Source organism: Amphiura filiformis, chromosome 14, assembly GCF_039555335.1.
Source record: "Amphiura filiformis chromosome 14, Afil_fr2py, whole genome shotgun sequence".
In the NCBI taxonomy this organism is placed as follows: domain Eukaryota; kingdom Metazoa; phylum Echinodermata; class Ophiuroidea; order Amphilepidida; family Amphiuridae; genus Amphiura; species Amphiura filiformis.
In genome coordinates this window covers 3331206-3403294 of record NC_092641.1, presented here as the reverse complement: position 1 = coordinate 3403294, position 72089 = coordinate 3331206, and the positions used below count along the sequence as shown (strand labels likewise).

The 72089-nt window shown below is 36.3% G+C and overlaps 1 protein-coding gene and 1 non-coding gene across 2 annotated transcripts; one reads left to right on the top strand and one right to left on the bottom strand.

The window, feature by feature from the left end:
• Positions 1–25836: 25836 nt before the first annotated feature.
• Trnat-agu (transfer RNA threonine (anticodon AGU)) lies at positions 25837–25909 on the bottom strand. The gene has a single exon. It is a non-coding gene; the product is annotated as a tRNA-Thr (tRNA).
• Positions 25910–43147: 17238 nt separating this feature from the next.
• Positions 43148–43723, top strand: LOC140170545 (uncharacterized). Its single transcript, XM_072193893.1, has one exon. It carries the CDS (start codon positions 43148–43150, stop codon positions 43721–43723), a length of 576 nt encoding a protein of 191 aa, XP_072049994.1.
• Positions 43724–72089: the final 28366 nt, after the last annotated feature.

The following is a 72089-nucleotide window of genomic DNA, read 5'->3' as shown; positions in this document are numbered from 1 at the left end:
GGAGAGGTTCTAAAGTTTCTACGATTGTGACGATGATAATGTCTCATTTTCGTTTGAATACCAATAGTTTTATCAAACTTCTTCTAAGTAATCACGTTTTCACATCAAGTAGGGTTAAAATTATCACAACATTACAGGATATCGACAGGAAGTGTCTGATATTTTATAAGCGATATATTTCGTTGTTGAAGACTTACCTTTCAAGAGATTTTACTCCCATTGTCAATCTTTTAAATCTTTATCATCATGCCGTGCATGCGGTATAATATTAGCTAATAATTGGTAACATTATCAGCATCATTTTTAATAGTCAATCTTTTCAATGTTTATCATCATGCATGTGGTATAATATTAGCTAATAATTGGTACATTATCAGCATCATTTAGCCAATCTTATAAAATCTATATCATCATGCATGTGGTATAATATTAGCTAATAATTGGTAACATTATCAGCATCATTTAGTCAATCTTATGAAATCTATATCATCATGCATGTATATTAGCTATGATTGTGTGAATATAAGTATCATTTAATCATTATAACCATCATTATCGTCATCACCAATATCATTATTGTGGTCACGATCATGATCATTTTTATCATCGTCATCTCCATCATATCATTCTCATCATGAAGTCACCACCACCACCATCATCACCACCATTGTCATCCTCATATTTTGTTCTTATATTAATAATAATATCATATTGAAAAAATATGGAACTACATTTATAGACCACTTGACATGTGACGTCATTGCCCGGCAGTTTGTGTGCAAATTATGGCAATTTCCATTGTTCTTTGCCCTGCAGTGTGCATACGCATCATATAGTTTACTCAGGACACATGCATTTTAAATTGCCCACAACATTTCATATAGTACAAGAAAGCTATTGAACAGTGTAGCGGTTCATTCAAGCATATCAATAGACCAGTCCCTCGCCTTTGTTGATAAACAATGATGTCAAGTGGTCTATATGCTATTCATTTGATGTGCCTACCTGTTCCACTTCAATTAGAGGGGTGTTGAGATACCAGCTTATGTAGCTTTATGTGTCTATGATCTGACAACTGAACACCCCTCTTACTCAAGTGGAACTGGTGGGCATATTGGATCATGAACATCCTTTAATTCACCCACCGCATGGTTCCGCTATGTGCGAGGAGAGCCACGACCTAGCAGTGTGCATGAATGGGAATTGAACCAGTCATATAACATTGCGTAAAGTTATGTAATTCTTCCTTTCATATCATACCAGTTTGAGGCTCTCCTTGCATCACGGTGGAACCATACAATAGGTGAATGCTGTACTATATAAACTTCTGTATCAATAACACAATGACAAAATAACCCTGTATAAATGGCACCCAGCAAAAGTACAAAAAAAATAAAATTGTTTATAAATTGTCTAAAAGTGAAGGGTAAGTGATTAAAATTGTTATTATTTTTGAAACGAAAAAAAAAATGGCAACAAATGAGGAAAAGAGCAGTATTGACAACGTTGTGACCCATTCCAATACATGTAGCTATTACAGATTCATGTAAATATCTTATTTTATCTACATAGCTTTCGGCTGAACCACTATGTTAGCACATCTATGACAATGACAAAGGTACCAAAATCTGATTTTGGATGATTTTTACGATACAATCGTCCAGATGAGCAAATCACAGAATGGGCTTTTAAAACCTGTTACCTTTAAATCTGTAGTGGCTCCGGAACCGAGGCAAATCCAACATGTTTCCTTTAATCACTGCGTTCTCGTTTTTAAAGACATTTCTTGTTTGGATGGATGCTTTCATATTCATATACAACTATATATCCTTAAAATAAAGTTGCATCCATATTAAGTCACCACTAGGCAGTGGTGGCGCTACAGGGGGGGGGGCATGGGGGGAAAATGCCCCCCAGTCAGAACTCTTGCCACCCCTGTTTCCCCCCAGTAAAAACCCAAAATTACGAAAATTTGACCTTTTTATGTAATTTTGCCTCCCTGAAATTCACTTTGCCCCTCAATGCCCCAAAAAAAATTCCTGGCGCGCCACTGCCACTAGGCATGTTAGTACTCAAGAGTTCAATGACCTTGAATCCCTCAAACCCTTTAACTCAATACATCTCAAAATTCTCCTCCAGAACTCCTCATACTAAAGTTCACTTCATACATTGACAGCCCAGGTTGAGCACTGACAAGGCAAAATATCTGAACTCACATACAGCTACATCCACATCTCAGCCCTAACAGCCCATAGCTTTGATTACAGTCTTGAGTAATGACAATTTTGAGCCGAATTTATTTTCACATTGTATGTATTTCCATCAAGTTCCATGCACACAAACTTAAAATGCATTTTAAATATTACTTATAGTGTGTAAATGTTCTTGGTCCAATAAAATGTATAATTCACAAATAAAGACAAGCAAACAAAGTTTTAAAATTTATGAGAGTGAAAAAATAAACTATGAAAATAAGAAGCTATAAAATGTTTTATTTGCATCTTTGTTTTCCCCCTACAGAAATACAATATCCAAGTTATTGACTGAGAGACGACTCAACACGGGTTCTTCACCTCCTACAATAAACGTGATGATGAAAAGTTTGTTGCATGATGTGAAGACGACTATTTCAGCGATCCAGGGAAAATGGCTGACATTGATGACTCCAACAATTCATCAGCAACAACTAGAAATTGTCCAATCACCACAAGCCAAATTAGCCTCATATCCGATGACATAGTTGAGTGACCTTCATTTAGTCCATTCAATAATCATAGCTCAAAATTTGACCTCAACTGAACTGAGTCTCATCAGATGACAGGTTGCGTCAGCGCTACGCGCTTCAGTTGAACGCCTCGCGCTACGCACTCACTAAGTCCCTGAGGGCCACAAACTGTGGCTAGGCTATCATCAAAGATGTGTAAATCTACCTGCAAATGTTGAATCAATTTTTCATCTATTCATCAAAGTCAATGATAAAAAATAATAATAATATACATGTATGTGAATGACCTTGTATTCTAAAATCTACATGGCCCAGAAATAAGTTTAATAAAAACACCTTGCGAAGAAAACACTCACAAACGGTAAGACAATATTGGATGAAATGATACTATCCAGCTAAAATTTCAGTTCCTTTTTAAAATTCTTGTTGGAAATTCACAACTTATATTTCCATTTTTTTCCTGTTGGAAAGCTAGTGTTACACCCGTTCAATGTTAGGGGCGCACCATTAGATTTCCAGGGGGGGCATGGGAGTTTTTTGAAGAAAAAAACTTCGCCCACTAGTGAGAACGAAAAAAAAAAAACTTTGCCCACTAGTGAGACGAAAAAAAAAAAAAAAATTTTGCCTCACCATGATGAGTAAAAAAAAAAAAAATTTCCCCCACCCCACCTTCAAAAAAAAAGAACATAAAAATTGAAAAAAAAAAAATTGGTGCTCTCGAATGAAAAAAAAAAAAATTCTGCCTGACCCAAACTCCCATGCCCCCGAGAATCTAATGGTGCGTCCCTTATACTGTTGATTGTGTGTTATTCCCCCCTCCTCCTTGTCCCTGAGAATATTGAACACATAATGTGTGGGAGAGAGACAACGGATTATATTTCAAAATCCAATTTGATTAGTCTGATTAAAAAATATGACCTAAACAAGCAAAATGAGAATAATATCATCATATTTTGTATGAACCGATTTACTATTCAGGGCCTTATGTTCTTTATTGATGAATGCTCATCAGTGTGTTCGCCAAAGGCTTCAACATAAAAAGCCCCAAGTTTTGGGATATTTTCTCAAAATATCAAGAGCTATCGTAAGAACCACTGAACCAATATTAGGCTTGTTTGTACTCATTTTAAAGCATTTTTCATGCCGATTCCAAATTTGGTCATGGAAATATAAAAATGTACAATTCTGAAATTTTTTGAATAAAAAAAATGAAACTTGTCGTCTGCTGTTGACACCAACATTGGAGAGAGTTAAATACCCAATGTAACTCTCTGATGTAATTGAAAGTCATGCTGAAGTAAAGATTTCAAAATTAATTGTCCTCATTTTACTTCATCATCAGGGCAGATATCTTTATCACTCTTACTAAACATCCTCAGCAGAAGGCAAACACATAAAAACTGATAAAAATGCAGTACCGGTATCTGCTATGTTGATCTGTAGAGTAAAATTTTACACAATGTATAATGTATAGTTGCTTGGTTCAAAAAATGTTAAACAATAATTTTAACAGTGTACAAAAACAAACTTCGACATCACTTAATGCCCCCTCCCCTTAACAACATTTCTCTTCATAAAATAATTTCCATGGAGTGCATACAGTCTGATTACCATCCCTCCCCTTAACAACATTTCTCTTCTTAAAATAATTTCCATGGAGTGCATACAGTCTGATCATCATCCCTCCCCTTAACAACATTTCTCTTCATAAAATAAATTCCATGGAGTGTATGCAGTCCGATCACCATCCCCCCTTAACAACATTTCTCTTCATAAAATAATTTCCATGGAGTGCATACAGTCTGATCACCATCCTCCCTTAACAACATTTTCTTCATAAAATAATTTCCATGGAGTGCATATAGTCTGATCACCATCCCTCCCCTTAACAATATTTCTCTTCATAAAATAATTTCCATGGAGTGCATACAGTCTGATCACCATCCCTCCCCTTAACAACATTTCTCTTCATAAAATAATTTCCATGGAGTGCATACAGTCTGATCACCATCCCTCCCCTTAACAATATTTCTCTTCATAAAATAATTTCCATGGAGTGCATACAGTCTGATCACCATCCCTCCCCTTAACAACATTTCTCTTCATAAAATAATTTCCATGGAGTGCATATAGTCTGATCACCATCCCTCCCCTTAACAACATTTCTCTTCATAAAATAAATTCCATGGAGTGTATGCAGTCCGATCACCATCCCTCCCCTTAACAACATTTCTCTTCATAAAATAATTTCCATGGAGTGCATATAGTCTGATCACCATCCCTCCCCTTAACAACATTTCTCTTCATAAAATAATTTCCATGGAGTGCATACAGTCTGATCACCATCCCTCCCCTTAACAACATTTCTCTTCATAAAATAATTTCCATGGAGTGCATACAGTCTGATCACCATCCCTCCCTTAACATTTCTCTTCATAAAATAATTTCCATGGAGTGCATACAGTCTGATCACCATCCCTCCCCTTAACAACATTTCTCTTCATAAAATAATTTCCATGGAGTGCATACAGTCTGATCACCATCCATCCCCTTAACAACATTTCTCTTCATAAAATAATTTCCATGGAGTGCATACAGTCTGATCACCATCCCACCCCTTAACAACATTATTCTTCATAAAATAATTTCCATGGAGTGCATACAGTCTGATCACCATCCATCCCCTTAACAACATTTCTTTTCATAAAATAATTTCCATGGAGTGCATACAGTCTGATCACCATCCCACCCCTTAACAACATTTCTCTACATAAAATAATTTCCATGGAGTGCATACAGTCTGATCACCATCCCACCCCTTAACAACATTATTCTTCATAAAATAATTTCCATGGAGTGCAGTCAGATCACAATTAGGCTAAGGATGCGAGGAGGAAGCATAATTAAGGACCTCCTTTTTATCCCATTTCATCATCGTCAACCAACGTGCATAATGTTCCCTGGGGCTCTCTTCAACATCATCTGCAGCCGCAAGCCGGAACATGAAAATTTTAATGAAATTTTTGCGAGATGGGCCTTTTTTCTTCATCTTTTTATAGATCTGTTTTATTTCTTGAATGCTGTTTTTTCTTAGAGTTAGTCCTACTACAGGGGAATATCTTATCGTATAGCAAATGTCGTTTTTTTAAATTTAATGGGCATACCCCATAAAAATTTCTTTTGAAGACCTCTTGTGTCCTCCTGAGAAAATCATTGTCTTTAGGATGCATGTAACCATGGTAATGGTCATTCTGGTCAATAATTCTACCACTGTCCCAGGCCACTCTCCCCCTCCCTTAGAAAATTAAGAAAGATAGCCTGTCCGTCCTGCAGGACTCATGCACTAGTTGATGTAGAGACTTCATGACATCATGAATTAACGATGCAAGGTACTTCAAGATTGGATAATATTGAGTATATAGACCAGAGTGGATGAGTGCATTTTTAAATTGAAGATTTTCCCCGGGGATATTTGGTGATGATTGTAAGCCAAATTCAGGCATTCTATGGAAAATGTAGACTAGTAAAACAAAAATGACTTGGAGTATGTGGGGTAAACACACAAATAGAGAGGATGTGATGGGTTTTCTCTCAGTCATGTGTTGAGTGATGCTATGTGAAGCCAACCAAAGTCTTGATATTGAGTCAAATTATAGGTGCTATCACTATCAGCGAAAGTAAAACAAAATTTAAATTTATGTGAATTGCATAAATTGAACCGATGTTCTTGCTGCCTTGTGACAAGCTGATCTCAAAAGCTACCAACACTATTTTTGGACTCATATGATAATGTTAGCAAGTTATGATAAATATTACACAATCTGATCAATATGGCAAAAATTGAGATATAGGCCAAAATATGGAGTAAAAAACAACAACAAACATACAATTAAAAACATAAGAAAGGGAAATGGACATATCAAAAGTTATAACTTTGCAACCAAATATGCCTTTGAGTCATAATTTAATACTGAATCAAAAAGATTAGTTTACGTCTGACATCAGGGAAAAGGCACAGTGTGATTGGTTACTGACCTGCGCAGTACAGCATTTTTGGTCTGGTTGACAGGACGTCATGCGCAAACTAGTCTTTTTATTTCGGTCTTCAATTTTAGGGATGTCAGTAAGCCTAAGTTCAGTAAGCTTAGATACAGAGCAAACAAGAAATGGCAATAACTCAATTTTCAAAATGTCTGACTTTGTTGTGATTGGATCTGACGATGCAATGTTCTCTCAACCATAGGGTTATTCCTCTCAAGTTATTTCAGCACAAATATGAAAACAAAGATGTTCCACACTTGGATGCACTTTGGGGCTTTTAGTCTGTTTTGGTAATTTATGCTTTATTACCTTGGGTATAGAATTAAGATGTGAAAATATGGCATCATTATTTGCAGCAAAAAATATGCAATCATGAAAAGTACTGATTTTGAGTGTGAAATATTTGTAAAGATCTAATATCAGGAAATTTTGATATTTTTGTTCAAATATTGGGATATTTGATGATTTTGTGGAGGGGGGTCTGACTTGGAAAACCGGGGTGGGTGCTGCCACTCCTAATATTTATTTCATATGCTTGTACTTTTTAAAGATGTCGAAGGAACTGCGACAACTACATACCTGCTAAAACTAACCCCTTTTTACTCTATAGGTCATATTTTATGAATATAATAATTATATAGAAATATCTTAACTACATCCACCAAAGTGTGCTGGCTGGACAGACTACTGACACACAGTCTGATGGGGAGTTGGTGTATGCATTTGAAAGCGTTATCCTGTGATATTGTACTGAAATTGAGCAATTTAAGTGAGTATTACAGTATTACCTGGCTACCTAGAGCAAGTCGTTTTAATACCTCATTGGCTACCATTATTTCTGGTCTCAAATATTGCAATCTTCAGGGCACAGTTCGTTGACCTCAATATGCTTCTACACTCATAATATGACCTTTGAATATAATAGAGTACAAAACTCATACCCCACAACATAAGGGGGCATTTTGAACCAAAACTGTTGCAAGGATGTTATGAACTTTGGCACTGAATATGAGACCGTAGGATTGCATCAACCAACTTGAGTTACAGGGTGATACCTTGGATGAGAGTGAGAGTACATTGGAAGGAATAATCAAGTTGTGTACTGTTAAAAGTAGGGCGGGTGTATTGACCAGACATGGCTAATGGTCAGATGGTCAGTTAATGGTCAAGCTATAGTGTGATGAGCTCTGCTTTCATGCAGAGGCCTAAATGCTTTCGTATGGTTGACTCCAGACTAAAGTAGTAGTAAGAAACCAACCAACCAACATTTGGTCATCCTTAAAGAAACACCTATCTGTTTGAGTAGTATTATTTTGATGAAAAGTAGATTGTATTTATGATGACTTCATCAAACATTTTAATACAATATTTTTGAGGGGCCATTATGGGGAGAGCAAGGTTTAAGGGGTTGTGCTGCTCAAATGGGTAGTTTTAGCACGAAAAATCATCAGACACATGCATGTGTCTGTGTTTCGAATTGGAGAAAAAGATCCTTAAACATGAGTCGACATTGAAATTCCATGGTATGAACAAAGAACACAATAAATTCAAATCTAAAATCCTTTTATTTTTCTCGATGCTATGTGAGAAATGTAGGTGCTACAAAGGTAAAATCTGTTGAAATATTGACCGATATCATATCACCCACAAGGCTTTATATACACATAGGTCCCTATTTTTGGTAAATTCTTGGAAAATGGTTCGAGTTCAATAGCTGAAGCTACACACCCTTATCCAAATATTATAAGTCAATGACCCCCAAAGGTAGGGGTTCATTCAATGTAGGGTTCCTTCACAGGATCAAACATGTTATCATTTATGGTTCTTTGTGGAAAACTTGCTCCTACTAAAGTCATTTGGCAGTAATAGAACTATTTTGTGGAAGAGTTCCAAGTTATTATTTCTTGACACATTCAAATTGATTTTGTCTCACCCATCTCCAGCAATTTTTATCAAATCATTTGGTTGGTATAAAATTTGTAATACCTAACTAAAATTGACAGCTCCCTGCATGCCATACATATCCAATTTGTTCACCCATCCGCAGGTAACACACAGTCCTACATCTAGATAGTCACACCGATCTAAATTTTCTAGCGATGGTAAAATTGTAATCAAAAACTGTGAGAGATGTTCTAGTACTGTAAGATAAGACTCTCTACCTGTAGATATGATACCAGCAAGTCAACTGGGGTTGAAATAAAACTTCAGCGCAAATTGTGACTCAACATCAACAAGTAACACAATGTGTCATTTTAGCCATTATTGTAATGCATGAAGCAAGTGCAGAAAAGATGTGATAAAAAGCAAATGAAGTTTTTCCATAAGCCATTGTTTTTTATGGCATATAAATAGTAAAAGATCCAGGTTATAATCACAACAGTGGGCTACCAAATGACAGGTTTGGTAAACCATAAGTATTAGCCCACTGGGCTACTTTATGACAGGTTTGGCAAACCATACATTAACCTCCACAAACTGTTGATGCAAATGATATCTTAGTTAAAGTGAAAGAGGAAGTTGGGATGATTACAATTTCACATTCTTACATAAAATCAAGGAGCATATCTATTACATCAACATGATCAAGCAGAGTGTACCTGATACTTCCCCTTGCCTGTAGATTCTTTGCTCAAGATATAGAGGGTAAGAGGGAGAAAGAGAATAGGGAAGAAAGAAGGAGGACAGGGAGAAATAAATAGAAGAAAATGGAAGGAAGAATAGAAGAAATCTAAAAGAACAAATACATTAGCATGAGATCAGACACAAGATGAGGAATGAGGAAAGACATCAACAGAAAGACTAGAGAGGGATAAAGGAAAAATAGGATGAAATTAAAAAGAGATAAAAATGGACATAAAGGAGATGGGAAGACCTGGATGTGAGTGGGAAGCAAAGGAAGATAATTGGGGAATAATGCAAAGGACATTGAAGAAATTTAGGAGCAAACAGGGAGACAATGGGAGAATAAGAGAGGAGAAAAGAATGAGAGAAAGGGAGATGGGAGGATGAGAGTGTGGAGTAAAGGAAGATAATTGAGGAATAATGCAAAGAAATTTAGGAGCAAATGAGGGAGACAATGGGGGAATAGGAGAGGAGAAAGAATGAGAGAGAAAGAGGATGGTGCAAAAAGAAGATGAACTGATAAAGGGTTCACCTGAATACTTGATACCAAGAACCTAGATGACGATGCAGAAAGGAGATGAACAAAGACCTCATCATCTCTCTATGTGTGTGTAAATTATATTTTCATATCTCAAGGCGGTACATCTAAAATAACTATTATTTAATCACCAGCTAGAATAAAGTTGTATAGGTGAACAAAGCCAGCCAACCCAACAGCATAATATTTGGCTTGAGGGGACTATTATCTAAAATAACTCCATACTGGGGGACCTGAGTGTCGGATAACCATGGTGATTCAGACATTGAAGAATGAAACACCCCATTGTAACCAAAACGATTTTGATTTATTTCAACAAATCAATATGATAGATATTATTCTAGTTTGTTGGTTTCATTGATTCATAACAACCAAAATTATATCATTATCAATAGCGAAGTTCAATACTTCTGTTCAACAACCAAGCCCCAGAATTGACCTCAGTTGTGGGGTATGAGTTTTGGTACCCAACACTATCAAGCTCATAATATGAGTGTACAAGTGAATTGGGGTTATGGAACTTTGTCATGACACACTGGAATATTGAGAGTGACTATGGGCCAAAATGGCATCATCCCCAATGGCAAAGTTCAGTAACCTCCATTCAACAGTGAAACCTCAGAATTGACCTCAAGTTGTTGAGTATGATGTTTTGGTACCCAACATTATCACAGCAGGTCTTTATGATGAGTGTATTCAAAGGTATTGGTGTTATGGAACTTTGACCGAACACACTGGTATTGATATTTTAGCCCAATAATCAGGTAATTTTAAGGGGTTGGGTTAAAAGGTAACTTAATCATCAGATCTTTTAGTGTATAAATTGAAAGTTGGGTGTAAGCAATTGATGAAATTTTGTCAAATTATGATAGAAATTTGCACATAAAATAAGACAATAACCCTAGCCATGCTAGCTAGGGCCTATATAGGAGTCCATCTGATCTTCTTGTGTGTAAATTGAAAGTAGGGTGTAAGCAATTGATGAAATTCTGTCAAATTATGATAGAAATTATAGATAAAATAAGACAAAAACCTTAACCCCAGCCATGCTATCTATATAGGAGTCCATCCACATAGGTCATATTTCAAACAAAAATGTTAGAATTCAGAATTGTAATGTATGTACTCAATATGGCAAAATTTTTGTTTAAAATAAAATCATTCCAATGAGCACAAGCCTATTGGCTCAATGCTGCAGCTTCAGCGATAAAATGATGACAATTGTGTCAACTTTGCATGGTAAGTGCAGCAAAGCTTCAATCATAACTTGCTGCTCAATTTTATTAATAATAATAGAATGTTTGTATAGGCATTCTTTGAGTTACACTAGTAGTACCTCGCCATGTTGCTGGAATCAAATTGGATACGTAAAATAAATAGAAATCATGAAGAGGAGTTGCCTGTCTTAGATTCCATTATTTGAATGTGACTTGCCATGTTTGCATTTAATAAGTTTCAAGTAATAAAGTTCTGTCTTTTAGAGTTGAAACATAAAGTGAATCTATTTGAGAGTGCAAGCTTAGTTGTGCAATGTTCATATTCAATATTGAGGAACTATGTTATTAGGTCAAAAAATGTAATTTTAATATATTTTTTGAAAATCTCAGGTTGCCTAGAGAGTAAAAAAACTCTAAATCAAACAAAATTGATTTCTAAATTATGACATAATTTTAAAAAATTTGTAAGAAAAAGAAAGTGTCAAATTTGGCAAACAATTCACACATGAAACAGTTAATTACAGATTATACAAGAATAACAGAAACTAGTAAAACTATAATTGATTTAATATTTGTATCTAAGCCAGAGCATGTCATATCATCTGGTGTACATAGTTTAGGGCTCAGCGACCACTCATTAATTTATGTTGTAAGAAAATGTAAACTACCTAAACTTCCTCCAAGAATTGTAAAATCAAGATGCTTTAAGAATTTCAATGAATTGGAATTTATCAACACTGTCAATAATATTGATTGGGACAACATTTGCTCTATTGACAATGTAAACAATGCTCTAAACAAATTTGAAACCTTATTTACAGAAGCTTGTGATAAGCATGCACCTTTTAAAGTGAAAAAAAATTAAAGGGCATCTGCCAGAGTGGATCAATGGAGACTTTTTAAGACTGTGCAAAGATAGGGACTATTATTTTGCAAAGGCACATAAAACAAATAATCAAGAGGATTGGAAACAGGCAAAGTCACTCAGAAATAAAGTCAACAATATGAGGTTTTATCTAAAAAAAAGTTATTGTAATGATGCTATTATTAATAATATGCATGATAGTAAGAACTTATGGAAAACAATCAAGAAAATTATACCAAACAAGTCTTCAAGTGTGCCAACTTCAATTTCCAATAAGGGCACATGTGTATCAAATGATAAAGCGATTGCCAATGAATTCAATGAGTACTTTACATCTATTGGTAATCAACTTGGCAACAAATTTAATGAGTATGATAATATCAAATGTCCATGTAATAATGTGTGTTCTGGACAAAATTGTAAAGTAAATAAGTTTAAGTTTAATGAAATTACACCTGAATTTGTTTGTAATCATATTAGTAATATGCAAAATAACAAATCACCAGGATTGGATCAGTTTAATGTCAGGTTGTTGAAATTGGCTGGACCCTTCATTTCAAATAGTCTAGCTCATATCTGCAACCTGTCATTGAATGGATCTACTTTTCCTGATGAATGGAAAAAAGCCAAGGTGACACCAATATTTAAGTCAGGTGATAAAACAGATGTAGGGAACTTTAGGCCAATTTCAGTATTGTCAATTCTATCAAAAATTATGGAAAGGGCTGTGCATGATCAATTGTATATGTATTTAACTAATGCAGGCCTACTGTCTAATGCTCAATCAGGTTTTCGTGCTAATCATTCCACTTCCACCACACTACTTGATGTTCAAGATTTCATTTTAAATAATATGGATGATGGTTATGCTACAGGTGTTATATTTCTTGATTTAAAGAAAGCGTTTGATACCGTGAGCCATGAAATTCTTATTAACAAACTTCAGAAGTATGGCATAGAGAACAGTGAACTTTTATGGTTTAAATCGTATTTGAGCAACAGATCCCAGACTGTTAGTGTAAACTCAACACTTTCTGATTTTCAATCTGTCAACATAGGAATTCCTCAAGGCTCTATACTAGGTCCATTATTATTCATAATTTTTGTCAATTGCCTGCCTGATGTTGTTGGTTGTAATTGTAAAACTGTTATGTATGCTGATGACACATCATTAATGTGCAAAGCTAAGACTGTTTCTGATCTTCAAATGCAATTAGAGTCATGTCTAAATAAAGTAGCTGATTGGTTCAAAGCTAACAAACTCACTTTAAATGTTGACAAAACTAAATTTATGATATTTGGCACAAAACGTAAGCTTGAAAGGTTCAGTGAAATTCAACTTATCTATAATAATAACATTATTGAAAGAGTTGATGAATTTAAATATCTTGGTGTAAAATTTGACTGTAACTTGTCCTGGTCAGCTCATGTTGATTATAATGTGTAAGAATGTTTCCAAAAGAACTGGTATTATACGGCGTGTAAAACATTTTCTCCCATTCCACACCACTGTAATGTTATCAAATGCCCTTGTTCTTCCTCACCTTGACTATGGAAGCACAGTTTGGTCAAATTTTTCAGTTGAATTTCATAACAAATTACAGGTACTTCATAATAATTTGGCCAGAACAATACTTTCTGCAGATATTAGAACGCCAATAAATGAATTGATGGAAACACTTCAGTGGATTAAACTAGATAATAGATGGCATAATCAATTATTGCTGCTCATTTTTAAATGCTTAAGGAACTTAAGTCCATCATACTTATCTTCTCAATTTAACTTTGTACATGATATCCATACCCACCTAACTAGAAATCATAGTACAAATACATTGATTGTGCCAAAATTTAAATCAAATTCAGGGCTACGTACATTTCATGTTAGAGCAGCCTATGCATGGAATAATTTATCTCCGGTAGTTAGAGCAGAGTTGGAGAATATTTCAATAGGCCAATTCAAATCAGAAGTTACCAAGTTCCTGTTTGAAAAGTTTTATCCTTGTGTACATTGTAATTTTCAATCAATTTCATTATTATCACATAACTTTTTTGTTGTATTTCTAGTTACTTGATCCCATTTGTTGTTGTTTTTTAATGTGTACATCTTGTGTAAATTTTAAATAATTATGATGTTTGTATATAATGTACTTTGTATGAGGGCCTGCTTGGAAAGCAGTGCTTGTCACTGAAGCTGTTTTACCCTCAATAAAGAAAGATTTCTATCTATCTATCTAAACTGCTGCTTGGCGCAAAAAAACAAGGCAAACAACAGGCTTGGAAAAATGGGTAATTCAGGAATCTCATTCCCGGGAAATATGTTAATTGGGGGGGGGGGGGATTATGCTTTGTTTGGATAGAGAAATACATAAGAAATGGTGGGAAATCCTGATATGTGGGAGGGAAATTTGTCTACATTCCTGGGAAATGAACATTTACATACCACAAATATCTACTGCAAAAGATTTATTTTGCCATTCTTTAAAATGTTTTCGTTTCTAAGCTTCCATACAAAAGGAATACATTTGTTTGTTAATATTTTTGGTGTACCTGCTTGTAATTTGAAAGCATTAGATAAATGTGGTGCAAACATGGTTGCATTACAGTGCTCAAATCAAGCCATCTTCATTTACCACACACATTCTGTTCATACATCCAGTCATTTCTTTGTTCTATTTCTTTCCCCATAGACATGTAATACATTAGCATTGATAACTACAGTATGTGGGTATTTCACACTTGACTGCAAATGACAACAAAAGCTGGCATGATGATTGCACTCTCACTTAATGCATCAAGTGTATGGGGGCAAATGACCCCTTCCCTTACTCTATATCAAAATGGGTGGCTGAGAATACTACTTCTCTGATCTCCAGGCTGTACATTTTGCAGACCAAGAACCAATCAAATGCCAATATGAGAGTTCCCTATCCAATCCAATCCTCACCCTCTTTCTTCTATACATTATTCTTCATTTTGGCCAACATAATTATTGCCAATTTGGTTATTGGCTGGTTTGGTCATCCCCATCACAAGACAAGAAACACACAAGTTGGATTCTCAGATTAGGCCGGCTATAAATATCTACACCTTCTTTTATTTAGGCTCTGTTAAGAAGCCGACCGCCCGTCATGCTCCCCGCAGCTTCTTTGTGTAATGTTTGATAGTACATTGAATCTTCCTTTCCAGATGTGCAACTTCACAAGACATTAACATTAAGAGCCAATTTCTTGATTGAAATCTCTGATCTGTCTGTCTGCTAATAAGAGAATCATGAATGACTGTTTGAACATCTTTGATTAATACCAGCCCCCTACTTTTCAAAAAATTCCCCAAGAGGTAAATGTCCACTAAGTTTCTTGGGGTGGGGGTAATAATATAAACAATAATAAGAAAGTAACCCCAAAATATACACTTTCCAAAAAACATTAGCAGTGTAAAAGTCTGATATCGTTGCAGGAAAAACCTCCTATGTGTTTGTGGCCCCAGAACATGTTTAAAACAAAACTGTCAACCAGTTACATAAGGGATTTTGCTTTAACCATATTCAGGGGCCCATGACACATAGGAGGTTTTCCCTGCCCAACGACAATATTCTTTTAAATACAATCTGAATCTTTGCCCCTTTTAGTACATTTGTGGCAATCCTACACTCCTCATAATACAATATACCATATTCAAGTAAATATAATTTGTGTGTAAAATCAAAATTCTTAATTTTTCTTGGAAATTGTACAAATTGTGCCTGCACCTGTCATTTAGAGTGACATTCATGTATGCAGACAGATATTAATATGATATCATATAAACTGGATCCATCGCCATGTCGGTAATCTCAAATTACAGAAAGATGGAAAAATGGTTTCAAGTCATCAATTTATGAAACATAATGACAATTTAATAATAACGACATTAATGACTAACCAATGAGCGCCATTCTCCATGATTAATCACAATATATCAGGACTAAACTTTCTCAATATTGAAATCATTGAATAAACCCAAATGACAGTTTAATGATAATTTGGTGCATCTTTGATACAATTCCCACCTTTAAATTGCCAATTTAATGTGCAAATTTGTGAATTTTTGATATAATTTCCCCCACAAATTAGCTTAGTTATGTGACTCATACCCCCTACTATAACATATCGTCATCATATCATCCTCGATATTGCAGTGTTACTAAATCCATGATTTAGTAGCCCAATTGGGTGACTTTTGATTTTCCAAGCAACTTTTTGTCATTTCCTGTCCCAATGATTAAGACACAAATTGGGTGACTTTTCAACATTTGTTGCCACAATTGCTGGTTGTTTCTTGTCATATAGACAGAGATGTTTAACAGAACAATTGGGTGAATTTTTGGTGATTTTTTCCTGATTGGGCTCAATTGTTGGCAACACTGGATACCACAAGATGAAGCGAGCGCACAAAAGCCTGTAAGCTTTCAACCGTGAGGTTAACTCACTCTGACATGGCACACTTATGGCTAGGGGCGGGATGGGTCATCAGCGAGGAAAGGCCTGTAAGGGTTCTACACCACCCTGCATCACCTTGGGAAATTGAGGAAGGGGGCAACGCCCAGAGAGAGTAGTATTGGTGGTGTAGGATGACAACATGGCTACCCTAACAACCAGCTTTTTTCCCCCTTGATTGTAGTGCTAACCCCATGCATGCTGGAAAACGTACCAAGGTTTACGGTGAACCATATGCATAATTGTTGCATTTGTGGTTTATTCAAGAAATGTTGATTTTGGACTAAATTAGGATTATTTTTCCAATAATATCGTTATTTTGGAAGAAAATAAAGACATTTATATCCAAATATGGATACGCTCAGCACTGACAATGAATTGCATGAATGTCTTGCAATTTTAATACAAATCTTTAACAAAGCTACAGGTTTCCAAGGTGAATGTCTTCTGTTTTAAAGTAAACATTTGCCCATATTCTATGTTTAAACTCATTTGAATGAATTTAGCATCTATGTCTTAAATGTTTTGTTGTTGTTTGTTTGTTTCTTTACTTAAACTTTAAAGTGATGCATCTGAATTTGGTCTCATGGGGTTAAACTAATATGTTGCCTAATTGACACATATGGTTTGCTACAATTAATATTAGAAGATAGCGGGGATTTGTATGTTCGGCTATCCCCTTTCAGCATCTAAAGGATTAAATTCCACTGTGTTGGATCTAGACATCACCTTCTAGGCCAGGAATCTTGGGGCATATTTAATCTACCGATGAGTAACTTAACTTATAAGTTACTGCTACTAAATTATTACTGGGAGGGATAAAGTCATCTTCATTTTAAAAGACTTCCCCCTTTTCTTCTCCTTTGCAATTAATTAGCCTGGATAGTGTTACTAGAATACAGTCATACAGCAGGTTTAAGATATTTTGTATCTTATTTTCACTTATGTTTCACTTTCAGTTTATTTTTGCGAGGGAATCACACCATTTTTCTTTATAAAAGCATGTCCCCTTTGCAGTAGTTTGCAGACTTGACTCAAATGACTCAACTTGACATTTAGGTGATTTGTGACTCGATTTGTGACTCAAACCTTGAACAACTCAACTAGACAGTCAACCAGATTGGTTCCTAGATTACTCAACTCGAGTCGAGACCTTATTGATGACTCAATGCAACTTGTGACTCAACTCACAACTCACAACTCATGACTCTGCCTCTAAATGACTAAACTCATGACTCAACTTTCATGACTTGACTTCAAGTCTGAGTTATTTTGCTTAGAAGTAATGGAATAATTTATCTAGATTTGAAATAGAAGCCATTTTAAATGAAGGACTATTTAATAACAACAACAAATAAATAACATTTATTTAATAACGACAACAACGGCAGCAAAAACAACAACTACAACAACAACAACAACAACAACAACAACAAACATTTAATGGCCTGCATTTGCTTTTGTATAAGCTTTTGAGGTTCTTTTTCCCAAAAGTTTGGACAGAAAAAAAACCCTGCAAACACAATTAAACATCTGATTGGCAAACAAGCGATGTTCAATGCAGAGAGAATTCAATGAACATTCATTCATGATCCGTCCCAGTCAAACACAAAACTTTCATTCATGATCCATCCCAGTCAAACACAAAATGCTAAATAAAGTAAGAGACATCTCCACGACTTGGAAATCAAGCACCAAACAAATCATTAAAATTCACCGGCAAACCTAACCGCTTTTACGGTTCGCAGACATCTTAATTGTCATTCAATGCAGAATTCAGCAGCATAAAGGTGTCATTTAAAAAGCCTTTCCTCTTCTTATTTTATTTTGGTTTAAAACCGGTATTTTTTACATGACTGAAATTTCGCACTCTAATAATTGATAAAATTTTACAGATTTATAAAATGTTCTCCATATCTTACATAATCCATAGATACACTCTATTGAAGAGTATATTGAAAAGTACACTTCACATTATGAACATTGTGAAAATTATATCCCATTAAATTTGCTACTCATTCAGCTACTCTGATTGGGATGGTGGTCAACAACAATGTCCTGCATGTACGTTGAATTCAACCGCCTCGTTAATGCACATCTGGGATGCAACAGAACACTACAGAATCTTGTCGGCCGACATCAATTTTCATTTTCATGTTTAACATACTAACTAATTTAACAAACTACAATATGCTGCAAACCCTATCAAAATTGGACTTCAATTTCGAGAGATACTATCAATTTAATTTTACTGAAAACAATAAAAAACAAAACAAGTAGAAGCCTTTTTATGGCCATATCTCACAATTCATTTCACAGACATCTGACCCATTTTCTTTGCTCACATCCTGGTTTAGTTTTCATCCTTATGTCGATAAGCTTTTATGGTTCACAAATCAGAAGGCACAGGAGAGGGAAGTAGGAAAGTGATTGCTGTTTCTTTCTTTATTCTGAACTTACTTCTTCACATTTATTGAAAGCCTTGCTTTTCTTTACATCATCTCCAAAGGCAGTGTTCCATGACCCTAATATGAGTGTACATTCATGGGATAACTTATTTGTATTTGGGTATCAAAACTCATCCTCTACTATGAGGTCAAATTGTAAGATTTCTGTTGACATATATAGGTCATTGAATTGTGACAAACAAGATGAGGCTATTTTGACTTATTCTGTTTGTTTGATGTAAACATCTTGGGCAGGTGGGTATTTCAATTCTGAAAAAATACAAAATTTTACGAGATTCATTTTTTGCACTTTGTCAATTTGGAACTACTTCAATTGTCTTTAAATTCATAATTCCAAGATTTCTTCTACTGACCAATACATAAAAGAAATATATTTGCATCTTGTTAATTTTCCCTGTAGTTTCTTGGAATGCAAAAGCGTGAAAATAAAATAGCATGATAATTTCTACTTTTACAGTTCAGTTGTAAAGTGCATTTCAAACTTCTTCTTATTCGCAGACATGACAACCATTATAGAGAAAAGTAAAAAGGTCTAATTGAATTTCATCCAGGAAGTGCTGTTATAAACATTCCTCCTATTTGGAGCAAGGCATGACAGTAATTTATACAGAGGTTTTAATGCCAAAGTTAAAGTTACATGCATGTAAATAATCTAAAAAGGTACCTATATCCTGAATTCTTGATGATCACAACAACAACAATAGTGGCAACAACATCATCAACAACAATGGCTATACATTATGCTATTATTGTTTCTCCAATAATGCTTTGCATGCTAGCCATAACCTTCCCCATAAAAGTCCAAGTTTTAAGATATTTTCTCAAAATATCAACTTTAGAACCACTGAACCAATACAAGGTTTGTTTGTACTCATTTTAATGCATTTTTCATGCTAATTTCTAATATGTTTATGAAAATGTGCAATTTTGAAATTTTTCGAGTTGAAAAAAAAAATTAAACTTGTCTGCAGTCGACACTCATGTGGAGACAGTTAATTCATCCTCCTTGCCTGCTACTGGCCTGTTGTCATCTTCATTGCTATTGTAATTGTCCTCATCCTCTTCCTTCACCTCCTCATCTTCCTCATTACTTCATCATTATTATCATCACCACAACAACAAACATGGTTGTCAAAATAAGCAAGCTTTGTCACCCTGGAGTTATTGATACATGTCATTATTTTGCTATCTACTGAAGATAACAATGACTGTACACACAGAAACACACATGGAAACCTGTGATTTTTTCACTATTAAAAAAGAAAAAAGAAAAGAAGTCCGTAAAGTTTTCAAAGCCAACCATTAACCAACAAAGAACTTTGCTAGTATTTCAGACCTCCGCATTTTACTAGTAGATGAAGCATGTCGTTCTCCTGAAACCTGGTAAATTTCAACTAGCTAATAAACTATGTGTCAATTTGAACACTTTAACTCAATAAACCAATTCTATGTACATCAAGTTCCATATTAAACTTGGCAAGTCTACAGAATAATGCTAACAAAGATTGAAGAACTTTGTGAAATGTGAGCTCTATGTCATAACCAAGTCAAAGACCTAGATTCTTGAAATAGTCACAATTAAAGTGAGATTTGATTTCATATGAATTCAATTGATGTAATTGTAAATGTAAGGTACTTCATGTCATTATTGGAATTCATGTCATTATTGAACCCGCTTTAGATATGGGATTACATGATGACTTGTCCAGGACATTAAACTAACGTGGGGCTCATTTACTATTCTCTGTGACCTACCTGACTGTCGGTAGAGTAGTTAATAAAATTCCAGATCCGAGACCCACCCCACCCTGTGCAAAATTAAACTTTCATCAGAAAGTTTTACCAAATATTTTATCTGATAAGATTCAAGTTTCTGTCTGGAATCTATACACTTCCTCACCAATATGAGAGGCACAACTTGGGAACAAATTGCTATGATAGCACCCAAACAAGTTGTTCAAAGTAAAGGATTTGATCTCATCAAAACAATCTTACCACTAGGTAGGGTACAGTGGCGGTACCATGGGGGATGCCCCAGTCAGAACTCTTGCCCCTCTTGCCCCCCTCCCCCAGTAAAAACCCAAAATTACAAAAATTTAAACTTTTTGCAGCAATTTTGTGCAAAATTGATTAATTTTGCCTCCCCCCACAGATATTCACTTTGCCCCCCCCTGTAAAATTCCTGGTACTGCCACTGGACTTTGGTCATACTGGAACAATAATCTTAGAATAAGATAAAGCTTATTCCTTTGCTATAATTCTATCTCTTGAGAGCAGCTACCGGTATGAGAGTTTGAGATCCTGTCCATAATACCTCTTAACATGAAGTCACAGCCATCTCACAAAAGCCCAGAGTACATTATCAATTCTCACATATTGTTCTAGCTATTTCCCCATCATTTTGAAAGCTATTTCTGGTTACTCCCCCCACCCTTCCCTCTAGTCCATGCATCTATATATTAAAGCACAGTCCTACCAGTATCCATAACAAATTCTGGAACACATCTCATAATATCATATATTGGCCCTACAAACCATCAGGAACTGACCAACTGGGACGTTACAATCGCCTCTAGATACAAAATTGTTTGAAACGTAAAACGCTAGGTCGTGGTCTTGGTCAGACATCCGATACGCCAGGTACAAGCTACCAAATTGCTCCCCTGTCTGTACGCCTATGTTGTGTCGGGAGGTGCAATTTCAAAATAAATATTTAGGTAAGCTTGTAAGGCGGTGGGTAATATGAGCATATCTTATATGCTTATTTATTATCATGTTGTCCGTATTAGTAATGTCTGAGCTGAAATGAAATAATGGGAGGTTTAAGTGACTTGTTCAATTTACTTGCAAATTATAAACCAGAATGCATGGTATATGTCTCAGACTTGTCCATGATTTGTGTAATACATATATAAACAAGTTTCATAATTCTGCATATAAATATATTTGAGGCCTACAATTTCACTGGAGTTAGGAGAAAATGATGAGGTTTCACCTGATACCAAAATCTACATTTTGATGGGAGTAAAATGGGGGGAAGATGCTGTCAATAGGGACACCCACCTTTTAACTATAACTAACTTTTAACTATATTTCAAACAGTCTAGGGAATTTCACGAAGGTAAAGGGCCTCTCCAGGGCCTGTGAAGTGCATAGAGTATAACTCCACAGAGAGAATGCAAGAATAAGACTATAAGACTTGTGCACTATTATTTCTGACAAAGCGTGCCTAAACTTGTCAAAAGGTTTATCAACTTACGCTTACAAAAATACAACCTCAGTTCGGGGGCACTGCTAATTCAAAGACGTCTCTGATATCAAAGACGGGTCAGTGATTTCACATACGGGGGTCTGTGATATCACATACGTCGTCTTTTTGACAGTTCGGGCGCTAGATGCAGCATTTCGCACGAAGGTGAATGTATCAGAACATGCTTTCCTATGTTTAGGAAATATCTATCTGTGCAAACATCATATCTATCTGTGCAAATTCTGACAAATGGTCTCAGAAAATACTTAGATTGCAAAATCGAGCCATTTACGGCCCAATTCCAACGTTTTGAAGTAAAAACAATCCCATTTCATGGGGGGAGGGTGAATATTTTGGCAAGGCAAAAATGAGGGGACAAGGAATTTTTTGCCAGTCAACGAGGGGGAAGGGAGCGATTTTTGGCACGCCTTGTATGCACGCTGGCGGCACCTTTTCAAAAATATGTTCAAAAATTACTTGGGGAAAAGTGGTAGGCCCCTACGGAAACGTTTAGGCCTAACCTCGTGGCCTGACTCCTCTTGTACACATGCATGGGATGAATTTGGATAAATATGGACACTTGTATTTTATTAATAAGGGTGGGGTTATGTTATGATCAGATGGCTCAAAATAGATCAACAAATTACGGTAAACCAGGCGCGTACCCAGGGGGTGGGGCTTTGGGGCCTGCAGCCCCCGGGTCTTAAAAAAGAGGGAGACAGAGAGAGAAGGGAGAGGGAAGAGGGGGGGGGGAGAGGAAGGGGAGTGACAGAGCAGTGGCATAGCCAGGCCCGTACGTATTATTTCTTTTAGGGGTGCTGATTTTAAAAGGTGGGCCTTTTTCCAGGGGGTGGTGCGATTTTGTAAAAAGTGGACCTTCTACCCAAAACTTTGGACTTTTTGACTAAAAAAGCATAAAATTTTGTTTTCCTTTTGCCACACTGCACGCCCCCCCCCCCTGCGTACGGGCCTGGGCAAAGCCAGTGGGGCAGTAAGGTATACAGACAGTGCCCCCTAAAAAATCGAAGGGACGAAAAAGGGAGGGAAAAGGAAAAGGCCTACTTTTTCGGTCTAATTTCCCAAAAATTGAAAGAAAGAAATATCCCGAAAACTGAAAACAAATATAAAATAATACCAATACCGGGACGATAATGTTACAAAAATCGGCACAAAATATTAGCAAAACTGGGATGAAAATTTTGTTTTGCCACAGCCACCAGCCTCATTTCAATGTCCGGGCACTTTTAGGCAAAAGAAAGGCAGAAAAGTGGAAAGAAAACAAGGAAGAAAAGAAGAAGAGTACGTTCTGAGTTATTGCGCATCATATGTTCATGCTTGAAATTTGTGACACGGAAATCGCATCCACTGGAAATCCGTAAATACATATTATGCATTAGCATGACATGATTATAATGGCCAGGCCTATAGGCTATGCTTAATCATGATGGTCAGAAAAATAAGTTAATAATAGGGGCCTAATGCAAAATGTTGCACCAAATGGCTTTTAGTTTGAGGATAATACCCCCCCACAACTCGGGCCCGTTGAAATCTATTATGCCGAAAATAATACCAATAAATAAGTGTAAACTTTTACACAAAATGACTTTATTGTGCCTTTCATTAATTTTTTGAAAAGTTCCCCAACTTCTGAGAGAGCACATCCCCCTCAGGTACCCTTCTCCGTCAAAAAGAAAAGACTAACTTGCAAGTATCCATATAGGCCTAATTGAGCAGGTTCATACCCATAACATTTGCGGCCCAGAAGTCAGGTCCGCAGGAAATTTGTTATGAATTACAGGCCTATCTTTCATAGATATATGCCTATAGGCCTATTATAGCAGATCCCCTCAAGCACCCCTTGAAAAAAAAAAAAAAAAGGCTAGACTTAGGCTGAATTGTAGGAGTTATTGAGCACAAGTAGGCCTATTCATTTAAAACTAAAATTTGCAGCTCAGTTGGAAATCTGTAAAAAGTATATGCTCCGAAAATAACCAATAAACATGTTGCACCAAATGGCTCCATTGGGGCCTTCACATTGAAAAAAATGTCTAATTCGGAGGGTGAGGGGCACATCGCCTCAGACAACCCTAAGCGGCGCTGGCAGCGCTGCCACGCCGATGTTCAACATTTTGAAATTTTGTTCAGTTCAGCCCCGGTGTCTCGGAATCTAGAAACGCCCTGTAAATAATAACGATGATAATTTTGGGAAATAAAAATGTTTTAATGAAATAGTGAATAAAATGTTTCTAGTTTCGTCTTGGTATTGGTTGAAATTGTTTCCATGAGGCGGGGCCTGAACAATTAATTTACTACTCCCCATATAATGTTGCAGTTCAAGTATAAATACTCTATGAAATATTAATGTAAAAGTTTTGGTGCATTCATCACCACATGTTGAGTTTTGATGTGTACGGAGAAATGAAAGTCTGCAAAATGTCGTCGAGGAAGCACAGTTATTCTGCAGCATTTAAGCTCAAAGTTATGAAAAAGAGCAACAAATTTCTTTTAGCATTCCCCGATTTCTCACGTTTAATATAAAGAGTGTACCCCGAGCCTGCGCTTTAATTCATGAATTGGATAGTAAAATTAGCAGGCACTCAACTTGGGCTATGTAGCTATATACAACCCTGATAGGCCTACTCGCAAAATTATTCCCGCTGCGCCGGTTCACGTTCACCAACATTTACTAACATCGTTTGCGGCTGGGTTTTGAGACTAGGGAGTATGTGATTTATGAGACGTCTCTGAATTATGATACTGTCAGGTGTCTCGGCACTGAAGAGTCTTTGATATCAGAGACGTCTTTGAATTAGCAGTGCCCCCGAACTGACCTGTACCTTTTGAAATAAACTGGTTTGAAATCCACTGAATAGACGACTTACACGTTTCTCCACCTTTTCCCAATTTATATCCCATATTGTTCTTTCTATAAATTCCCTGTATTCAAGGGTGTGAAAATATTGCAAAATAACAAAAAGTCTGTCAAATCCTTCTCTAATCCTCCCTTTAGCACCAATTGAATGTTGTTATTGCTCAACTAGAAACCCTTAAAGGAAAACTTGGCCACAAGGTTAGCACATAGTGCTATAGCCCTCAAAGACCCTAAAGTCCAAGTTTAATTGTGAGCCCAATAATAGGCCATTTTGCCTTATTTCCTGTTTTATGAAGACTGGTTTTTATGGTTAGTATTGTGTTGAAATTTGTTTATTTGGTTCTAATTATAAGCTATAGAGTGGGGTGTGTGTATGTGTCGGGTGTGGTCATGTTGGTCATTAATACCTGTTTACTGATCGACCATTATGTATCCCAGTCTGAAACTAATGTTTTTACATCAAAACATACACGTTAACTAAAAACAAGTTTTCCCAAAACTTGGGTCAGCATCACCAGTCTTAATTATTGAGCCATTTTTGCTTAATATGTGTTGAGTAACACATTATACTGTTGCACTGCATTGTTGAGTTGTTGTTGACATTTAACCCAACTGGGGGTAAACTGTCCACAATATATTTACAGTATATATTTCAATTCAATAGATAGGCATACCTTAAAAAGATAAGAAAAATACACATAGACAAAAGAAATTTGAACAAATCGTAGCATAGCATGAAAATCACAAAAATGAACTTTGCTGACAGGAGGACTCGAACCAACGACCTCGGCATTACTAATCGCCGTGCTCTACCACTGAGCTATGACAGCATCTATAGTGGCGAGGATCGAGTTTTAGACTTATGCAGTGTTCGTCTGTGACATGCCGCAAACTTGATGGCAAAGAAAAGTACATATAAATATATAAATGTATTAAAATATATTAAATATTTCTTATCTGGTGTATCCAGTGAAAAAATTAGCAGCACATGAAAATAAAAGAAGAAAAATAGTATGGTTAATTAAATTTAATGAAGTAGGTACAACTAGAGTTCTTAATTTAAACTAAGTGGCATTTATAACCTATATGACATTGTGTTAAGAAGTACATGTGTTTAATTTCTAAACACCCTCATGGCAGTTTGAAACACTACAGTTGGATCAAAATATTCAGCCGTTAATGCATAATCTTTGTTATAGGCACCACGTCTGAATGGGCTGCTCTTACTGCATCTACAGTGTAAGTACTCCGATAGGAACAAATTGAATTTAAAAGAACATAATTACTTGTAAAAAGTATCACAAAGTACTAGTAATATGTAGACTTTGGTGTGCATAATCCTTTCTTTAGGTCCCAGCATTTTCTTTTCTATTTCTATTCTTGGCCACAGGCCGAGATGGTGGCAACAACAGCATCTCTTGGATTACACATGTTGTATGTTTTGTGGCATTTTGAGCTAAATTCAAGTTTAAGAAGCTCATTATGCTCATAATCCCGCACCCTATGGTTATCAATCACCCTACATAACAAATCTTGTGAGCAACTTTTAATCAGAACTCTAATGACAATAAAACGACTTGGTTTCTTCATTCCTACCAATCCTAACCCTAAGTAGAAACCCCATCCTAAAAAAAAATCAAGTGGCCATATTGAATCTAAATCTTTGCTGGACATCAGTCAAATGGAACTTGGTACATAACTCGTAAAACGTGAAGTGATCAAGTGTTGGAATGCTACTTAATTTAAGTCAAATTTACTCTAGTTCTTTCTCCACAAGCAAATGAATAGCTTCACATAATTCAAATGCCTAATTGGAATAATTGTATTCACCAACGTACAATGATCGATCCCAGAACAAAGATTTAGAGTAAAAAGGTATAAGTAACATTTTGGGTACAATTCCCATTAAAGCCAAGATGGAAATGAATAATTTCAAACTTTTTCAAATTTTGACTGATAACCACAAGACATGAGTAAAAAGGTCACTAATGAAATTTGTTGGATTACTGCCTAGTACTGGGTCAGAGGTTCTTCCAAAGGGAAAATGGTATTCGATTAAGACACATGACTCACAAGTCTAAACCTGTGGACCTGCCAACGCATGCAACACATTAAGCTTAACTATTTTGCTGAGGCGGTGTACCTGTAGGTCAGCCAGGCATAGTTATATTGGATTAGCACCAACCAATTGTACAGCGGAGAAAACACCAGAGGGCTGATATCATTGACAAGGGATTGAAGGAAACCGTCCAAGATACAAAGAGTTTTTCATTTCATTTCATTTTATTTAGGATTCAAACCAAGGATAAAAAACACAGAAAAGAATACATTTAAAAGCACACTTATTTCCACTGTGGTCCTTGATGAGCCTAAGACTTAAAGGTACAAAAGTAAAAAAAAAAAAAAAAAATTCAAGTCGCTTCCAGATATTCGCCCTGCCGTTGTTGTCAAGATTTGTTGACAGAGAAAAATGACTCGAGGTAAATCAACCAAAAAAATGGTAAATTAAAAGAAAACTAGCAGAAATGTTTGATGGAAATTTTCAGTTCACAGTTTATTCTCCCAGGTGATGTGTGACAGTAATAATTAGGAAACCACCCAATGGGAGTTAACAGTTCCAGGTGTATGGTCGCTCCTAGCAACTTGCACAAAAATATATCAAACTTAAAAAATGGTTCGCAGCTATTTTATCTGTCATACCATACTAATGTATTATTGAAATCTGGCAACCGGCAAAATCAGACGGTGGAAGTAGTCATCAAGATGATATGCTACTAGGGTTGCCCGAGGTGAAACACCGTCAAGTAGGCCACCGCTAGTCATGTGATCAATTCAATGTGATGGAATCAAAACCGTCCTAATCAGATAGGCCCACTTCTATTTACTCTAGGAATCTACAAGCTTCAACAAGATTCTGCGGGCTTCACCATCTCCCGCTGTCGTCAAGCTTGCTTTGATGTGTGATGATAACAAATATAGAAACACCTCCACTCTCATTTTAAGCCAGCCAAACATCCTCAAATCTAGTATTTTCCTACATCTTAATATTTTCTCTTGATGCTTTGTTTACATTCATCTTTGCCATGTGATTTCCGAGAAAAAATAATATCCTGGTAATATCCAGGTTTGTGGTTGTATATGAAAATGAATAAACCCCCGTAGCACTCTGTTTTTAAGATTCAAATCTCTGATGGCAGTAAAAACCTTTTTTTCAAGTGACTGTTTGTTTTACAGCAGAAGACAGTACTTTCATTATATTTACCTCTCATCTTACTTCCTTTTACCTCCCATTTATCCATGTCACATTATCATCTATCAGAATTCCTTTCCATTATTTTTCCTTTTGTTTTGCCTGAAATTGTGTATAATTCACTTCTCCCCCCCCCCTCATACATGTAGAAGTTTTTTTTTTATTCCCAGGGGAGTAATCAGGGTAGGTAGAAGAGTACCAGCAAACTTTTAGTGATGGGGAGGAGGCAAGGTGGTATCCTCCTCCCCCAGTCATCTTCCTCCTCCTCTCTCTTTCCCTTCCTTCATCAAAACAACAGATCACCCTGTTGGCACATTATAACAAGATGCTATCATGGGGTGAAAGTTTAGGCATCTGATAACATTTGCAGCATCTTCCTATTATCACTTCTTCATCTCTGCCTCCTCCTCCTCCTCCTCCTCCTCTCTTTACCTTCCACAGACCACCCTATTAGCACATTATAACAAGATGCTTATCATTGGGTGAAAGTTTAGCCATCTGATAATATTGCAGCATCTTCATATTATCACTTCTTCATCTCTGCTTCCTCCTCCTCCTCTCCATACCTTCCACAGATCACACTGTTGGCATATTATAACAAGATGCTATCATTGGGTGAAAGTTTAGCCATCTGATAACATTTACAGCATCTTCCTATTATCACTTCTTCATCTCTGCCTCCTCCTCCTCCTCCTCCTCCTCCTCTCTTTACCTTCCACAGACCACCCTATTAGCACATTATAACAAGATGCTTATCATTGGGTGAAAGTTTAGCCATCTGATAATATTGCAGCATCTTCTCCATATTATCACTTCTTCATCTCTGCCTCCTCCTCCTCCTCTCCATACCTTCCACAGATCACACTATTGGCACATTATTACAAGATGCTATCATTGGGTAAAAGTTTAGCCATCTGATAACATTTATAGCATCTTCCTATTATCACTTCTTCATCTCTGCCTCCTCCTCCTCCTCCTCCTCCTCTCTTTACCTTCCACAGACCACCCTATTAGCACATTATAACAAGATGCTTATCATTGGGTGAAAGTTTAGCCATCTGATAATATTGCAGCATCTTCATATTATCACTTCTTCATCTCTGCTTCCTCCTCCTCCTCTCCATACCTTCCACAGATCACACTGTTGGCATATTATAACAAGATGCTATCATTAGGTGAAAGTTTAGCCATCTGATAACATTTACAGCATCTTCCTATTATCACTTCTTCATCTCTGCCTCCTCCTCCTCCTCTCTCTACCTTCCACAGATCACACTGTTGGCATATTATTACAAGACGCTATCATTGGGTGAAAGTTTAGCCATCTGATAACATTTACAGCATTTTCTTATCACTTCTTCATCTCTGCCTCCTCCTCCTCCTCTCTCTACCTTCCACAGATCACACTGTTGGCATATTATAACAAGATGCTATCATTAGGTGAAAGTTTAGCCATCTGATAACATTTACAGCATCTTCTATTATCACTTCTTCATCTCTGCCTCCTCCTCCTCCTCTCTCTACCTTCCACAGATCACACTGTTGGCATATTATAACAAGATGCTATCATTAGGTGAAAGTTTAGCCATCTGATAACATTTACAGCATCTTCTATTATCACTTCTTCATCTCTGCCTCCTCCTCCTCCTCTCTCTACCTTCCACAGATCACACTGTTGGCATATTATAACAAGATGCTATCATTAGGTGAAAGTTTAGCCATCTGATAACATTTACAGCATCTTCTATTATCACTTCTTCATCTCTGCCTCCTCCTCCTCCTCTCTCTACCTTCCACAGATCACACTGTTGGCATATTATAACAAGATGCTATCATTAGGTGAAAGTTTAGCCATCTGATAACATTTACAGCATCTTCCTATTATCACTTCTTCATCTCTGCCTCCTCCTTCTCTCTATACCTTCTACAGACAACACTGTTGGCACATTATAACAAGATGCTATCATTGGGTGAAAGTTTAGCCATCTGATAACATTTACAGCATCTTCCTATTATCACTTCTTCATCTCTGCCTCCTCCTCCTCCTCTCTACACCTTCCACAGATCACACTGTTGGCATATTATAACAAGATTCTATCATTGGATGAAAGTTTAGGCATCTGATAACATTTACAGCATCTTCCTATTATCACTTCTTCATCTCTGCCTCCTCCTCCTCCTCTCTATACCTTCCACAGACCACACTGTTGGCACCTTACAAGATGCTATCATTTGAATGAAAGTTTAAGCATCTGATAACATTTATAGCATCTTCCTATTATCACTTCTTCATCTCCTCCTCCTCCTCCTCCTCCTCCTCTCTATACCTTCCACAGGCGACACTGTTGGCACATTATAACAAGATGCTATCATTGGGTGAAAGTTTAGCCATCTGATAACATTTACAGCATCTTCCTACTTCTTCATCTCTGCCTCCTTAACAGTCCTCCTCCTTTCTCTACCTTCCACAGATCACACTGTTGGCATATTATTACAAGATGCTATCATTGGGTGAAAGTTTAGCCATCTGATAACATTTACAGCATCTTCCTATCATTACTTATTCATCTCTGCCCCCTCCTCCTCCTCTCTATACCTTCCACATATCACACTGTTGGTATATTATACAAGATGCTATCATTGGGTGAAAGTTTAGCCATCTGATAACATTTACAGCATCTTCCTATTATCACTTCTTCATCTCTGCCTCCTCCTCCTCCTCTCTATACCTTCCACAGACCACACTGTTGGCACCTTACAAGATGCTATCATTTGAATGAAAGTTTAGCCATCTGATAACATTTATAGCATCTTCCTATTATCACTTCTTCATCTCCTCCTCCTCCTCCTCCTCCTCTCTATACCTTCCACAGACCACACTGTTGGCACCTTACAAGATGCTATCATTTGAATGAAAGTTTAGCCATCTGATAACATTTACAGCATCTTCCTATTATCACTTCTTCATCTCCTCCTCCTCCTCCTCCTCTCTATACCTTCCACAGACCACACTGTTGGCATATTATAACAAGATGCTATCATTAGATGAAAGTTTAGCCATCTGATAACATTGTAGCATCTTCCTATTATCACTTCTTCATCTTTGCCTCCTCCTCCTCCTCCTCTCTACACCTTCCACAGATCACACTGTTGGCATATTACAAGATGCCATCATTGGGTGAAAGTTTAGCCATCTGATAACATTTACAGCATTTTCTTATCACTTCTTTATCTCTGTGTTACAATTTCATAAAATACAAACCAGCTGGTCAGGGAATTATCTCTTTTCTTTTCCTCCTCAGTCTTCTATTTGATTTCTTATCTCAATTATTATCCAATTTTGTCTGTCTGGGTCTCAACATCTGCTATTGGTTACAGAGGGCACTTCAACATCTTCAGTTAACATGGTTAAAGTGGCAATGTGAAGTGTGTTTTTCCAATTTCACCATATCACACTTTTGAGCTAGTAACCCAGATGTTGCCAAATTGGGATAATTTATTCCTTCTGACCAGTTTGGAAAATCCATTTATGCAGGTTTGGTACTGATTTGATGGAATCAATGTGATTATGTTCTAATGTGCTCTTAACAACATTTTATTAGGAAATAAATGTTTAACTGTGAGGCACGCGACACAGAATCTGTTTTTGATATATGCAATATTACTCAGAAAGTGCATATGTAGCACAATGTGACCGCATAATAAATTAGTAGTTTATATTCACCTTTTCTTTAGTGGGAATTAAAGTTAGACATAACTTTTGCTAAATTCTAAATTCAGAATGTCAGTTTATACACTTGTAGTTGCTTTGTGACAATTAGTATTTTAATATTGAATAATTAAGGATTGAGTTGATTTTATTAACTGGTTTTTATTAAACAATGGTAGTCAAAAAATATGAAAAAAAGTGCTAAAAAGGTGGTTAAAATCCTGCAAAAAGCAAATCATAAATGATCCTTAGGTATTTTATTTGACATCAAAAATATGATTGCAAAATGATGGAATAAGGCTGTGATTGAATTGGGAATTGAGAACAATGACAATGAAATTAAAAATAAACAGAGCATCCAAGCATGCATGTATTGAAAAGAAGAAAAAATATTTAATCTGTTAACATATTAAAATATATGACTTTGTCTAAGTGTAATCTTGAATGCCAACCGCATAACGACTATCTGGCGTCTTGAGATGCAGTATAGCCATTGTTGTGATACCGTGATTGCTATGTTGAATTCACCTCCACACCTGTGGTGTTAAAATCTACACAAGCGTGACATATCAGATCATCAATGGTAACTTGGGTTTGATATGGTATTTAATGCTCTGTGTGCTAGCCATGCGCTTCAATGGAAAAAGTTCAAGTTTTGAAATATTTTCTCAAAATATCAAGAGCTATCTTAAGAACAACTGAATCAATACTAGGCTTGTTTGTACTCATTTTAATGCATTTTTCATGCTGATTCCAAATATTGTCATGAAAATTTACATTTCTGAAATTTTTGAATTTTTAAATTTTTTTTTAAACTTTTCTGTCTGCAGTCGATACCCGCGTGAAGAGAGTTAAACATTTTTGTGGTCTATTTTATGCACTACTTGTTCCCTAAACACTCCTTTTTATTTGTTCATAATAAAATTATTTTCTATTCATAAATAAGGCAGGTACAATTTGCACAAATAAACCAGGGAAGCTTGTCGTATTTAACGATTACGCATACAGAAAATGGTGAATGGAAGTTTACGATTGTTCGCTTGTTAAGTGCTAAGTGCTGAACACTGAAATAATTTAACGATTCACTGATTTCAAGTTCATCAAATCACTATGCATGGTTTTAGTGTCAAAAACTTGATGTCTCAGAAGAAAGATTTGTTTTATAAATTTTGCATGCATAAAATGCATAATTATAGATACGATGATCTGATTTCTTAATGCTTAATATTGAAAATATTTTCCGGGCATTTTTCAGCCACAAAAATCTGACAATATTATTTATACACATTGGAACTTATTTATTTGATATACAGCCTATTTTTGATTCCATGAGAAAGGGTTAATAATTTTTTTATATCCACATCAATGTTCCTAAATGCTAGACCAATGACAGCCAGGGTTTGATGCTATGGACCCATCAAAGTTCTTAAACTATAACTCAAGGCCTACCTCAATAACTACACAGCCAATACTAGGCATGTTTGTACTCATTTGAATGCATTTCTCATCTACATTTTAATTATGGTCATGAAAATTCATGATTCAATTTACAAAAAAAAAAATGTTTTGCATGCTGTATTGTTTGACCAATGCACCGGATAAGATTGAATGATTGTTTTATTTGATAGCAAGTTGAATAATAGTTGAGGTTGGCAAATTTGTTGTAATATACACCTCTATGACCACTAATTAATACCTTTGTTCAACCCTATGTATTCAAGTTACTTATAATGAAGTTATAAACAATGGCCCGATGGGGTCAGTTTTAAGGCTGCACAAATTGACAAACAGAAATTTTGCTACAATACTTCTGAAATCACACTAAAAATAATATATTCCAGTGTGCTGCTGTCATTGTTTGTCAATGTTGTGATTTGCCTGGCATTCGCTGAATGCTATAAATATATATTATTAATAATACATTATCGATGTAAACCTTTTTCCTGATAAAGGAAAAAGAAAGTTGTGAAAAGTACACTGCGAAGTGAGACATGACTCATTATCATGTGGTCCTGGAAATACCACGTAACCAGGACAACAACACAAACAATGCAAATTTCCGACAAAGATGAATGAAGTCGGTACTTTAAACATGCTTTTGTACTGTCAAATTATCTGACCCCTGACCTCTACAGCTTCTGTTGGTAAAACTTTTCTTAACTTTATATAAAGTCTAACCCTAGAGGGAGGAAATGCTGAAGCTTTTGATTTGATCACATTTGTACAAAAACCATATTTATGCCAAAGGTGGTACATGGTATAAAATTGATGGATCTTTGTTTTGTCTGCTTTTCTTCTTTTCCTCCGTTACCTTATCATGTTTTACAAACAAAAGATGCCTGAAACATGATTACTGACATATTGTAATAGTTGTTGAATTTTGATTTGTTTGAACCATATTTATGCCAAAGGTGGTATATGGTATAAAATTGATGGTTCTTTGTTTTGTGCTTTTTCCTTCTTTTCCTCCCTTCCTCCTCATGTTATACAAACAAAATTTGTCTGAAACATGATTACTAACATAGTTGTTGAATTTAGATTTGTTTGATCCATATTTATGCCAAAGGTGGTACATGGATAGACTTCTACAGTTTTATGATTGATGGTTCTTTGTTTTGTCTGCTTTTCTTTATTTCCACCCTTCCTCTTTATGTTGCAAACAAAAGATGCCTGAAACATGATTACTGACATGTTAGTAATAGTTGTTGAATTTTGATTTGTTTTGCTTTGTGTTTGTGATATAGGCTGATTTATACCGTCTTTTCATTGTCCTATTCTAACTCTAATTTCACATGAAAAGGAATTTGATCTATGGAACATCTTTCTAGCCTCCGGTGAGTTCAGGATTTGTTGATTTGTTTTGTGATGTCTTCTAAGTAAATAAGACAGATCTACAGATTGATGGTTTTATTGCAAGAAAGCCTACCTGCAATAGCTGCCAGGTGACACATATTCAGATGTCTTACAAGTCTTACAATTATAGAATGCAGAAATTGTCAAATGTCTATATGGCAGCTATTGAGGGGTTATTGCAAAAAAAGCCCCATCTGAAATAGCTGCCAGGTGTCATATTTTTAAGATTGTGTGCAACATGTGATGCAGATATTGCCACATGTGTGATAGGGCAGCTATTTGCAGATATGGCCTTTTTGCACATAACATCTTGAGGTACTTGAATCTGTATTGCCTCAAAGGATGTATAATATCTTTGTCTTCCCTACATCCAGATGATCCGATGTAGCGTATTTGGCATAAAAGACACCCAATCACAGAAAAAAGGATGAATTCATGGAGCTATGGAACTTAGGAGATTCATTCCCGGGGATTCATTCTATATTGGCTGAAGTTTAATATCTTACTCCTATAAGAATGAGCGCTGCATAGGAAGAGTTATTGCAAAATGACAGAAAATAAAGGGATTAATACCAATGGAAAAAAATGGTCTGTCCAATAATTTGTTTTGTTAGTACTAACTTTTTTCCAACTCTAAATTTATACATTATTCTTGATATTCTTTTTTTAAAAAATTTAAAATGTTGTTAACTTTAAATGGCCCATCCCCATGACATCAGGCAATATCTTTACTATACAGATTCTAAATCTTAGTATGACCCCCATATTGATGAGGATGCATTCTCATACCCAAATCCTCACAAGGTCATTACATGACTGTACACATATTGGGGTTAAAGAACGATGCCTTCAGAGATTGTAATAATGCAGCATTATAATCTTTCTCCTCATGTGATATTCATCCAATGAAGTGACTTAATGCTCTGCATGCTAGCCATGCCCCTTCATCAACGGAAAAAGTTCATTTTCTCAAAATACCAAGAGCTATCTTAAGAATTACTGAACCAATATTAGGCTTGTTTGTACTCATTTTAATGCATTTTTCATGCTGATTCCAAATATGGTCATAAAAATTTACATTTCTGAAATTTTTTAATTTTTTGAAAATTTGTGAAACTTGTCATCTGCAGTCGACACCCGTGTGAAGAGAGTTAAGGGTTTGGTGAAAGTAGGGAAAAGGGCACCATGGACATCTTTTGTGATCCGCTAGAAGAAAAATAAAATGGATTGGTGTTCACCCCAACCCACACACAAGTGACAGAATATTGCTCCGAGGCAAAAAGCTGAATTTTACGGTGAAATGAACACTAATATCTACTTGGCTATATTCCGAGTACTGTTATTACTATTAGCTTTTTATCTCATCTCGCCTAAAGTTTGCATATATGCACCCACCTGCTTTATGGGCCGCCTGCTTTGTCACCATCAACTCCTAGCTCAATTTACACTCTCTCTTAACTTTTTCGTCTCAGATTCTGGTATCACTTAAGTTTGTATTGTGCATTTGCAGAAATTGGGATTGCAAAAATGGTATTGTGTATGTAAGTTAAGCTACTCAAAGTTGAAAAATTGACTCGCACTTGATACATTAATTGAAAAATGGAGATGGATAAATTTCAAGTTGTTCATTTATTTCACAAAGGGATTATTATAGCACTATATCAAACAGAAAGGTTGCTATAGCGATGGAAATAAATATGGCCTACTTAAAATACAAAATAAATTCCAGAGGACAGCTGGTATGAAGGGTTGGTTTCCAACAAATAGAATTCAAATCTGAATTTGTGCTTCTAATATCAATTTCAAAATACTGCCAAGTTTAATGGTACAGTAACTTTACACTTTTGTTGTAGTGCAAAATTAAACATGGTCTCTAAATGAACTCTGATATTAAAGATAAAATATTTATTCATTCTTAATTTTGCAAAATTTCCTTCAAAATCAACATTGTATTTTTTGTTATTCCTGCCTACCTTCTGTAAATATCCTTCACATAAATCATTTTGTCCATGCTCAATAAAATATTTTGAATAAAAAGCATCACTATCATCATTGCATTATTTTCTCCCACCCTACCCTCCCTATGTCCTTAACATGAATCATTTTCACCAGTTAATTGCATCTGACCCAATGGACACGTACATGAGCATACATAATTCGTGCACATCCAAATAATTGCCAGATTTAGACTAAAATACCCCAAACCATGTCTCTGTACTTAGACAAATTGTCTGGAGGATTCCCATTGATGAATGGATGGATATGAAATAAGACGGTCAGTGAACCAAGATATCATCCTAAAATGACCATTCCAGGACTCAAGATCAAATCCATCCGGTTATATGCATATTATGTCCGCATTAAGATGTACTTATAAAACCACATCTTACAGCGGGTCAACAACTCTTTTTCTATTGTATGTCCAGGTTTGTTCCTTTCTTCATTTTACATTTACAGGGTGTTCAAAGATAATCTTGGCTGGTTCAGAAAATATGGCACATTAATTTGTAAAGATAGATATAGGAACTATATGTTGCAATTGTACTTTGTTGTCCAGTTCTGATTCTGATGCCTTTTGAGTATTTTACATTACAACTCATATATAAATTAGGTCAATCAAGTCAGTCTTCAACTGAAAAAACAAAAACAAACAAAAAACCAAAAACATTTAGATATGTTGAATACAAATTTATTTTGGACACCCTATGAGATAATTTTGGTTCACATTGTGCCAATACACTCATCCCCTCCCGGGACCATCCTAAAAGTGTGTCCCAATCTTGCTGATCTTTTAAAAGTGTGAAAAATCATTTTTGCTCCATCTAGTTTGGCTTTTTATACCTCAACATTTTCAACAACTTGTAAAAGGTTATTTTAAATGCATGGTTGAACATTGTGGACAAGAAAATTGCACAAAGTGGATTTTTTAACCAATTGAGCACTAATGTCCTTATATCTTGAGGGGAAGTCAATGCCCTTATAAAGGACTTTTTCAAATGAACGTTTAATTCATGCCTCTTCACCTGTTTATGGTACTAAATGTAAAAGATGAGAATATTCACATGTTGGGAGACAAATGCAGGTACATAGCATCACCACTGATACTTTGTCAATCATTTTTGATAAAGGATGCAATTTCAAATATGTTGCTATCTTCTGAAGATAGCAACAGTCCTAATGTATATGTCCCGGTATATGTGCTGCCCAGCAAATACAAATCGTTTTTAAAATGTTTTAAACAGGTTATATTTTGGGTTTTGATTTTGGTAAAAACATTTTATGAACATTAATTGTCAAGTTATATAATGGTCATGAAAACGCTTTGTATGAAACACACTACAACAATATTTTTAAAATGTTTTCAAAATGTTACAGTCAAATATTTTTTGGCAAACTTATGTTTTTGGCAAATATTTTGTCAACACTTAAACAATATTATATTAGAATATTTGCAGTAATATAAGGTATCAAAAAATGTTTTTGAAAGTTATGAAAATGTTTTATACCCTTTATATAACGCGACATTTAAACATTATCTGGCAACCTTTTCTAACCTTTTGCGAATGATGTCCAAAACGTTCTGTGTTTGCTGGACTGCTGTGTATGTCTATAAAAATATGTTGGCAAACACTATGATATCAAACATTACAATCAGTTAAGTCTATGTTCCATAACCCCAATAAGAGTTTGTACTGATATTGAAAAATTACCAAACCTGCAGCTAATATTGAAAAATTACCAAACCTACTGCACTAGCTGCAGTGTGCAGCCGAGCGTGCAGCGTGAGGTGTTCAGCTAAAGTGTGTAGTGGGCTCACTTGGCTGACACAACCTCTCTGGATAGTATACTAAAACAACAGAGCTACCACTGTAACACCTCCCCTGACCCTGGCTTTGGGTCTGCCTATAACCGGGAACTGGGAAGGAATTGTGTGTTGTTATTTTTATGAAAGCTGCTGGAATAATAAAGCCATAAACATCGATGTAACTCACAATTTCTTATTTTACAGTATAACAACTAAATCAAGTTAATCAGTTCCCAAAATAGTGCAGACAAGGCTAAACCACCGCCTCCAGCGATATCTTCTTATTTCAGTTGTCACAAGCAAAAATCCTGCCCCCTTGTGGCTGTTTGGCTAACAATCGCACGTAAATGTCATATACTATTGCTGCAGCACGTATCGTCTGCTACTAAAAAAGGCATGGCAGTTATAAATGTGAAAACATGTTCACTTTGGGCGAGAGATATAGAAAAAGGTGATGATCTGAATAGTGGCATGTATCACAGTTGAAGTGCTTTATTAGCTGCATTTTATGGCTGTTCTATTTGCTGTAAATTTGTCATGAAATCAATTTCACAGATCGGTATATTTTTGAGGAGATAAACTTCAGAGGAATTTGGATGCTTCGTAGTTTTGTATCTCGCATACACAGCAGGGGCGTAGCCAGCTTTCTTGGTCGGGGGACGAAAAAATTGCAGTTGCATCATACAATACATAGAGACTGTATGTCTTTGAGCTTCCCGAAAAAGGCCTTATTGGGACGGAAAAAAAAATGGTATTTTACATTATTTTCGCCCATTATCTGGCTGAAAAGGGCTATATTGTCACAATGTGTGCGCGTTGCGCGGAAAATTTTTGTATTTTACACTATTTTGGCCCTGAATTTTGCTAGAAAAGGGCTCCTTGCCCTTTTCTTTTCCTTTGCCCTTTGATTTTCTCTTTCATTTTTTGTCTGTGGGGCACTCTGCCCCCCGCTGGCTATACGCTACTGATACACAGCCATATGGAAAGGGTGTGCCATGGCTCCACACTTTTTTTTTTATCTTTAGCAAAAAAATGATATTTTGGCTACCTAAATTTACGATGGCTACCTCATCAGCATCCACAGTTTCTTGAGACCAGTGGGAATAACATTTTAAAATCTACTGAAGACAAAAACAAATCACATTGGACACATCTTCCTAATATTTTAAAGTAATTTTAACCAAATCTATCAAAGTTTATATGTCTATCATCACACACTCTTTACTCACTTGTTGCCATATTTAAATGATTGCATTTTTTTGTACCACTGCCTTTATGGGCATACATAACAGCAATACAATCATAAGTCAATCTCAGCAGGTGTAAACATTTGTTGTAGTACCCCGACCTTTAGCTTCAGATTTGTTCTTTTCATACGTTATTCGTGTACTCAACCTAAAAGCATTGACTGCTTTCAGACGTGCTTCAAATACGGGAAACGGTGAGGCACTGATCAACGGAAAGGGAGAGAAATAAGGAATTAAAAAGGAAAGAGAAGACGGGAGAGGAAAGTGATAAGAGGGGAGAGGAGAGAGCGAGGCAAGGTAAATAGGGAAGTCACTTTGACATTAGCTTCAACTTTATATTCTGACATAGCAAGAGCCTAGGATCAGAATGAGCTATCTGCAATAGCTGCCCTGTGCTACTTTCAGGTTTTTATCAAGTGTTCAACATACCCAAACTTACAATATAGCACCTGGCAGCTATTCCTGATAGGCCTTGAAGAATGATCTACCTGCAATAGCTGCCTTTTACTACTTTCAGTTTTATCAAGTGTTCAACCTGTCAGAACGTGCAATATAGCACCTGGCAGCTATTGCAGATGGGACCTCCTTGCAATAAGGGTTTAGGACAAGAATAATAGCTGCTCTCTGTTATACTTACATTTTATTAAGTGTTCAACATGCCAAAGCTAACAATATAGCTCCTGGCAGCTATTTTAGATCCTTCTTGCCCTAACTCTCAATATAAACTTTTAAATTAAAACAAGGTAAGGCATTGCTGTTTACCTTTACTTGGTGAATTTAAATAACATGATCGGACAGCCCAGGGGGTGCTACTCTTGTTAACAAAATTGTTGGCATAGGGCCTGCACTTTGGCTCGACATTTGAAAGGGGCGTGAATTTATTTTTGGATACGCCCCTATTATAATTAGGTAATACTCGACTCACACAAATTCCCTATATTAATATGTATATATATGTACCACATGTAGTCAATATGTCTGCTTTATCTGTATTGTGCCCCTTCTTAAGCAAATACGGTAGTTAAACACGATTTCATCAAACATTATAACAATAGCTCTTTTACAGTGTGAAATCATCCCGGGCAATAATTGGGCAATAATAGAGGATGTGCGTGAAATTATTGATTGGCTCCATACAAAGGAATTGAACCGGTGTCCTTCACCGTAATCATGGCACAATGCAGTGCATTCAATCAAACGTTGTCGTCAACCTATTTGATCGTATTTGTGCATTTGTTATGTGTGTGAGACGAGCTGTCGCGGTAGATTGCAACCTTCAATATCAAGAATCTCAACGCAAACCTCCTCGCAGTACAGGACATGCTAAAAGAAACTGACATCATAGCCATTCAAGAACATTGGCTCTATAACTATGAGCAAAAACTTTTCAACACAATTGATCCCGCTTTTAGTGATTTTGTGCGATCTGTTGATGATCTTCATCCCATAAGCCCATACCAAAAACCAAGGGGCTTTGGAGGAACAGCATTCATGTGGAGAAAGTCCCTCGATGACAAAATCACGGAGCTTCCAGATGGTGACGAGAAAGTCATGTGTATTGAAGTCAACGGCTTGGCACAAAAGCTCTGTCTCATCTGGCGCCTATCTGCCTTGCAGAGGAGGTGTATCAAGTTGCGAAAGCAATCTTACCAAGAAGCTTTTGACAGTATCAGAGAGATCTACACCAAGTACCATGATACTCACACTATTATACTCATGGGCGACCTTAATGCCTCCATCAAGAAATGTAACCCGAACTCTAGAGATGCAGCCCTACTTAGAGCATGCAACGAGTTGAAAATTTCTACCGAGGTTCCCAAACAAGATACTTTCTTCCATGTTAATGGCAGGGACTCAAACCAATCTGACTATATCCTCATGAGCTCTGACGAGAGACATCTTTGCCACAAGTATACTACCATGGGGTACAACTTGATTTCTACCAATGTGTCTGATCATGTTCCAGTCAAGGCTGAGATTAGCATCAATGTCAATCTTTCCAATGGGAGAAGCGGAACTGCCAGCAGATCTTTCATGACCAAACCTAAGATAAAATGGTCTAACATTGACCTGGATAAGTACCAAGTCCTCACTACAGACTCTTCTGTACATACTGGCCATGTGAAGGATAATTGTGACCTTGTTTTTGCTGTGGAAAATCTCACCGCAGCACTCAACAAAGCTGCAAATGATAGTTGCTATGTTCCACCAAAGAAGCCTAAGAAGTCTAAGAAAGGACTTGATATTTGGACACCAGAAATAGCCCAACTCGTGAAGAACAACAAAGAAAAGCATGGTGCATGGGCTGAAGCAGGCTCTCCTCGATCATTAGACCAATCTTCGCTCATCAATATGAAGAAAGCAAAGACTCAACTTAGATCTGCAATTAGAAGAACTAGAGCAGCTGCGTAGACAAAGGGATTATGACGAGATTATGCAAGCCACTAACGATGACAACTTGCTGTTCTACAAGCTAATCCAAAAACAAAGATCCAATAAGACCTCCAACACAGATACACTTGTGATCAACGGAAATCAGATGGTTGGAGACGATCAAGTGATGCTAGGATTCAAAGAACACTTTGAATATCTTGCTACGCCTCAGGAAGTGACAGACTTCTCGGATGACTACAAGCTGACCTCCGAATTCAAAGAAGGGCTTCTCTTTGACCTGTACAATAGCACCGATCATTCCATTCCTGTTGAACCACTCAACCTAGATGAAATCAAGCAGATCATCCGATCTTGTAAGAATGGTAAAGCACAGGATGCTGAGGGGATTTCTGCTGAGCATTTCAAATATGCAGGTGATGGAATCCTGAAGGATCTGATGTTCATCATTAACAGAATTATGCAGACCAAATTTGTCCCTCCAAAACTACTTCATGGTGTTCTAACTCCTATCTTAAAGAAGAGTAAAGACAAGAAAGATCCATCCAACTACAGGGAATTACAGTCACCGCCGCCATTGGCAAACTCCTGAAAAAGCCTGGCTTCTGAGAGCGAACCCCATCATTGAAGAAAACCAGAGCAGACTTCAGCGTGGCTTCACAGCAAAGTGTTCCTCAACTAATGCAGCCCTCCTGATTACAGAGTCCATTGCAGAAGCAAAGGATGCTAGGAAACCCTTTACATTACCTTTTGGACGATCAAAGGCTTTTGATGTCGTGAGACCACTCCATCTTGATGAATGAACTCCACAGAATGGGAATTGAAGGAGACTTATGGCTCATCCTGAAGCAGCTTTATAACAACCCAAAAACATCTCTGAAATGGAAAGATGCTTGCTCTGACCAATTCATTGTCCATCAAGGTGTCCGTCAGGGTGGAGCCTCTTCCGCACCCATCTATAAAGCATATACCAACCCACTGCTACACCAGCTGGAAGCTCATCATCAAGCCCATAAGATTGGAACCATCAACATCCCAGCCCCCACATGTGCTGATGATATGGCCATTTTAGCTCATCACCCTTGTGACATACAAGCTGCTATCGATTTAGTTGGAGTGTACTCGAAGAACCATCGCTACAAGATTAATCCAACCAAAAGTGCAACTCTGGTGTACAATACTAAGGTCAAGTCTCCAGTTGAGTTGGAAAGCAGTGAGATTCCATATCTAGAAGATTACACTCATCTTGGGGTCCTGAGAAACCAAGCTAACACTGTCAATATAGATGACAGAATTCAACTGGCAAGAAGATCTATGTATGCACTTATGGGCGCTGGCATGCATGGCAAAATGGCCTTGCACCACAAATATCACATCATTTATGGATGACATATGTAATTCCTAGGATGTTGTATGGACTCGAGGTTTCGTCCTACAAGTTATCAGATCTGTCCAAACTCGACGCTTTTCAGAGGAAGACGCTTAGACAACTTCAATTTCTACCAGAAAAACCTACCCCTTGTAATCAGGCTGTGTACGGGCTTCTGGGAGCAAAACCTATCCTTGCTGTTGTCCATCAGGCAACACTCAACCATTTTGGAAACATCCTCCGCAGTGAAGGCTCCATTGAATTGGATCTAGCTCAAAGACAGCTTGCTGTGAAGACAGAGAAAAGTAGGAGCTGGTTCGTACATATTAAGCAGCTTCTGCTGAAATATGATCTTCCATCCGCTTATGAGCTGCTGGTTGCCCCACCTAAGAAGATGGAATGGAAAACCAGAGTCACAGATGCAGTCAATTTTTACTGGGATCAAGAAACCAGAAAAGAAGCCTCTACCAAAACGTCTCTGAAGTATCTCAATATTGACGCCCTGGAAATTGGCACAATCCATCCTGTATGGCGAACCCTCTCAGCAAACACAAGGGAAGTTGAAATGGCTGCTGTAAAGGCTAGACTTCTTACTGGTACCTACGTACTACAAGCAAACCGTGCAAGGTTTAATCAGTTCCAAGTCGACCCAACATGTACAGTTTGTGGTGAAGAACCAGAGGACAGGCATCACTTCATCCTTCGATGCAAGAATCTTGATGGCAGTCGAGATGTACATATGAAGAAGATCAAGATCTACCTCCACAAGATATACAAGGATGATATTGTAGATGCCATATTGAGTGATGAGCAGACCCTACTTCAGATCATTCTTGACTGTACGCACAAATCACTTGTTGATGATGCCATTTCTCCTCAACTGAGCACACTGAGTGATGACATTGAACCTATGACCAGACGCTTATGTTTCAGTCTACATGCGAAGAGAGCATCGCTTCTGAACATCTACATTGGTTAAGGCATGTGACTAGTATACCTAACTAGTCTCAGTTTAAGGCTACCCATATATTTTAAAACATTTAAAATCTGTGGGCTACCCTTAACTAGTTTTGGCATTGTGGCATTTTTTTTCCCAGCATGTTTATATATATTTGCATGCTTTAAATTTTGTGTGGCATTTTTTGAGCACTATTGAGCACTTTTGTGTTTTTTTCGCGGTGACGTGAAAATGAACTTTTGACAATTTTTGTCTTTGTGGATACGTGTTTGAATGGACAAGTTATTATTGTGATAGAAGACTGATCAATGCTGATGGTGGCGGGACGCTTTTTGTGCACTTCTACGTGTCTTCATGTTAAATGGACATTTGCATTTTGAAACAGACACAGCTGTATACTGTGGTGCGCCTGTATTAAAGGCGGAAAATCCTACCAACCAACCAACCAACCAATAGCTTGTAATCATGCTTTTGTTGAATGAATTTGAGTACTCCGCCATATTTTCGGTATGATACGTCATAATCTAGGTGATTATTTGCATTGGATATCTTGAATACGCTGGTGAGGTTGTGTAATAATCGGATTAATGCTATAACAGTAGGTTTGAATATATCGCGTTGCAAAGCCCCATTCAGCAGTGTTCGATTTTCATCTATTTTTTTGTGTAGCAAAAACTGCTAATCACTTTCAGATTTGAGTAGCAATTCCAAAATTGTGAGTAGCAATTATTTTCACCATATTTTGTGGATTTTTTTGTATACCTTTTACCATTGCCAAAACATTCCTACTTTCAGGGTAATTCCTGCCATAACTGTATCTACATGTATCCTCTTTTTTTCTCCCTTCTTGCAAGTTTGTAGACAAATGCAGTGGCCAGTGATCAATTTTCGTATATTTTTTTGTGTAGCAAAAACTGCTACTCGCTTTCAGATTTGAGTAGCAATTTCAAAATTGTGAGTAGCATTTTGCTATGCTAATCCAGGTAAATCGAACACTGCCATTCAGTGATCCCAGCGAAAGTGAAAAAAAAATCAAATTGTTACTTTTTATAAAAAATTTAATGAAAAAATTGGCACAAAACCCAAGAAAACGGCAGTATTGACGAAGTTGAAGCCCCATTCAAATACATGTAGCTAATTTATATATACTGTCAGTATATAAATTACAGATTCACGTAAATGCATTATTTTTGTCTTAAATAGGCCTACACGGCTTAGGGCTGAACCACTAGCAGAAGACACCAAGTTGATGTTTTATGACCTTTGACATTCTTTTGTGGCGAGTGACATGGTCAGTTCAATTCACGCCGAGTGTCCTTGACAGGTTTAACTCTGCTTTCGTGGTCATGAAAGAATTCAAAAGATAACCTCTGCCCCAACAATCCCAAGCAATTGTCTGAAACTGCTCTTCGGATGATGTATCATAAGAACTCAGTCGTCAAATGATGATAGTCATATAATGACCAAAAGATTATTACTATATCATTGAAGACTGAGTTCCGCAGTCTTGTACAAAGTCTGAATTTTGATGAATTTTACGATCGTCCGGATGAAAAAAAAATCACTGAATGGGCCGTTAGTTCCCTCCTCTCCTTACACTGGCAATATGGATCAAAGAAAAATAAAGAAAAAAATCAAGAAAACAAGAAAGAAAAAAGACAAAGAAAAGAAACAATAAAAGAAAAACAAATATGAAAAGTTCGAACAATATTTGGTTTATAAAATTAATGTGACTGTGATGAGGCTCGAACTCACCACCTTCCGATTTAAAGTTCAAGCGCTTAGTGTACCAAATTCTGATGCCTTACCAAGTGAGCTGTGCTCCTGAGATACTGTAAATAAAAATAAAATAATACACTGTATACCTGCTTGTGTCGGTAATTGATTTGCTCAAATTCCATAATGGTACAGTGCAACAGAGCAAAAATGCCCAAAATTTAAAAGCTATATAATTTATGACCACTATACACTACACATAAAAATACTAATACAAGGGAATTTCAACGTAAGAATCCAAACAATTAAGTACCAACATGCACAGCTTTGTCCTTATATCACATTTGGTTTTTAACAAAATGTTATCAAACCTCTACTGTGATTGGCAGCTGCACAAGGCATCTCTTTGATAGCTGATCATGGCCATCCATTCAGCAAGTGGCTACTAACTGACCTTGACAGGCTTGAATGAGCACTGTCATCTGCTACAAAACCATCACACTCATTAAATAAAATATTTATTAATTAATCAATTATGTCAATTAATTAAAAATTTAATGCAAATATGCATATTTTCTCTGACAGAATTGTAGGATTTGACAAGAGCCATCTTTCATGTAAGTTTGATTCTTATAACATAAAGATATCGTATTGCGTCCCGATAAAGATGAAGAAAAAAAATACGCGTGCAGGACACACACACGCACACCCCCACCCAGAGGATCGTACTGCTTTTACAATCTTATAACTTTCATTGGCGCTAGTAGTAGTAAATTTCAATTTTCTTTGCTTTACCTCACTTTTTCTGCTCAAAATTAAAAGGGGACATATCTAGCTGACAGTAAAAGCTTACATTTTATGGACATTATGTTTAACTATTTGCTTAAACAGCACAAAACAGATAAAGAAGACAAACTTACTATACATAGGCCTATACATGTATGGTATCATGCCAGGGACTGTTTAAGAATATAACATTAGATTTATGATATTTACTTGAGGACTGTTATTTATCAAAATGTGAAAAATATCAAATTTTAATAATTTGTCATAAAATTTGTATTATATCGTGAATTTCAAACAATGAAATTTATTTGATATCAGAAAGACATTCTTCAGTATTCAGAATGCAATTCGATATGTCTGATGTGCTCTCATGTCCCACAAAAATACTATCGAAACGCTCAAAACGCGCTCATTCCAGATCCCTTAATTTGGTTAATTTTCTTTTCTTGTTTTCTTTCTTTATTTTTCTTTGATTTATATTTCCAGGGTAAGGAGAGGGAACTAAAGGCCCATTCAGTGATTTTTGATTTTTTTCATCCCGACGATCGTAAAAATCATCAAAATTCAGATTTTGGATACTAGATGCATGGAACTCAGTCTTCAATGATAGTCAGTAATTTTTATATTTTGGACATTATTATGACTATCATTTGAGGACTGAGTTCTTATGATCCGAGGAGCAGTTTCAGACAATTGCTTGGGATTATTGGGGCAGAGGTTATCTTTTGAATTCTTTCATGACCACTGAAGCATAGTCAAACCTGTCAAGGACACTCGGCGTGAATTGAAAGACCATGTCACTCGCCACAAAAGAATGTCAAAGGTCATAAAACACCACTTTTGTGTCTTCTGCTATCTAAAGGCCTATGGCTGATTTTGTACCTTTCGTCATTGTCATAGATGCGCTATAGTGCAGTGGTTCAGCCGAAAACCGTGTGTCTAAGACAAAAAATAATGCATTTACGTGAGCCTGTAATTTATATACCGGTACTGACAGTATATAAATTAGCTACATGTATATTTGAATGGGGCTTCAACTTCGTCAATACTGTCGCTTTTCCTGTTTTGTTTTTTTTGCCATTTGTTTTTCATCAAAAAAATTTATAAACGTAACAATTTGATTTTTTTTTTATTTTTTTTTGCTATCACTGAATGGGACTTCATAGCGCGGATTATTCAAAACTTGTTTTTTACCTACTGCTATATAGTATTAATCCGATTATTACATAACTTTGCCAGCGTATTCAAGACATAGGTTATGTAGGGATAAACTGTACATGGGAATAGAAGCCCTGCATGCTTTTATCGATTGGCTCCAAACAAAGGATTTGAACCGGTGTCCTTCACCGTAATCACGGCGCAGTAGCCTACAGTCCATTCAATCAAATGTTGTCAGTGTGCGAGACGAACGATGTATAAATCTGGAGGTCACATCATCACTTATCATGCTTATTGTAAAAAGTTTGTCCAATGCATATACTGTGTGTATTGTTCCCGGTATCACTGGGTATTGTCAATACAGTCAAGCAAACAGGTATTATATTTTGAAAAGGCCGCTATAGTATATTCACAGGGGTGTCTTGAATGGCCAATCATATGGGACATAATCAAATTGCAGTGACTGCTTCCTTTGTTACCACATGTCAGTCATCTTGTGATTATTGGACCATGTAAACCTGCAAAAACGAGCCAAAGTGCAGGCCCTATGATTATGTAATATGCTGTAAGCAATACAAAAAGCTTTATGTGTATTTTTAAGACAGAACTGTCACAAAAAAACAAGATCATAGGTAAGTAACTAATAAATGAGTAATTTTATTTGTAAGGCAACAAAAAAACCTGTTCTACAGGCGAACAGACCTTTCAAGTAGGCTTGGTCAGTCAGACATTTTTTTCCTCCTTCTTTTTTAAACTATGACTATAAAAATCACAAAAATATGAAAATAAATACAATATTTTTTCCATTGATTCACACACATTTTTTTCAGAAAAATACTTTTTGCCCAAAACAGCTCATTTTACATTTATACAGCAAGTTCCATCAAACTCAGTCCACTTTTGTCCAAAAAAACATAACATTATAAGGCATAATGTTGTGATTGCCAGAGACTTCCTTTATGTTTTTTCATTCAACACATATCTACAATCCCCTCTGCCAGTAAGAGCTGTACAGGTGAAGCATTCACTTTCAAATCAATATCTGCCAAGAAAATATCACATTTTTCTTTCGATAATTTCATTTTCAAAAGAAGTGCCCCTTCTTTTTATTTTCACAAATGTCCAATTTCACCTCCTAATGACCCAGACCAACCAGCTGAAGAAAGAGATTCACAAAATGTGTCACTAGGGGTATTCACACAGTGTCCCTTAATTCAAACTAATCTGGATTTGTGCGCACCTGATGCTGGATCCACATCAGATTTGCATCTTTTGAAAGATTGTGATTGCTCACAAGATTTTGACTTTGTGAAATGGTAGTGAGGGTAATTCACAGCCTCAAACTGGTTCTCATAGTAATTTATTTGGATCAAATTTGTACCCATGAGCATAAATTCAAGATTGGGATGCTGAGTTTACTAAAACTGGATTGATCCCAACTAGAACTCTCATATAAACACCTGCCATTGACTTACAGAGTCTATTGACATTTTCACCAAATTGACATCACATGAATAGAACTGCAGCAAGTAGTCAGCAAAAATTGGAATTTCATGAGCTTTTCTCTTCCGTCATTCTCTCTCTTTTAGTCCTCGCCGCTCATTTGTTTCCCCGTCCAGGTTGTCCATCAATTCACGCCATTTCCTGACCAAATAGACATTGCCGTGTTTTTTTCAGTGATGTTGTTTGCGGTCATCTTGTTGTACTGATTACACAGTTAAGATGCCTAGGTGCTGTGTCTACACGAAGCTGGCGGTCACCTCAAATAAAAAGGATTCAAGGTTTAGAGAGAGGGACAATCAGAGATGTACAAAATATTTTACCTCTAGTGGAGGAACACATATTGAGCTATACATCCTAGAAATTAATTGTAGGGGAGAGCGGGGAGTGTTCGCCCTAGGGGCAGGTTCGCCCACCCCTTGTTTCTCAGCACTACGGCTATCGAGGAATTTGGTGATGGCAAAATTAGGTGACATAGGTCATGATAAACTTCTCATATTAGCTACGCGACATATAGGGACGTGTTCATCGAACTGCAGCCAAAACAAAAAAATTACACCAAAACGTAATTTTTTCTTGCATTAATAATGTTGTTTTATCATTGATACATAAATACAGATGGTTTTAATGGAAATCTGTATTTGGAACATATGGGATTTGTTAAAGATTTAATGTAGTTATAAACTCCTTATTCGATTTGTTTTTTGCATACCCTGAAGAAAATACAAAAATGTGCACAAGGGGCACGTTCGCCCTTTTGAGGATGGGGCGTGTTTGCCCTATATCTTCCCCGGGCGGACTTGCCCCAAACTGGAGGGCGGACCTGCCCCATCAGCATAATGCAAAATATTGATAATTATACCATTAAACAAGGTAAAATTACTGAAAAGCACATTTTTTCAAGTTATGTGGTATCAGTATTACACATACCACCGAGCTCCACCGTTTATGTCCTAGTCCATAATCCCCCCGAAGTTGTAAACATTATACGTTTAAGCTCACTTTGGACCCCTACATTTTACCCTGACCCGACCCCTGCAACAAATTTAGCTACTCCCCAGAAGAGAATGAATGTCCTGTACACTCTTGCTAAATGTTTGCATTGAATATGTTATTGTTACGCAATGTTTAAACCTTTTTTGTGATTAGGGTGAACTTACCCCACCATATTGACGAACCTGCCCCAATATGGGGCAAGTTCGCCACTTTGCAAAACTTTTTTGTTTGCTCTATCCTGTTGCTATTGTAAGGCCTATAGTTCTGAGATTGTGGTCATATCAGAGGATGATTTAAGCACTTCCCAGCAAGTCTTGCGGTTAGCACAGCTGTGTGCGTAAACATGACACCACTGCCCGCCCACTGCATACACACGTGCATGGTTAAATTTGAATTTGGACAGATATATTTACAATAAATACACCTTCAAATAGTTGGTCGATTTCACATTTTATGTTATATACAGAAGGTGTGAATTATCATTCATGCATACATCACTTTAGATCTGAAATCGACCAAATAATGACGACACACGGGCAATTCTAAAACAACATCTTCTGCACAGAGTTCAATGGGATTTGAAAAGTAAAGTGGCAGTTGAAACTCTAGTGATAACACATTTACAGTGCATGATGGGGCTTCCTTAAATCATCCTCTGTGGTCATATATAGCTAAGACATAGGGCTTTCACATGGGCTAATCAGGTCATCCCTTACCTTAAAATTGACATCGCTAGGCTGGTCAGAAAAAAATAGGGCGAACACTCCCCGCTCTCCCCTACCACCCATCCACCCCCCCCCCCTCATAGATGACATTTGATTCCACAGATTTTAGCCAATGTTAGCCATGGGAATCACCATTTAGCAGTGGGAAGCCCCCAAAATATCATATTCAATTCAATTGACTAAAGATATGGGATCCTCCTTCCCCTTCCCCAACAAAAATCTTCTGTGAAATTGTACCTATTTAATGTAGAATTCCCAGGAGAATTCCCAACTTTTCAATGGAATTTACTAGCAATTGGGAATTCACAAGCTCTTTCAATGAAATTCTTGCCCACAACTTCCCAATTTTTAACGAAATTTACCAGCAACTAAACATTATCATTCCTTTTTAATGGAATTCTTTAGGATAACAGAGGGGTGCAGTTAATTTCTGAAACATGATTGGAATATTTGTCCCATGGTTTATGACTAAACAAAAACAAAAGGTTTTTTTTTTTTTTTTTTTTTTTTGCTGAATTGTACAACATGAATGGAATTGTTTCTAGAATTATCTTTGCAAGGTTATGTTGTCCACAGAGGGTGTATGAGTTTCAACTGGAATAGCCCGATAGAAAAAAAATACACTTAAGTTCTATAAATATCTTGCAATACAAAGGAGTTGAATCCCCTCATAGAGTCAAAAGCTGCCAGCATTTTCAAGCACAAATACATATTATGCATAATCACGATTCATAAGAAATCGGTATTTTATGGATCTAGGTTTGTCTAGACCTGCCTCCATTTGAAACTAAATTGACACAATTTTACAGATCAGTACATTAGGGAGTATACAATATCAAGGAGCTACATGATATAGCCATGGGGCATTCAATAAATTTAGCCTATATGCGATGTTTCATGACTTGAATACGAGAATACTAAAAAACATGTTGAAATCTGTTAAAACATGTTATTGCTTTAAAATGACTCAAAATTCTATGCCATATTTTGATACTTCACCAATTTTACCAGTATTCTACACATTATTTAATCTTAACAGACACTTTAAAACAGGTAATGATGTGCCATTCCCTCATTTCAAATATATAGTTTTGGTTTCTCTATTGTTCAGAAACCAAAAATCAAGGGATTAAAATGTGGAGATGAACTGGTATGCAATCATAACACTACTGTGCTGGGAGGACACAAGAGGGTATATATAATCAAAAGTATAATGGCGTATAACCATACGTATATAATAGCCTATTGTGCTAACATTTTCATTATCGATATCTATCAACGCGGACGACTTTTGATGCTCTCTGCCGTATGTGGCACACTTCCATGACACCATAAAATTACACCCGATTTTCCGAGATTCGTTTGATAAGTTATGCATAGACATCATGTGCATATATTGAGGGGTGGGGGTGGGGGTGGGGGTGTTTTGTTTATTTGTCTGAAATATAAGCGATGCATGATGATGTAGATGATTTGATTATGAATTAGATTATTCCCGGAAAGCACAACCCATACCTCTTACCTATGTTCCCTCCGCCACCTATATATAACCTCCTCCCTCCCCCTCCCCACACTCGACATCGACTCTTCCCTATTATTCCACTCCACTCTTGAGCCCCCTCTCCCCCTCCTTCCCTTCCCACTTCCAATGCTCTCTCCCTCTGTTTCTCTTTCTCCCTTACCCTTACCCCCTCCCCTCACACACACATACCCTCTTTCCCTGGCGATCTCTTCTATCTCTCTCTCTCTCTATTCTCCAATAAATAAATTGAATAAAAGTTAGTTTAAACCAGCTTTCTATGATATTGATCTTCCGTCATGCGACATGCACATAAATAGAGTTGTGTATAATAGTGTTTATAACACTGAAGTCATAATCTGTCAAGTGCCTATTGTAATGTCTGTGGAAATATTTGATGGTCTATATATTTTCACAGTGAAATCAACTTCAAAGCTAATTAGTAGTCTCAAGTCAATGCTTTCAAACTAAATCAATGCTTTCAAATGTAGACTGCTTTGTAAGACTTCTCTACTCGTGAATATTGCACTTCGAAATTTAAACATTTCTTTTGTATGCTTAGAGCAGGTAACTCGAAAATCCTGTAATTTTATTCGTCACGCCACTTGAATCGAAGAAACTGAAGCCAAAGCCGAAACTACCTGTCACAAAACTAAACATTTGTGACAGGTAGTTTCGGTTTTGGTTTCTGTTTCTTATATGTGGTGTTACTGATAAAATTACAGGATTTTCCAAAGTTACCTGATCTAAATACAAAAGAAATGTTTAAATTTGAAATGAGTGCCTCAATATTCACTGAGCAGAGAAGTTTAACAAAACAGTCTACATTTGAAAGCATTGATTTAGTTTGAAAGCATTGGCTTGAGACTACAAAATAGCCTAAGCTGATTTCACTGTGAAAATATATAGACCATCGAAATATTTGCATTTGACATTACAAAAGGGGCCACTACTGTAATTGTATAGGTGCTATAAACAAAATCGATTCATGTCCTTAATCCCATGTACCAGAATCGATGGAAGACCATTATATGACCTCTAATAACCTAATGACTTTTACTGAAGCAATTTTTACTGCAAAAGTAGAAGATAGAGGGGAGAAGATTGGGGTGTGTGGGGGGGTTGGAGGGCAAGGGGATATGGGCCGGGAGAGAGAGAGAAACATATAAGAGAGAGCATTGGAAGTGAAAGAGAAGGGGAGGAGAGCTCGAGATGAAGATATCGAATGTAGGGGAGGAGGAGGGGAAAGGGTAATTTAGGAAAGAGGTGGTTATATAGGGAGGGAGCCCCTCTTAAAGAGGTATGGGTTGTGCTTCCGGGGATAATAAACTAATTCATAATCAAATCATCTCCATGCATCGTTTATGTTTCATACAAACAAACAAATTCCCCCACCCCAGTATCTGCAAGCATGTATATGATTTCTAGGCCTAGAACTCGTGAGTGTAATATGCTACCTACCTTCGACAGAGAGCATCAACTGTCGTCTGCATGGGATAGATTTCGATATCAATCATGATAATAATTATGTTAGCACAATAGGCTATTGTATACTTCTGGTTATATACCCTATACTGTGTCCTCCCAGCATAATAGTGTTATGATTGCAGATCAGATCAGCTCTACTTTTTAATCCCTTGATTTTTGGTTTCTGAACAAAAGAGAAACCAAAACTATATATTTGAAATGAGGGAATATGTCAACAAACACTTCATTGACATAATGAAACAACTAAAATACTGCTCACAGCACACCAAATCCATTTTCTACTGCTGATAACCGTAATTCTGCTGATTTCACATAACACTTAACATAAGCTATCTACTGCTGATAGCACACTACTTCATCAACTATACTGCTGATAGCAAACTACTTCATCAACTATCTACTGCTGATAGCACACTACTTCATCAACTATCTACTGCTGATAGCACACTACTTCATCAACTATCTACTGCTGATAGCTCACTACTTCATCAACTGTCTACTACTGATAGCACACTACTTCGTCAACTATCTACTGCTGATAGTACACTACTTCAACAACTATCTTCTGCTGATAGCACACTACTTCAACAACTATCTACTGCTGATATCACACTACTTCATCAACTATCTACTGCTGATAGCACACCACTTCATCAACTATCTACACACTTAAAACTACGGGGTCAAAAAATGACCCAAACGGGGTCATTTTTGACCCCAGCATAGTTATCAACTAAACACCATACCACTAACGGGGTCATTTTGACCCCATTGGTCGGGGTCATTGCAATGACTACGTATTTGGGTCAAATAGTAACCCCATTGGGGTCAAAATATTACCACATTTCGGGGTCAAATGAAATGACCCCTTCAAAAGAGTTGCCTTATTGGGTTACTTAATGACCTCATTTCGGGGTCAAATGAAATGACCCATTTGAAAGGGTTGTTTTATAGGGTTACTCAATAACCACATTTAGGGGTTGTTTGGATTTTTTTAGTAGGCCTATGGTCATGCTGGTCCCACCAGGACATAAGTGTGTTTCTGCACAGAGAAAGCATTACATAAACAGCAAACTGCAAACTGCGTCTGTGTATCACACTCACACACAGTCAGTCATCGCCTATGACAGTTCACGTATTATAAGCTTACATGATATACGCTTATAACAACTGCAGCCAAGACACCAGCCACGACAGCATGAAATTGGAATGAATCTGCGTGCATAGACAAGGGTCTATGCATCCTTGCAGTCTCACTTTTCAACTAACTTTTCATATTCCATCATGCAGACAAGCACACACGACAATCCGCTGAGCTGCACAATCAGAACAAATATGGCGCTGATGTGACCACGTGAGCCGATGCACACCGTGTGTGCAAATAGTTCGAAATGCAAGTCATTATAAAGTTGACAAATTGGGTAACCGGTCAAAAAATTAGTTTTATTTATTAATCAACAAACATTAATTGCAGCTCATGTTTAAACTCATTTATGAATTGAGATTTTCAGACCGGGAGGGAGACTGGAAGGGAAAGAAAGTAGCTCTGACGGTATCGGCAAAATGACCACTACGTTTTTGACCACGTTCGTCATGGCTAAAATGACCTCGTGAATGTGGTCAAATTAAAACAGTACAACCCCCTTGAAGGGTCAAAACAACCCCAAACGTGGTCAATTCAAAATGACCACGGAAAATATAACCCCGTAGTTTTTAGTGTGTACTGCTGATAGCACACTGCTTCATCAACTATCAATGCTGATAGCACACTACTTCATCAACTATATCTACTGCTGATAGCACACTTCTTCATCAACTATCTACTGCTGATAGCACACTATATAGTTCATCAACTATCTACTGCTGATAGCACACTACTTCATCAACTATCAACTGCTGATAGCACACTACTTCATCAACTATATCTACTGCTGATAGCACACTACTTCATCAACTATCTACTGCTGATAGCACACTACTTCATCAGCTATCTACTACTGATAGCACACCACTTCATCAACTATCTACTGCTGATAACACACTACTTCATCAACTATCTACTGCTGATAGCACACTACTTCAACTATCTACTGCTGATAGCACACTACTTCATCAACTATCTACTGCTGATAGCACACTACTTCATCAACTATCTACTGCTGATAGCACACTACTTCATCAGCTATCTACTGCTGATAGCACACTTCTTCATCAACTATCAACTGCTGATAGCACACTACTTCATCAGCTATCTACTGCTGTTAGCACACTTCTTCAACTATCTACTGCTGATAACACACTACTTCATCAACTATCTACTGCTGATAGCACACTACTTCATCAACTATCTACTGCTGATAGCACACTACTTCATCAGCTATCTACTGCTAATAGCACACTTCTTCATCAACTATATACTGCTGATAGCACACTACTTCATCAACTATCTACTGCTGATAGCAAACCACTTCTACAACTATCTACTGCTGATAGCACACTACTTCATCAACTATCTACTGCTGATAGCACACTACATCACTGTCATCTTTCTTCTGATAAAAAACTCTTTCAAATCTAAAGCTGATAGAATTTTACTTAATCTTGCTATCTACTGCTGATAGCAAAGTTCTTGTAATAATTCACTGCAGAAAACACCATACATGTACAAACACTTTTTATATAGCGCATATGTTGAGTACATAGAGTATCTTCATAATGTATCCCTATGTCTACATGTCAGACGTGTTTACAGCAGCACAGAATCTGTCAATTTTAATTTAAACTAGTCCCTCTGGGTTTCCACCAATTTGATTAGTTTTCTTCTGAACTTGACAAATTTTAATATAGGCCTATATGACCCCTGACCTTGTCTTATTTGTCACCCTTAGGAGCTCTATATGGTAAATAATTCAGGTAAGGTAAATGTCTATTTGATTTTTGAGGGTTTGGGGGCAAGATAATCCTATCTGCAATAGCTGCCCTATATACATTTTGACAATTTGTGCATTCTGCATTCTACACATCTAAAATATGACACCTGGCAGCTATTGCAGATAGGGCTTTTCTTGCCCCTAAACCTCAATTTAAAAGCTTCAGCAAATCCCATACATACAACTTGTTGCTATATTCCAACTGTATTGTGTACAATCAGCATAATATTCCACATTTTATTTGATGATTTTCTTCCTCATATTCAGAATTTGATTACTGTATAAGTATTAATTTTCGCGTACAGTTATTTTCGCAATTTGGAGTGAGAGACACATTTTCGCGAATGTTATTTTCGCGATTGCCCAGTACTTCCCCATACTTGTACAGTAATACATTATAGCATATATTCGCGAGGTGTTATTTTCGCGGTTGGAGCTCTAATCGTGAAATTCGCGAAAATAAAACTCATAAAAATTACCACTTGTACAGTAATGGAATTTAGCCTTTTGAATGTCAAGATAAAATTCTTGGAACATTGGTTCAGTGATCCTTATTTCATTAGGGACCGTTCACAAACACTTGTAAGGGGGGGGTCTGATGCAAAAGGGGGGCCCTGAAAATTTTGACCATCCTAAGGGGGGGCCCTGAAAAAATGACCACAAATTTTCCTGAAAAAATTGAGTTTATATGCTTTTCTATGGGGTTGACCCATAATTTTCATGTCAAAAGGGGGGCCTGGAATTTTCGAGGTCTGTAAAGGGGGGGGGCCCGGAAAATTTTCGCGATAATTTTTTTTTGCATCAGGCCCCCCTTACAAGTGTTTGTGAACGGTCCCTTATCATGGAGGCTTGAGGAATCAGTCCCAACTGTGGGCATATGTGCCAATCTATAATTGCATAAAACATGACCAAGGTTCAAATTTCCTTTTCCTATAAGCTTCCCCATTGCCATGGCAATGAGGAAATTCGGTAGGTCTACCAACAGAAGACAATCTAGAGGACATTGACATCCTATGTGGTGAAATTATTTCATTGGATATATTAATATAATTGAATACACATAAGGTTGACATCATATAAATGAGGCATATGAAAATGTAATAGAATGATCAATATGTATAAGGCTGACATACTTAAATTTTTATCTGTACAACGTCTTCTGATTTCAAAGTTTCCTTTTCACCTCAGAAAACTAGCAGAAAAAAATACTGAAATGATTCCTTTAAGGCAACCTCCCCCCAGTGTCCCTATATTAAAGTACAACATCAGACATTCTAAGACAAACAATATTGATATATAGTTGATGTTTAGTGTAAACCCGTTTTTTTCTTTCCCTCGATGCGACGCAAACCGCTTCTTGAGAAAACATGCCATGACACCAATCGTTGATATAAGCAGGCGGCCTCCAGCTGCAATAACTGTTACGCGATTCTTACAGCAATATTGACCACCTGAGCCTGCTTGAATTTGTTCTGAAAATTCATTCTCTAGCTGATGGCACGCACTAGGCTCCACGCAAAATTAAATGTAACCTGGGTTCATCTTAATAGTGCCAAACAAAATTATGTCAAAAAATATATTAAATATAACTTAATATAGTGGATGGAGATTTGCTTTAAGATTTGATTGACATGTTTTAGCAATTAATAATCAACAAGTTTATTTTTTCAAGTTTCTTTGTAATCAAAACAGAAAATATCTAGATATCTTCAAATTGAAAAGAAAGAAGAAGTATTTGTTATAAATAACACATTTTTGTTTTGTTTTTAGATGGAAATAAAATCTCTTTGATTTGCTGATGTTTTGTGCTTCAAGTAAACTAGACTATATGTAATGTGTAGAGTAGTGAGTTAAATGTCTGTATGTGCAGAGTGCAGAGTCAAGTTAAATGTTGCATAGAAACTACTTGGCGCTGATAGAATGTCAATGTAGTGTTATTTACAAAGAGAGATATTTACTACTGCAATCATTACAAGGGGGGAATGGATGGTAAACTTGACGATGCTGGGATGCCTCATTGCCATGTCCTTGTTACTAATAGTTGGCAAACTTGACGATGCTGTGATGTCTCCTTGTTGTACTCATGGTTAACATTACTATTGAAGTCTATTACTGAGATCTCAAACATCCTCACCTGTCACTACACAAGTTTTTTAACCCACTATGTTTGTACATTCATGATAGGATGATGTCTGAATGTGCTGGGTACAAACACCTCATACCCAGTCCCCAACTTATGATAATTTCTTTGGAGCCAATCAACTCGGCCATTGGCAAGGAGCAGTGGCATAGCCAGGGGGGAAATGAGGGGCAGCTACCCCTGTGAGAAGTCTTTCTGATAGCTGCCCCAATAGGCAGTGTCATAGCATGGGTCATCATATGATGGGGGGGGGGGCACTGACCATGATTGGGTGGACACCGGGTGTGGTGGGGGGGCACAAGCCGCTTTTTCTGCTATTATCCTATGGTACTTTCTAAAGTTTGCAATCAATGGGGGGGGCATGTGCACCCCCTCCTGTGCCCCTATGATGCTACACCACTGCCAAAAGGTTCAACCTCGTTTCCACCCTGGGAGCAGCTTTATGAAGCACATTTCTCATGATATTGATAATTCAATATGGCAATATACCAAATTACACTAACTAAGGAGCATTATTTTATCCTTTATATTCTCTGAGTTATACTTTGAATTATAACCTGTACTTTTACAATAGAGTAAATGACTTCATTATCTAATCCAAATGCATAAAAAGTTCAAAGTAATACTATGTTAAGCAAATAAAATCCCCTAAAATCTAACTTCAAATTGCCCATAGCAATACTATGTTAAGCACACATTATCTCCTTTCATTCTATGAGCTACATAGAGCCCCGCATAGAGCAAACTGTCTTCGTTATCTCATCAACTTGGGTAAAGGTTCAAACTTCTAACAACTAAATTACCCAATGCAAATCACTTGCTATAGGTTTATTGCCCTTCAGGTAACTGCCAAAACTCACTCAAAATACAAATAACTATGCTTCTGATGCATAAAGGCTGCCTCAAGGAGGATTTCAAAATCCTCCTTGATGTTGAATCAAACAAACTTGTCATTAAGTCAGTGACCTTAATAATTGATATTATTGGTAAGTTTAACTTAACTGAGTTATTCCTGAAGATTTTTCAAGAACCACTTCCCAAGTCCTTGTGAAAAAAAATTAAAAATACCTCTTTACTTATAAGCCAAAAAAGTGCCAAAAATGTTCTTCAGTTGTTCTCATGGGGGCAACCTTTGCTGAAGCAAGCAACAGTTCAGGGACCACAATTTTTGCAGTAATTTGTTATGTATTTTTTCATAAGGTCATATCAATGTTGACAAAAAAAATCTTGATGGATGTTAGCTGATGTTCACTTGTTTTTTAAATGCTATAGCCTGAACCATAGACTTGGCATCTTCACAGTTTTACAAATTCAAATGACAAGCAGCAACCTTTTTGAGATACAAGCTTCCTGCACTCCTATGACATAATGTGCTTGTATTTCTCATAAAGGCTCAAGTCTTTTTACATCACTATACTGTCATAGCAAATTAAACTTGGCTGTATGTGTACTTGTGTTAAGTGGCCTGTAAGAAGCACTTGCGTAGCCTAGATTCAAATTATTTAAACAAACCTGCAAAACTGCGACACGACCGAGGTAGATGAACCGTTTGAGCTTGAATATATTTTGAGATACATGTAGGCTGATATGGCAAAAAACAAATCTTGGTGAGATTTTTGAATCACTGCTGTAACCACAAGAGTTAAGGAATAGGGTTAGGATTTAGGGTTGGCATTTAGGGTTAGTATTAATGTTAAGATTAGGGTTAGGAATTTGGTTAATGAATGGTTTGATAGGGTTAAGGTTATGACAATGGCTGGGGTGGCAGCAGTGATTCTAAAGTTTCTCTGAGGGTACTTGTCATGCTCCAAGAATATCTTTACCATGACCGAATGTATCAAAAACGTTTGAAAAATCAATTTGAATGCTGAAATAAAACCAAAGGAGGTTAATTTTAAAAATGGGCTAAAATTGAGCTAATTTTGGTTTGAAACAGATTCAAAGGAAGACAGCCCGATATTGGGTCAATTTGTCCAGCTATTTCAAACTGGGGGGAACTGGGAAGGGAGCTTAACCACCCCTATGTAAGGAGGTTGTTGCTCTTCATTCAAAGACAGCATTAACCCTCTGAGCACTACCAGCCGATCTTACATTGCCTCTGATTGGTCAATTACATTATATCTTCACTTTAATGACCAATCAGAATGGAGCTTTGCAAATAATTCACCCTAATTTTTTTGCGTGGGGAAATTATTCTAACAATATTGCTGATTGGTCCAATTGATAATGAAAACTTCTTTTTGGCCAAACGGCAGGTAGTTCTCATAGGGTTAAGCCACTGCAATGTCACTGAATGTGAACATTAACAGAGTGCAATAACTTACCAGATGAGTTCCTTTGCATGAGTATACAGAATGCTTAAAATGACAACAATGTCATGTTGCTGTCATTACAACACTTATGAAAACCCTTTATGTGGGTAAAATAGGAAGTAATCGGCCGTTTTTAATGTCATCTTTATATGACGGGGAAAGTGACAAGGAGAGGGACAGAAAAGGGGAAATTGATTTTAAGTGTTTGGGTCAGGTTGTTCTGTGGCTTGTTATGTCAAAAGAAGAAATAAAAGAGGGAAAGAAAAGGGGGAATTGATTTGAAGTGTTTGGGTGAGGTTGTTCTGTGGTCTTTTATGTCAAGCCCAAGCATAGTAGTTAGGTCAAAAAACCTCAATTAGCCCAGAGAATGGTCAAGGAATTGGGGTTTTTGAACTAACTATAGCTAAGTATGGGATGTGGTCTATTTGATGACTATGGACTCCGATCTCAGAATGGAACATGTCCAGGAACAAAATTAAAATTGTGTATCTTTTTGTTGGTCTGTTTCAGACCAAATATAACCTAATTTAGACAAATTTTAGCTTAAAAATTGAAAATTCACATTCAGAAGACGCGGTAAAGTCATTCAGGGAGTAGGTCAGTGGAACAGCTTTGCAATTGTGTCACCTTGAATATTTCAGTTGGTATGTCACTGGTGCAAATATGCCATTGTCATGATTATCATGTCAAACATTCAATTTTATCCAAATTAAAGTCACTAATGACCTTATTATATTACGATTGTAAGAGGAATTTATGCAAACAATGAATATCATTTCAAATAGCATCCTTGTATCATGCAATTATCTCCATTAGCCTATAATAGTACTAATAGGCTACACATATTTGGTTGTCAATAAGAAAAGTAATAAGATTAATAAAATCATCATTACTGTGCTACTAATTATAAAGTCAAGGAGTAGTTTAGAACATTAATGATGCATGTATAGTTCAATTTAATGATTGTGTTGAATTTGTGTGATGTATACTAATATTTAAAGGGGAATTTCGTGATCCACAGCCTCATCCCCCCACTTTTCTAAAAAAAAGTTGAGATTTTTATATCACTGGAAACCTCTGGCTACATAATGTTTATGTACAAAATATTTCTTGCAGATTAATTCGTTTTGCAAAGATATCGTGAAATTTGAATTTCGTTCTGGTGCACCAGAACGAAATTACAACGCATTGTCTATGGAGCAGTGTAATACACATAATCATGCATAACTCGCAAAGGCAAAATCGGAATCAACTGAAATTTTGGGAATGAGCTTTTTTCGTGGATATGTACTGAAAAATGTCATAAAAAGAGGATGCTAGGATCACGAAATCCTCCTTTAATGCTTTGAACCTATATGACAATGATTTAAGCTTTCTATACTGCAAAAACTGTATTTAGACATTTGAATTTTTTGACACATTTTTTGTATCACAAATCTTTATAATTTTTTTTATTTTTCCTTATTTTTTCTTTATTCTTTTCGACAATCGCCACATTTTGATGTGATCAGATCATCCTGTCATATCAGTGGTAGTCTCAGATAATTGATTTGTCAAAAGTCATTCTGTCAAGGTTACTTCCTGTATTAACTATCTCACACAATAGCTACCAGTAAATATCAAAAATACCGGTATTAATGCATCACAAAGGAGAAATGTCTAATTATACCAATTATATGTGCAATTATACCAACTCAATTAATTGGATAAATAACAGATAAAAGGGTTATCAAATTGAGCTATTTTCATACAAAAATTGATTCATATGTAAATTTTCTTGTTGGAAAACTGTAATTTTGAAGAAATAAATCATAATTGTCGCAATAACACAGAAGAGATGACAAAATATGATTAAAAATATTGATGCAGCCTTGACTGGAAGTTCAACTTTGACAAAATTGTGTGAATTTTCACATAGATGTGGCAATTTTGTTCACAAACAGACATTATTTTGACTCTATCATCTTAAAACAAAGAGGAGTCACCAAACAATAGGTAAGGACATTCTGACACAAAGTTGAAACTCTTACAAAAGACTTGCTTCCAAATTATTAATTGTTTAAATTGTTTTACATTTGGAGGCCAATATAATAAAGAATTATACAATTAAAAAAATGTCATTTCTGACTAGTGATTTGTTGCCACACTGGCAGATAAAACCCACTTTATATTAACCTTTATAATGGCAACAATGTCCCAACTCTAAAGGTATCAGCAAAACATATACCCCCTCTAATGACTATGTTTCCTCATGGCTGATCTCCAAAGTACAAGATTCACTTAACACCAAAGCTTAGGATTCAATGAGCAATAAACCTCAAGTACAAGCAACTTATACAGCTCAAGTAGTGGTTCGAATGACCGTTGATACACAAACACCATTAGTAAAAAGTGGCTAGTAATGTGTAGTATTGCAGGTTTCTTGTACAAAAGAACACCAATTGTAAGCTTTCTTTTAATTCCATGACCTATCTCATCAAGAACCACTGAACTAATACTAGTTTGTACTCATTTGAATTCATTTTTTCATTTTGATTTAAAATCTGGTTACCAAAACAATATTTATACAAATTATTGATTTGATGTCTACAAAAAGACCATCCTCATAGAGCAAGTAAATCATGCAAGAAAAAATAAAGCTCTGCTTATTCTAAACCAACCTATTTTCATGAGTTATTTAATTTCATGAACTCTGCAACAGACTCAAATTCACAAAATTAAATTACCACAAATATATACCACAAATATACTTATAATAATAATAGTGGATCAACAAAATTTATGAAAGTTATTTTACAAATATGAGTCAATTTTTGCAGATTTTTTTTTGGCCGATGAAAAATTGTTGCGACAAAAATAACTTGTTATAGAGTACTTTGAATGCTTTTAGAAACCCACAATGAGCAAGGGATGTACTTCCGCCGTTGGTTACCGCAATGGTACAATGATATCTCTGGCTGTGAATGAGTGGGTCCGGCCGATCCATTCTACCGGCCATTCAAGTCTTTGACTACACCTAAATAGAGGGTCATAAGTCCAGTTCTACCCTCTAGCCAAATGACCACTTAGTCTTCAGAACAGTCCCTACTTTTATTCACCTTAATTCAAGTCCATGTTATGATGCCTTAAGGTATTACACCGGTCAATCCAGACAGTCATGTCTGTTTTTCTCGTTGTTTTTTGTCCGTTTTCTTACATTATGGTAATGAAAACATAGGATTTAGGTACAAAGTGATGAATACAGATAAAATCTCCATAAACATAGAGATGTTATTAAGACAATTTATACTAAAAGGGGTTATGATTCCGTGGGCGAGTTTGGGGCTCGTTTGTTTAATTAAAAGCTTTGAGGCTACATATTTCAGTGTTTTTCATCAACTTTTGGTGATATTTAGGATGTGAAATTCTACCCATGAATAATTATTCATTATTAGGTGCGTATATGTTTGGCATATTGTTAATTACATTTTGAACTCGGCTGACAAGTTGATACGTTTCTTATGTGCAACTTTTGGGGTTGTTTTGAAAGTGTTTGATAAACTCAATTTTGTGTTCTTTTCATCATGATATAATTAACTTGTCCTTTAAATATAATACATATTAATATGAGCCAGAAAATGGTTAAATCAACCCGGGTTTGAGGGTGGGGGGTGATGTGGGGCAGTATCTGAGTTTTTCCAAAAAAATGGGTGATGGGAATGTGCATTCATTGTGTAGGCCTAATGATTGAATTTGTAGATTTTTATATTTTGACACTGTTATGAACAAAACTTCAGTCCTACAGAAAGACCCTTTTTTGGGACTTTCAGGGGTAGGCCTACTCAAAAAAATGGGTGATAGGGATGTGTGTTCACAATGACCTCCTTATGACATTCTAAACATGTTTAAAACAATTTAATATTCATTTAAGGTCATTAAGAAGTCAAAGGTCAAGTTTCCACAAATGCTCCAATTGAGCTGATATTTAAATACAATGATCCTTATGACATTCTAAACATTTTTAAAATTCATTTAAGGTCATGGTTCAGCTATGGTGCGGTAACCGCTCTAGTTATATTTGGACACTTATGACCAAAACTTTTGTCTAGTTCTACAAAAAGACCACCTTTTCAGGCTTTCTAGCGCTTCTCACCAAATGACCCCCTTTTTCATTTCAAATCTCTCACCAGCAGACTAGTTTTGAACTGGTGTCCACACATCCTTGTCATCACTTACACTTCCCACAATGCATTTCTTCCATTTCAATTTTTTGTACTGATTTATGACGTGTACAATGGGTCGATAATGAGGTGATGCATCATGTTGCAAAGGATTCTGGGAAGGGTAAGGTATATAAGCCTATAAGCCAAATCTGTAATAACATTCCCTATACACACATGTCAATCTATTGAAATAACCTATTATAGAAATACCTATAGGCAGCCTATTAAGGCCACCCTGTACAACTAAAACAGTACGGTAATAGCCTACCTATACTAACGCAATGCTTACCCACCCAAAGGCTACCGCCAAAATACACTAACCTTATAAATATTCAATGTCAAACTTCAATATGAAGCATGTGACAGAGACTAACTACCCATCGACCAGTTGTCTTGCCCTCAACCTGAAGGCATCTTCAAAGCCCAAATTGTCCTGACCATCAGCTGACCAAATGACCATTATAACAATGACCTAACTTTTAGAACTGAGTATGATTTGTTTTCTTTAGATTCTGGGAATAACATTGTAAAATTGTTTCCCATTGAAGAGAATTTAGCCTCCAACTAAGGTGATGATTTTATAACCTCTTTTTAAGCTTTTATAAATTAAACTGGGTTAAGGTGAACTAAACCCATTAAGTAGTCTTTTTGAAGGTTTGACAACTTTGGACTTTTAAGGTTAAGTTAGGTTTAAGTAATTTGAAAGTATATGACAGTTTCTTGCAGTATATTTCGGTTCATAAACCAGCCTTTCTTTTACAATATTATTGAACTAGTTCATTTCCTTTAGGTTTTGTCTATTATTTTCTTTCAACTTAATGGATATTAGCTTTCAACCTATAAGCAGAATGTGATGAAGTTTTGGCTTTGGCTATGGATGATTTTGCTGTTGTTTAGCTGCTTATCAAGAAATGTAAATGGTGCTTACCTGGTTTACAGAATGTTTCAAATGTTTAATCAGCAAGATGATCACATGAAAAGAAAGAAATAGATAAATAAGACATCATTAGTATATAACATAGTAATTAGTATAAAAACATATTAACTAGAATGAGCTTCAATTATATTGAAAAGACTACCTTATATTTTTCAATTTTTGAGAGAGTTGATAATGTTACTTAAAAAATATACAATTTCAGTTACAGAGCGGTATTTCTGGTCACTCCAAAAACAGTGGATACTAGATAAATACATTATTACTAAATACTAATTGTCTTCACAATGATTGTAACAAAGCTCACTTATGAAACTATAAAAATGGACAGATGTTAAGGCAAAATTAAACCAGCTGATATAAAAGAGTAGAAACCACAATATCATTATATTATCCAATTATCTTTGAAAGTCAGATTTCTAAAACAGACACCAGACTTTTATTCATTCCAAAGATCTGCACTGATTATTTAAGACAAAATAACAACCATTCTAATCCAAGAAGGCTGTCCTTAAAATGATGAATTATAACAATTAAAAGAACAAGCTGAACAGACAATGGTCATTAGAGGACAAAAGAAATAAGACAAATATTACTTTTCCAGCTTTTTCCAAGGTCCAGCAGGGTTGCCTGTTTACAGACCCAAAGGTGCAGCAACAACCATGCCAAGGTGGTGTTTAAGTAGCCCAATTTTAAAATCAATGGAAAATTTGAAGGGGATGCACCCAAATACTAACATTTGGGTGTTTTTATTTAATCTATTAAAGATATCAACTTAATAAATCTATCAAAGAAATCACAATAAATAAAACCAGGCCCGTATGCAGGATTTCATTTGGAGGGGGTGCTGATTTTAAAAAAGTGGGCTTTTTTCCAGGGGGACAATTTTGTGAAAATTGGACTAAAATTTGGACCTTTTTGTCCCCCCCCCCCCTGCAAACGGGCCTGAATAAAACACCTGAACTAGTCTTTGGAGAAACCTGTGAATTTCAGCGAAATAAATGCAATTTAACATCAGAAACCAACATGCAAAAGTAGCCCAATTTAAAGCAACTCATGTTGCCATTGTCATTGATGATCTTTATCCAAATGCAGTTGGCCATAACAGATAGTTCCTTGATATAAATCACCAATTGCACCTTGTATGGAGATATGCTTTAATGAGTTAATGGATGAATGTTTATGGGAAAGACCATAATGGGTTATAAGAATTAATAAGATGCACACTTCCTAAAAGATTTTAATTGTGTGGATTTGTGGTCTCGAATTTTGGCCATGATAATAAAAAAATAAACTTTTAATATGAGCACAAAGAGCCCTGGTGTATTCCACAACTGATTTACAAGTCAAGCCATATCATACAAATGATGACTACATGCAGAAAACACACTGGGTTGAAGAAGTTAACACAAAAAAAAGCCAAGCCAAGCCAAGCCAAGCCACGCCCAAGACAAGACAAGACAAGAGACACGACAAGACAAGACAAGACAAGACAAGACAAGACAAGACAAGACAAGAAAAGAAAAGAAAAGAAAAGAAAAGAAAAGAAAAGAAAAGAAAAGAAAAGAAAAGAAAAGAAAAGAAAAGAAAAGAAAAGAAGAAAAGAAAAGAAAAGAAAAAAGAAAAGAAAAACAATTTTACTGTCACTCAGCCTTGAGTCAAGAGAAATAAAATTCTTAATCCAATCTCAGGTTTCAACAACAAAAATGAAGTAAATGTCACATTTTTACTCTAAATGGATCAAAATATCTCTTCTAACATATACAATCACTAATTGTTTTGAGTCAAATAAAATGTTGTATTATTTAATTGCTTGCTTCCTCCCATCCCTCATTTCTGTACTTTTCCCCTTCTTTTTGGACTTTCTTTAATTGTCATAGCTAATATCAAGACAGATGGGTCTGTTTTCATGCAGAAAATTTGGTTAACACTCTAGCCACAATATTTAGTCTACTAAAATAATCCAATTAATTAATTGAAATGTGATTTTTTAAACAGAACTTATGCTAAGACTCTCCATGGCACTTTAAGTCTACGAAGTGGGTCCCTGCCATGCAAATTATTTTATCAAATTGGCCAGAAAATTGGATTTCTTTCATCAAAATGTGTGGTTAATTTGCATAACTGGTTTATGTTTTTATCATTTTAATCAAGGAATTGCAATTGAGAACAGGGGTGACTTTGTGGTCAACGGGTAATGACTAAACTTTGAATTCTGTCATGCATGTCATGTTATTAGTACACAGTACATTGTCTGATTTTTTTCCAGATTTTTCCTTAATTTCTTCCAAAACATCTTTGATTTTTAGAATGGATGTTAGATAATTGTGTAACTTAATTTTAAATGGAGCATAATCAACATAAAATGTCAGGTGTGGATGGGGAAGCCCCATGGTGTGCCCCCTCCCCCTATCAGAGTCAATATTTTGTAAATGAGAGGGTTGGTATTCATCGCCTATACTTCCTATAGGCCTATGTCTAATAAGGGTTTGCTACTTTTGGGTGTTCTATTTTACATACATAAAAAAGGAAAGGGAATAAAACACCATTATTTGGAACCTAGGGTGGGGGAACCTGCCTGTAGAAAATCCCCATGGTGGGATAATGCTATTAATCATAGGCATAGATCCCGGTTGGATGGGAGGAAAAATCCCCCCAATATTTTGCCATGGGGGATGGTCCATACAGTCACCCCCCCCCCAATGTTGGCGGCTGTATGTGGGTTTCTGACCAAATTAACCTCATATTTGGCCATTTTAGGCACAAAAGAGCAAATTTTTGCATGCTTCATGTGAATTTATTCCACTTTTGCATCATATTTCAACAGTTTGTACAATAAACTTATTCTGTCGCTAAAAGGTGACAAAATTTTCTGACCCCATCCTCCTAATATTCCCCCATCCTCCTAAGAAATCTATGCCACTGCTATTAATTGATACACCATATAGTTTGTGTAATTATTTAATGGTGATACAAAGAGGTTAAGTCTTGTGGGAGTTTCAGATGAGATCCTCTTAGGGTAATGAAGCAGATATATGATTATAGGGTTTGGTCTAATTGAAATATGTTTAGAAATCTATTTACTTTTCAAGCAGAATGGATTAACCGACAGTGTTAACAAAATAGATTGTTTTTTCCACATATTCCAAGAACAAAACACATCTCTTCTTCAGCGCCCTCTATGGAAGACATAACCTTAATCTCCCACAGAGGGGGTGTGAATTTCAAATGAGGTTACCTGAATGGCTGACTCCATTTGAAATCTACACCCCCTGTGTGGGAGATTAGGGTCCTGTCTTACATAGGGGTTGATTTTAACTGGAATGTTTGTTACAGTGAAGAAGAACAGACCCTTGATCCAGGGATTTAACAAGTGGCCACTCCGAACTTACTCGCAATATAAAGACCTCCAATATAACAGACAATTTTGAGGTTTTATTAATTTACTTCCAATTTGGATTAAATACTCATACCCATTGACCCATAATTTCATACCAAATATGGAAAGGTTTCATTAATACGATGATAATACTAATCCAATTGATATATTATATCGTATTAAATCTCTATTTAATCAAGTGGGTAATATTTTCCCACAATATGGCGGTGTAAATAGGGATTCTATGCATCAACGATGAATTATATCAAGATACTGGCTAATAAAGACAATCTGCAATGATTACTTATCTTATGGCTTATTTGACCATCTTTCATTTCTTAGAGTATAACATGAATACCCATTGGAAACCCATTGAAAGCGATGGCGCCCTACACACTTCACATACACACAAAGTTCTGTACATTCATACTGAGATATATCCACACTACCCCCATATAAAGCGAGGAAAGCTTATAATTGTGTTTTTAATACACCCCATACCGAGTGAGGTCTGCCTATCTAATACTGTAGAAATCCTCACTTTGTAATCCTCGCTTTGCCAGTTTTCCTCGCTTTGTATGTGTATTTTGTTTACACTACCTAGCTTTCAATAGGGATTCCAACACACACCTTCATGGGGGTATATAATCAGGTTAATAACAGAAATATAAACTTTCATTTAATTTAATATTCAATATTAAATTGCTGTCATGAATTAGAACTAGGAAAACAAACAAAACTAGGAGAAGGATAGACATACAGACAAACACAGATGACAGACAATGACAGACATACACACATGGATAGATACAAGGACAGAGGGCCAGACTAAAGGACTTAAAGATATAATTGCTATCTACCAAAGATAGGGACATACATTTTGCATATTTGACAATGGACATTTTGTGCTATCTACTGAAGACAGGTTCTTCAAATTCACAGGATATAGGCCTATGCCTACAATAAAGACATAATTAGCTGTACTGGTACAAACAGATGACAGACAAAGCTAGACAGACAGACAGGCAGATGGATAGACACAAGGACAGATGGCCAGACTAAAGGACTTAAAGGTATAGTTGCTATCTACCAAAGATAGGGACATATACTTTGCATATTGACAATGAACATTTTGTGCTATCTACTGGTGCAGGAAATTCAAAAGTTAATAATAAAGGCATAATTTGCTATACTGGTACTGTCAAACGTATTGTATTTTAGCAATTAGTGTTTTTCACATGATTACTATAATGATAAGATCATAGTAGGCATATTTGTACTTGTACAGTGGATAGGAATACAGTAACCATGATCTTGTAACTTTACACATGTATTAATAGAAGTGAACATCAACCACACTGAGGATGTCAAATCAGTGCAGAGTAGTTAGATTGAAAATGGATGGTTTAGGAAACTTCCAGGGGGAAATTATCCATTGTTTTTCATATAATATTTAGTGATTTTATTATATTGCTTGTTTTAGTTGTAAACAAAATGAAAAAAAAACCAAAAAACAAACAAACAAACAAAAAAACTCTCAAATAAATTTTTTTCTAAAGCAGTATAAATAAAGCATTTTTGTTAGCTTTATTACCTTGCAACACTCTTCTGAGAGTGAAATTCTCACTCCAAATAGAGTTGTT

Excerpts from the sequence above, each read along its gene's own strand:
- LOC140170545 (XM_072193893.1), top strand. The coding sequence starts at position 43,148 with ATGGGAATTGAAGGAGACTTATGGCTCATCCTGAAGCAGCTTTATAAC.